Raw genomic sequence first — 72089 nt, forward strand, 5'->3', positions numbered from 1 at the left:
CCCTGAAGAAACACTCTTTTGAATGATAATTTGAAGGTTATTACTTTATGGTCACTTTTTCCCAGGTTTCCCCCAACCTGCACAATTGCTGTTCTGTCAGGTTGTGCTGTTCCAGCCTTTATTCTTGTATTCTACAATTTGTGTTTGCATTATATTATCATTTACCATGTTGTGTAACGCTGCCACCCTGTGGTTATTCTTATAATTCATTTATGTGTGTTATGTAAATTCCCATTACAATGCTCTCCTCCCTCTTTTGTGACATCACATCCTCTGAAAGGTCCTTCATACTTCCTCTTTGTCGCAGACCTTCATGATGGTGAGAGCTATTCTTTTTGACCTCTAATATCCTCTAGCATAACCTCATTTCCCTGCATTTGTTTTCAAGACAAATCAATAAATGATCAAAACTTCACCATTGTATTCTCCTCACTGGATCATCACATGCAACTGGTGTCTATATCTGGAGATATTAGTGAGTTCAGCTATCTACCATTGCTTGTACAGGGGCTATCACTCACAACCAATCAGGGGATAATCTCTAACGTACATCTGTGGCAGAATAGTCAAAAAGAAGCTTAAGTCTACTGTCTTGCATGTCTACACACAGTCTGCCTGCGAGCTTAGAGCTGTCCGCCATCTTATACGCACGTGGCTTCATAAGCACAGTGCACAAGCTGGAATACCCTCTTAAAGAGACAGTACCGCTTAAATAGGAATAACATGTCCACAAGAGGCTTAGTGGATCTCTTGGTAACTGAACATACAGAAAGTCACCCTGCTCCCAAAAACTCAGATATGCAGGAAGCAGAGTCCATGTTAACTGAAGAACAAGCAGTACGATCTAAACGTGTTATCAAGCCAACACAAAAGATCAGAGAGAACTTTGAGGCGACCAAAGAAGAGTTCAGTGACAATTTAAACGATTTATGGCAGAGAACTGAACACTATATAGCAGCTCTTTTACGATATAACAACGACCCAACAAAGTTAACCACAACATTGAATCGCTTAACTAACTCCTACGTCCGCTATCAGCGACTCTCTGCTAAGTACATCACTTTCCTGAGCGACTCTGATTTTGCCGAAGTCTCTGATGAGCTGAGTGAGAGAAAGAATCTCCTTGAAGAGAAGGATGCCCTAGTACAAGATGCTAAGAGCAAGGCAGAACTCCGCATCGCACACTTACAGGAGGCGAGATCCCATCGATCAACTTCAAGTAAACATACAAAATATACCCTTTCATCTTGCAAAACCTCTCGTTCCGGAAGGTCAGCATTGCATGACAAGCTTATAGAAGTCCGGGCAGAAGCAGAGGAAGCTAGCGTAAGAAGTTCCTTTGCTAAGAAGGAGGCGGAGATTACGAAGAAGAAAGCAGAAATGGAGGCTGAGACAGAAGCCCAGCTAAAGATCCTCCAGACAGAAAGGGAAGAAGCAGCTACCTTAGCTAAACTAAAGGTCCTCGAGCAAGCATTAGGCCAAGGTACCGACCCAGACTGTTTCGTCCCAGGAGAAGAGGAAGACCCAGCCGACCGCACTGCCAGGTATGTGCTAAGGCAACCATCGCCTACTCCTCCTGCTAAATCGCATGCACCAACGCCACTTCTAACTCACCAACTGGGCGAACCCCCAGAGTACCAGAAATCATCACAGCCCAGTAATAAGGTAATATCTAGCACCAAGCAGGCTGATCATCCAGAGACTAAACTGCAGCTTAATCCTTATGCCACATCATTCCATCCTGATCAATCTCAACCTTATCTGCCAGAGCCCCCACATGCTCTAGAGACACCACAACGCAATACAGCAATATGGAGTGGGAGATCAGACATGTCAGACTTTGCCAGATACATGATGCGCAGGGAGCTGATTAACGTTAGTCTCTCAAGGTTTGATGACCGTGCAGAAAACTACTGGGCCTGGAAATCGACCTTTAAAGCAGTAATCGGTGACATAAACCTCACTGCCATGGAGGAACTTGACTTGCTCATCAAATGGTTAGGCCCAGAATCTGCAGAACGCATAAAGACATTAAGAGTGGTTCATGCAGGCCACTCAGAGCAAGGTCTCGCTGCAGCATGGGAGAGACTTGAACAGACCTATGGCAGTCCAGAAGCTATAGAAAGTGCCCTATTCAGGAGACTTCAAGCCTTCCCAAGGTTAACTGGCAAAGACAATCGCAAACTCCAGGATCTAAGCGACCTACTAAAAGAACTTGAATTGGCAAAAATGGACCCACGTCTGCCAGGACTGAGTTACCTTGATACCGCCCATGGCGTCAATCCAATAGTGTCAAAACTACCACATGGCATGCAAGAGAAATGGGCAGACCAGGGCTCCAGATACAAGAGAGAACACAATGTGTCTTTTCCCTCTTTCTCTTATTTTACCAGATTCATCAGTGACCAAGCTCGAAAGAAGAATGACCCCAGCTTTGACTTCACTGAATCCACTCTACCTGCTTCATCCTCATGTTCAAGGTATGACAACACCACAAATAAACGTAGAGACTTAAGGGGGACAGTATCCGTTAGGAAAACCAATGTTCCACTCATTTCAACCTGCACTACTAGGAAGGAATACCCTGTCCTCAAAGAAAAGGACCCTAACCGCATGTGCCCCATCCATAAAAGACCTCATCCTTTAAAGGAGTGTCGTGGGCTCAGGGCAAAGACCTTGCAAGAACGCAGAGAGATACTCAAAGAGCTTGGAGTGTGTTACAAGTGTTGTGCCTTATCTAATCATATGGCGAAAGACTGTAAGGTTATTATCAAGTGTGCAGAATGCAGCAGTGACAAGCACGTTACAGCAATGCATCCTACCTTGCCTTCAGACAACGCACCATCTCAAGCTGCGACCAATGCCGTCGCACTTCATGGCGGGGAGCCACCGGCTCAAGAATTAGCTACTACTACTATTTCCTCTTCCTGTATGGCGATATGTGGCAAGGAGGCTGATTCTAAGTGCTGTGCAAAGGTGTGTTTGGTCAATGTCTACCCAGAAGGGCAATCTGAAAGAGCCATCAGAATGTACGCAATTATTGATGAACAAAGCAATAGGTCTCTGGCAAAACCTAAATTCTTTGAGATTTTCGGCATAGCAGGAGAAGCAACACCATATACCCTCAACACTTGTTCTGGTCGTGTAGAGACTTATGGCAGAAGAGCCACTGGATACCTTATCTCCTCCATAAAAGGGAACGTTCATATACCCTTGCCAACGTTAATTGAATGCGACCAAATGCCAGATGAAAGAGATGAAATTCCTACTCCAGAAGCTGCATATCATCATTCCCACTTGAAACATCTAGCTAGTGAGATCCTCCCTATGGACATGAATGCTGACATCCTACTTCTGCTCGGGAGAGACATTCTGAGGGTCCACAAGGTGCGTCAACAATGCAACGGTCCTGATAATGCCCCATATGCACAGAGACTCGACTTAGGCTGGGTAATCGTGGGCGATGTATGTATAAATAAGAGCCACAAACCATCTCAAGTGAACTCCTTCAAAACCTTTGTGCTCAACAATGGTCGCACATCTCATTTTAAGCCATGTGTTCATCATTATGAGGTGAAGGAAAGGTTTTCTAACCTCTTAAAGACACCAGACATCATTCCTACCAGTTATGACAACTTGGGAAAAACTGTGTTTTGTACAACACCAGACGACGACAAACTGGCCTTGTCCATGGATGACAAAGAGTTTATTAATATAATGGACGATGAATTCTTCAAAGATGCATCTAACCACTGGGTTGCACCTTTACCTTTCCGTGCTGTAAGAGCCAGACTTCCTGACAACCGGGAACAAGCACTCTCCAGATTCATCTCCTTGCAACGTACGTTAAAAAGCAAACCAGAAATGAAAAGTCATTTTGTGGCCTTCATGGAAAAAATATTTCGCAATGATCATGCAGAGCTGGCTCCACCCTTACAAGAGCATGAAGAATGCTGGTACCTTCCATCCTTTGGGGTATATCACCCACGGAAGCCAAACCAAATAAGAGTGGTATTCGATTCAAGTGCCAAACATAATGGCGTATCTCTGAACGACGTCCTTCTCACCGGTCCGAACCTGACCAATAATCTGGTGGGAGTGCTCATGAGATTCAGAAAGGAGCCAGTAGCCATTACTGCTGACATTGAACAAATGTTCCATTGCTTTATCGTGCGGCAAGATCATAGAAACTACCTCAGGTTTCTTTGGCATAGAGACAATGACACCAGCAAAGAAATGGTTGAATGCCGCATGAAGGTGCACGTGTTTGGTAACAGTCCTTCACCTGCTGTTGCTACATATGGCCTACGTAGGGCTGCCTTAGATGGTGAGTCAGAATTTGGGGAACATGCCAGAAACTTTGTTGTGAGAGACTTCTATGTGGACGACGCACTCAAATCCTTCCCTACAGCGGAGGAGGCCATAGATCTGCTCAAAAGGACACAAGGTATGCTTTCAAAGTCTCGTCTAAGGTTACATAAGATAGCCTCTAACTGCGCTGCCGTAATGAAAGCCTTCCAGCCCAGCGATCATGCCACAGAATTCAGAGATTTGAATCTAGGGATAGACAATCCACCAGTACAGAGAAGTCTGGGCCTGAGGTGGGACTTAGCAAATGACTCCCTTGGATTTCAAGTTAACTGTGCAGATAAACCATTTACTAAACGGGGAGTTCTCTCAGTGGCGAACAGCCTATATGATCCCCTGGGATTTGTGGCACCTTTGACTGTACAAGGCAAATTCCTGTTAAGACAGTTCTCAGAGTCTGTATCTGACTGGGATGCTCCACTGCCCTCTGACAAACAACAAAAGTGGGAGTTGTGGAAGGAATGCTTGCATGCATTAGACAGTATTCACATACCAAGGTGTTACACTCCAACATCCCTTACAGCCACTCGGAGGAGAGAAATCCACATCTTCTCAGATGCGTCTACTGAAGCACATGTTGGATTTCTGTTTGGAAAGGCAAAATTAGCTCCAAAACCTGAGCACACCATTCCTAGACTCGAACTTTGTGGGACTGTGCTAGCCGTAGAGATTGCGGACTTTATACAACGTGAGCTGGATATTCAGGTGGATGACATTCAATTTTACACAGACAGTAAGGTTGTCCTGGGTTACATCTACAACCAGTCAAAACACTTCTATGTTTATGTCAGTAACCGGATCGAAAGGGTTAGAAGATCCTCTAAACCTGAACAGTGGCACTATGTTCCATCTCATCTCAATCCTGCAGATTGCGCCACCAGACCGGCATCTGGAAGAGTCTCTGCAACTTCTTCTTGGTTGACAGGTCCAGAGTTTCTGCTGAACCAGAATGAAGAAACTTCTATCCAAGACGTCTTCAGTCTCCAGGACCCTCATGAAGATCCAGAGATTCGGCCTGAAGTTAGTACCTTCGTCACCAAGTCTGAAAGGAGCGCTGGCTTGGGCTGTCATCGCTTTGAACGCTTCTCTAGATGGTCAAGACTCATTCACATCATTGCAAGGTTAGTCCACATTGTTCATTGTTTTCATGCTGAGAAGCATAACACTGACTGTCGCAGTTGGCACCTTTGCCATAAACCTCTAACGGCAGAAGACATTATTCTAAGTGAATTGCTTGTGATACGTAACGTACAGCAGAGTGCCTTTAAAATGGAACTGAAATGTATACATGACAAGCAAGATATACCAAAAGGCAGCCCCATTGTCAACTTGAAACCAGTAATTGATGATCGTGGCATGCTGAGAGTTGGTGGTCGCCTAAACAAGGCTAAGCTAGAGATTGCAGAAATGAATCCCCTTATTATTCCTGCCAAACACCACGTTACTACACTGTTGATACGGCATTATCATGAAAGAGTCCAACATCTGGCCGACTGTTTCTGGAGCAGGTGGAAAAAGGAGTATTTATCGCTTCTGCAAGCACGTAGAAAGTGGCAACAGGTCAAGCCAAACTTACAGATAGGAGATCTTGTACTTATGAAAGACCAAAAGGTGGAAAGAAACTCCTGGCCCATGGGACTCATCTCAAAGGTCTTCATCAGTGAAGATGGCAAAGTTCGCAAGGTGGAAGTGACCATTGCAAGGCAAGGCCATCCCAAATCCTTTATCAGGCCTGCATCTGAGATTGTTCTCCTCTTACCCGTGGAGGAATGATTCTTTACTTGAGGAACTTTATTCCTGCCAATGGAAGACTCAAGGCGTTGGACTGTTCCAGTTCACCAGTTCCAGTATGTTCTTTTTGTTTGATTTTTATCTTTCAGGTTCCAACATTTCATGGACATTTCGGTAATTGCATATATAGTGAAATCCAAGGATTTCAGACGGGGAGTGTGCTGTTCCAGCCTTTATTCTTGTATTCTACAATTTGTGTTTGCATTATATTATCATTTACCATGTTGTGTAACGCTGCCACCCTGTGGTTATTCTTATAATTCATTTATGTGTGTTATGTAAATTCCTATTACAATGCTCTCCTCCCTCTTTTGTGACATCACATCCTCTGAAAGGTCCTTCATACTTCCTCTTTGTCGCATACAGGTCTATTGGTTAATACTAAGTCCAGTATGGCCGTCCCTCTAGTCGGGTCCTGAACCAGTTGGGAGAGGTAATTGTGTTTGGTTATTGCCAAGAACCTATTTCTTTTATGAGATATACAAGTTTCAGTTTCCAAGTCTATATCTGGGTAGTTGAAGTCCCCCAAAATAACCACCTCATTATGATTTGCCGCCTTGTCTATCTCATTTAGTAGTAGATTTTCTGTGGACTCTGGTATATTAGGTGGTTTATAGTAAACTCCTATTAGTAATTTCTACCCACAGTGACTCCACATGTTCATGTCCCTCACTTATATATTCTCGGACTGTGGGCTTTAGACAGGACTTTACATAAAGGCAGACCCCTCCCCCTCTCCGGTTTTGGGGATCCTTTCTAAACAGACTGTAACCCTGTACATTAACTGCCCAGTCATAGCTATCATCCAGCCATGTCTCAGTTATTCCCACTATGTCATAGTCCTCCTCACACATCACTAATTCCAGTTCACTAGTTTTATTAGTCAGTCTTCTGGCATTAGTATACATACATTTAAGAGGATTATGTATATTTTTCCCCTGTCTCATTTTTCCCCTAGATTCATTGAACCCAGATTATGTCCATCAATGTTCAAAGTTTCTATAATGTACATTTTGTGCGCAAATGAGGAAGCACCATGTCGCAAGGAAAATAAATGGCAGGTAATCATGCTCCATAGGTAGTAAAAAAAAGGAGCAATTTTGCATAAAATTTCAAAAAGTTTAAATTTACACACACACAAATAATTGATTTTATTTTGTGCTTACGAAAAGCTGAAAAAGTGGGCATGGTGTGCTGGGAGGACACATAAGCAAACTGTTTTATTACAGTTGACAGATTTATTAATTTTAAAGGCAGAAAATAGCACAAAGTTTGGCACAAAGATTTGCTGACTTTAAGATCCGCCACATTTTTGAAGAGACATGCTCCTTTACTAAATTTGATACAATTCACTCCTTTGATCATTATTTTTACTCTGGCATATATCCCAGTCTTAAAAAAAACTACCGCTATGACTATACAGTGGATTTGAACCTTTGTATCAGGAAAAAAACAAGCACCAAGCCCTATAAAGATGCATTAGGAAATAAATTAACACAGAATTTTGGATGTATTTAGATTTAAAAAAATCCCTCAACCAAGACTGTTGGGAGAAAACCAAAAGAACTCTCAAAATATTGCAGTCCCCTTTCAATTATTGAATCAAAGAAAACACACCAGGCACATAATTTGAGTAAATAGGAGTGGTCGAAGATTTATTTCTTAGGCCCCTTTCACACAAGCGAGTTTTCCGTGCTGATGCAGTGCGTGACGTGAACGCAATGCACCCGCACTGAATCCGGACCCATTCATTTCAATGGGTCTGTGTACATGAGCATTGTGTTTCACCCATCACTTCTGCGTTACGTGAAAATAGCTGCATGTTCTATATTCTGCATTTTTCACGCAGCCCTGGACCCATAGAAGTGAGAGGCTGCGCAAAAAACGCATTGCATCCGGAAGCAGGTGCAGATGCGATGCGTTTTTCACTGATAGTTGCTAAGAGATGTCAGAATATTCCCTGCCTTTCATCAGCGCAGTGAGCGTTGTGAATGGCCTGGGCAGCGCAGCAATGCTGCCCATGTCTGATATGGCCAATAACAAGCTCCTTACATCAATGAGCTTTGGTATTAGTCAGTATGAGCAGGCAGCTAGACCATTCAGCACACCATTCTGAAGTGAGGAGGAAGAGTCCTGCAGCGGTGCGAGTTTCTCATCGGGTGGTGCCTGTCAGGGTAAGCGGTCTTGGGCTGTGGGTCACCTCCTCCATGTGCTCACAGCGTCCTCTCAAGTGAAGAATGTGCCCCCAAACTCCATAGTAACCAGATACCAACAGACTCCCCCCAGGGCACTATATGTCTGAGCATGCTTGCCCTGGTCGGATGAATAAAATGATCGGGTCTGTGCTAGGCCAGTCGGGTGCAGCTCATGTTGACATGGAGATTGGGGGGCGGGGCTGATGGTGATATGTTGGGGTGGACTATGAGTTTGGGCGCATGTTCTTCACTGGAGAGGACACTGTGAGCACATGGAGAAAGTGACACGTAGCCCGACTGTCCAGAACTTCATAAAGTGAATTTGACTATTGGACTAGTAGCTTGTCATCACATGGAAGACTTTTATGATTGGTAAGCAAATGAATTTATCATAATTAGACAACACAATTTGTGATTATTACAATGTTAAATATGTCCTGCTGGAATCTAAGAGGGCTTACATTTTTAGGGAGATTCCAGAAAAACCAAGGATGGTTGGCCGACAATCAATAGTTCCTATCGACAATCTATTAGATATAGGAACAGCCATTTTGCCCCCATTAGGTCTCATGTACACGACTGTATCCATTTTGAGGTCTGCAAATCGCGGATCCACAAAATGCCATCCGTATCTCCATACTAAAAAAGATAGAGCATGTCCTGTTCTGGCGCATCTGTAATTCCCCCGAGTGGCATTACTACTCCTACGCCCTGCTTCTATCTGTGTGTGCTAATATCATTTCATCTATGCATTTATTCCAAGGCCTCCGCATTGGGCATTTCCTATTCTTATGCAACTGTTCATGTAATGTACCTGGTTCACCAGTAGGTGGCAGAAAGCATGGCAGAGCTACAGTTACAGAGAATGGAACAAAACCTTCTTTCCATTCTAACCCTCTCTCTAAGGAAGGGTGGAGACTAGTTAGTTAGAGGTCCGTCCTAGCTTACCCCAAGCTAGGTAAAGGCGTCCAGGGCCACATCTCTTCGGGACGTATCCAAGCCCAAACCAAGTCAGCCAGAGCACCCTAAGCTCAGCTAGACATGGAGGCAGAAGCTTGAAGCCTCAGTAGCCAGGAAGAAAGTTCCCTGGTATAACTTAAGAGACAGACTACAGAAGGAAAGTGCAGCATACAGCAAAAGCCGAGTTATATAGCCAGCCTGTCAGTACAGCAGGGCCAGAGAGCAGCAGATGTAGCAGAGACGAGTTTGCCTGCCAGTTTTAATGCTAAAGCCTGCTGGGTCCAAGACAAAGTTTGAAGACTGTTTCTGCTGAACGTTTATTCAAGTAAAGCTGCTGTTCAACTATATACAAGATCTGGACTTAATCATTTCTTCAAATTCCTCAATTCTTCACCCCATTTGTCTGCTTCAGAGCCAACGCCTGGGGTCCAGTCGTATTCAGGTAGGAGCACCGTGACACGTGCACAAAACATTAAGGGACATTATAGGTCACCGTATACCACTCGGCCATTCCTATACCTGGGTACCAACACCATGCCTTAAAGGGACTCTGTCCCGTTGTTGCTTCACTGCAACTGGCGTCACAAAACACTTATCTCCTCATAAAGGGACCCCTTGCACACGGACCGCATCTGTGATTTGTGTACCGCAAAACAGACACAGTCGTGTTCTTAAGACCTTATAGTGAAAGCCACAGTCACAGTGCTCACAGATATGAAGTACAGAGATGTCAAGTACACTATACTGAGCAAAAGTCCAATATATTGTGTATAAGACTGGCCTATAACTTCCTCCTGTGCATTTGTCCCAGACCCCCCTACCTCCACTAAGCCACCTACTGCACCCTGCCACAATGACCAGACATCCCTGTTGAATTCTTATTGCATTGAGTTTTCCATAGTCTACCGCTCCGATCCCTATGTGACAGATTTGGTGCTTCAAGAAACGTAGGGATTCAGTCTTCTGAGAGATAAATTTAAAATGGTCAAAATTTTTTATTTCTGCATAGAAGACATTATAGAGGAGACTGGTAATGGTTTCATTGCAGAAATAGCAACATCTTAACATTATTTAGGCCTATGTATTATATATATGAATTACTGCAAATTTCATACTCCTCCTCGGCTAAAAATACTCCTCAAAAATCGTATGAGTATTTTTACTCTCCTGGAAAAAATGTAGTGCGCCCTCTGGGTGGGGGGATATTCTTCACACTGTCACTGAGGTAAGAGGGCCACCCATTCGTTGAATTCCAAGGTCCTTTCAGCTTTTCACCTGCACAGTAATGTTACCGGCCACCTCTGGGATGGAAACTGAAGTACAGCTCCATTCAAGGAAATGCTGGTCCCTTAATGCAGGTGGCTGGGGCTAATGGCAGTGCGGAGAAAAACTGAGCTGGGGCTGCAGTTCTTAAAATAGTTGTCCGGTCTCAGGAGGAAACCAGACAACACAGAGGATCCGCCTGTAATAAAGAAGAGATCATTACTTTCCTGGCAGATCCTGGCTGTGGCAGCATGATTTCTTCCAGGCACAGTAAGAAATTATCACTTATTTATCCTCCTCATTGTCTGGTTTGCTCCTGAAACTGGACAGTCCCTTCAACTTTGCAGTCCTGCTTTCTGAGGTTTGGTGGAGTCCCAGCAGTTGGGTGCCCACCTTTTAGAAAATAATAATAGTAATACAATACTAAAAATAAAGGTAAAATATTTGGAATACTGGACATGGACCTTTCAGTGAGGTGATAGATGTAGTAAGAATTTATTGGACTTTTTATGGGGGAGAGTACTGGAAATTTAAATGCAAAGAGGTCAAGCAACTGGGTTGAATTTATACTCTTGGCTATATAACGGGAATAGGTGACTGAATGTATAGGACTTGAGAAGAATGATAAGACACATGAATTGACTGTAGTAATCACAGAGCACGATGGCTCAGTGATTACTACTAAAGTCTTGCAGAGATGTGGTCCTGGGTTCAAATTCAAGCAAGCCTTAATGTCAGCACAGTAGGCAGGAAACACGCACACAGTGAGCCCTGAATGGAACCCAGCCGACTTTCCCTGTCTAGTTGCAGTGCAAGCCCTAAGCAGCAAGTCCGCAACTGGTCGACGTTCCCTGCTCTGCAAAGTACAAGACAGACACACAGACACAACCACACATATGGAAATTGGTCAAAACCGGGTGGAAAATACAGCACCAAATCAAAGAACAGATGGTAGTAAGAATAGCCAAGCCAAAGTCAGAACCAGACGGGGATCACAGTACCAAATCACGAGATGGAGGGTGGTCAGAGGCAAGCCAAGGTCAATACTAATATAACAATCTAAACACGCACAGAACCAAACCAGGAGCACAGAAAGTGAGTTAAACCTATAACTGGCAAGGGTGAATTGCCAGCAGGGGATTTTAATAGAGCGCCGAGTCCCTGGATCTGAACCTGATATGTCCAGGGACTCGGTGCCCCTTTGGAGTAGAACATGAATAACTCAGCCATAGACAGGCTGAGCAGTCACTCAGCCTGCATAACAAAACATGGCACCTAATGCAGATAATTACTAATTCTCCACCAGGGGGAGGACACAACGAGCGCTCCGTTGCTACAGACACACTCGCGTCACCAGGGAACATGGTCTAAGTGGTGCATCATGGAGTGCATGGCCTGGCAGGGTAAGTTTGTGACACATAATACCTTCATGGAGTTTGTAGGTTCTATCCATATTTTCATGGGTTTCTTCTGGGTACTCCAGTTTCTTCCCATATTCCAAAAACATACAGATAGGTTCTGGGACTGGTGAGTTATTATAGTCTTTGTACAGCTCTGTGGAAAATGATGTGCTATATAAATGTATAAAGTAAATAAATGCAAATAAACTTTTCATTCCATGACTTCAAGCAGAAGACTGGAAAATAGTGAGGGTCGAAACCCAAAATTTATAGTAACGTTACAGAACTCTTCATTATAGAAAGATGAAAGGGAATGTGTCACATGGTTTGGGGCCATTAAACCACCAGCATTCCATTATGTAGCTGAAATTTAGTGTTCCAATCCTGCCCATAGCAAACTTACTGAAAGTAGAAGCCAGGACTCTTCTCTAGGGATGAGCGAACCTGAACTGCATTTGCATTGCATTGCATTGACGCTAGGGAGGTTCGTTTTCGTTATCGCCTGCCATTGGCTGCCCCTTTAAGTATGTCACTTGTGACCCTGGCTTTGTGTACTGCGCCAGTGGCTTTTCGCTTGCCAGAAAAGAAATAACTAGGTACAATTTAAAAGTAGAGAGTCTCCTCCTATGGGTCAAAGAATGGATCAAAAGAAACAAGTAATTCTGCAACCATCAAGCACTTCACGTGAAAAGTAACATTATAGTGTTGATTCAAGGTGGTACAGTGGTCCACAAACCCTTTTACAAAATGACTGTTCATTGAAGTGTCACTATTAGAAGAAGGTAATTTGTTCTTCATCTGCAATATCAGTAACTTATTCAGGAAGCCCCACTTACACATTATCATTGCTCTTATCAATCTGACTCATCAATGACTGGACAGTGTAACCCTATCCTCAGGACCAGCCAACAATATCTGATTGGTGGGGGGTCCAGAACCCACCAAAACCACCAATTAGCTTTTCAGGAGTAGCTCCAGTCCTCAAAATAGGGAGCAAAACTACACAGAATCATCCATTGTGTAGTATAAGGATCTGGTTACTGAAGCACTGCTCCCACTAAAGTGAATGTCTAGCTCCTCTACAAATCAAAGCATGGAGCTGTATCATTCTGGCACCTAAAACTACTCCCGAACAGCAAATTGGCAAAATTGTAGGGTATCGAACCCCTACCAATCAGATATTGATGGCTTATTCTGAGGACAGGTCATCAGTAAAAAAGCAGTGGACAATCCCTTTAAGTGAGCATTCTACCTAGAGACAAAACTGGTTTTTGAAACCTGGTTCTAAACCCTTCATGGAGCATAATAAATACCCACCCCCAGTGCTTATACAGTTGATTATATTGGAGTACTTCCATATCTAAACTCACCCAAATACTCATTTTGCAGCCCCTATAAATAAGTTGACTGCTCCTAGGAAGCCAGTTATTCCCACAGGCATTGTCAGAAAACAATCCCTTGCTTGGGATTTACAGTTTTTTATCTATTCAAAAACGTAGGGCTCTTGCACACAAACTTTTTTTTCGCATTTCCGTTTTTGTTTTTTGCGTTCCGTATACGGACCGTATACGGAACCATTCATTTCAATGGATCCTCAAAAAAACAGAAGGTACTCCGCATGCCTTCCGTTTCCATATTTCCGTTTTTCCGTTCCATTCAAAGATAGACCATGTCCTATTATTGTCCGCATAACGAACAAGGATAGTACTGTTCTATCAGGGGCCAGCTGATCCGTTACGCAAAAAACGGAATGCCATCGGACGTCATCCGTATATTTTGCGGATCAGTTTTTTGCGGACCGCAAAATACTGAAAAAGACATACGGTTGTGTGCAAGAGGCCTTACTAAAACATTTGACAAAACCTTTCTTTTTCTTTGTAGTAAACAAATAATATTTATTTGCCTTGTTTCCCTCTGTTGAATGTATTTTAGCCAATAATTTAGAATTTGTCTCTCCACCAAATAATTTTGCTTCTTGTAAACACACAAAAGAGAAAATAAATGTACGATTCATTTTGAATTTGGCCTGTTTTCCAGAGAAAATTCTACTTTTTTAAATCCATTTTAAAGGAATGTGAAAATCTCAACTTGTCCTGCACTTTCCCTCCTCTTAATAATTCCTTCAGGAGTGGTATAACCCAATGTCTTCTAAAAGTGATACTTCAACCAAAGAATTCTTTGAATTTTTGCCATAAATCTATCACCACATCCATCTCACTGCTCCATAAGGTCTCTTGTGTGGCAAGGTGCTATACTCCATTCAACAGCGCAGAAGAAACTGGAAATACCTGCTTCAAAAGGGGCCTCTGATTTCATGCCAAGCAACAATTTAATCAAATCATCCTTTCAGGTGGTTTGGGGAAAGCCAAGAAAAGAGGAACATCAAAGTTCAATAAGTTGACCAAAAAAAAAAAGTAGAAAAGCAAATGAAAAAGTTGTAATGTCATTGAAATTCACTGTTTAATTTTGATGTTATTGTTCCAAAATTGCAATAAACATCTGGAAAACATAGCGATAAATCATCGTGAAAATCTACAACAGAGGTGCGACTATCCACGTAAACAGGACAATAGTTTTAAAACTTAAAACATAAAATCTTATTTCCAATGTGGCAAGAAATATGTGTATGTGACTTGTATACAATAACACTGATTTCTCTCAAACATGTTTTTGTTAAATGACTCAATAAGTAAACCGTTTACCTAAGAAACATATTATTTCTAGGATTCCTTTGTGTTTTGATGGAGACAATTCCCAGTCCACGCTATGAAGCATGAAAGAAAACGTGACTTGGACCATCCTGGAGTAGGCCTGATGAAGCCAGCCATAGAGCACACATTCATGACCCACAGCTTATCCTTAGGACAGTGCTACTATACCAGGACATATATATATATATATATATATATATATATATACTATGGCGTGTGGTCTACTGCATGCTGTAGTAGCACCATCTCCATCTCTGGAGTGGTGGTGACTGGGTTCATCCACATGGAAAGGGTTTACACACCACTGTTCTCTGCACCCAGGAGGCAGTCCTGGTTGCTGGTGTATTGCAAGTGAGAAAAACCTAAAGATTATAAGGTAAGAGGAACAGTTTTTAGTATGTGGCCCTTGACCGTGATATGGTACCCCCACTAGTGGATGGAACAGTAATGAAAGCAGACACAGCATAGTTCAAAGGAACAGAACTTTACTCCTGCTTGACTTGACACAGCTTGGCATCTCCAGTCTCTGAACAAATAACTTTCAGTTTTTGTCTATGTTGAACTCCCACAGCAACTCACAGTTTTAGTGAATGCAGGGCCACTATGGGTGCAGCGGCCCAAACGGGAGACGAAGGCAGAGAGGATAGGAATGGTGATTGTGGCCCTGAGATGGGTAATAGTACTCACAGTTCACGGCGGCAGTCCTCACTTTGGCTGCCCTGGGCTGTGCACAGTGAATGTAGTTCACCCTTTCTTCCTGAGTTTCTGGGGCTCCTTCCTGATGGTATTTGGGGTTGCCCTTGATGTTAGGTGGTTGGCACGGTGCAAGACAGTGGTAAGAAAGCAGGGCTAGTGGATGGAAGATGGAGTCAATAATCAGGTCCATTGGTTGAAACAAATAAAATGTTTCTTTACTAAATCAATGATGAGAGTAATAGTACATATAGCAGCAAAAGGCACAGTCTATCACAGTATAGTCTCCTAGCAATAGCTGTGTATGGGCAGCAACAATGATGGAAGTAGTAGTCCATGACTCTCCTCCTAAGGACTCATGCCCATGAATGTGAAGGCTCCATGCCTGTATTGCAGACTGTAAACAGCTGGCCCGCAATATACTGGCACTGGCCGTGTGCGCTCCGTGGTACGAATGTGGACCTATTGACTTGAATGGGTCTGCGATCTACCAGATACGGCCACAGATGGGTAATCTTCTATCTTTTGCAGAGCTGAGACACGGATTGGAGGCCCACGGAAGCACTGTGAAGCGATTTAGTGGGATTTTGGGTCTTGCCTCCTGACAGCAAAAGATGACACATGTCCTATCTTTTGTTGTGTTTTGTGGATCATGGATCCATTCAAGTCAATGGATCCGCATCCTCACCAGGAGTGTACACGGACGAGCACGGAGACCTTAACTTCACGGGCATGAGCTCTAAGGATTCTTTGCAGTCTCTTCAAACAATCACAGGTGTGCTTTTCTGTTCTTTGTTACCTTTTCTGCAGTTCTCAGGTTAAAGGGTGCAGAATTAGGATCAGATGACCAGTCTGTCACAAAGTCTGGTAGGTGCCGGCGGCAATATTCCCTTTTGACAGCAGCAAAGTCCTTATGCCATAAACGAACACATACCTTGCTGTCGTTATTTTACACAACCTTTATGGTTGTGGCCCTTCTAAGATGTCTGGTTTCTTTCCTTCAGGGACACTCTGATGATAAAATTGCTTCTTTGGCAACTGTAGTCTCAGAGATAAAGGACCTCCAGACTTGCTGATTAAAATGAAAATCGTTCCTGAGAAAATGAGGGTTTCAGTGCACTGAGGGGCCTGCTAGCCCCTGAGTACACGTCAGCTCCAATTTCCCAGTGATAGCCACTAGTGTTGGGCGAATTTTAATAGCAAATACCGCCACTTTGAGAATTCGAGAAGATTTAGAATATAGTGCAAATATTCTAGATTTCTTTTCATCTGAACCCATGATCCCTCCCTGCTTCTTGCTTGTGGGCCAATGAGAAGGCTGCAATGTCTTTGTCAGAGCTTAGCAACATCCCTAGCAACCAATAGGAAAGTTGCCTGCCCCTCACTATATAAGAACCTCCCCAGCAGTAGTTTTTTTCAGTTCTGAGAGAGACAGAGCAGTGTCATTGCTGTGCTCTCTGCTTTCCTGTGTCATTACATTAGATAGATAGTTAGATAGCTTATATGTATATATATATATATATATATATATATATATATATAAAATACAGATAGTTAGTGGGAGATAGTGAGTGTAGGTTATATCCTGATATAGTGTAGCTGATAGGTTCTGCTGTCCATACATACATGCTACAGACATAGTGCTGTGATGTTCACAACAATACTTAGTGCACCAATTACTAATATGTAGTCAAACCTGCTAAAATGTGAAGTTGCACGTATTGCGCCAAAATATGCACATCATTATCATTATTTGCTGATTTGCGCAATCGCAAATATATTGGAGCACTTGACTCTATCTGCATATAAAGCTATTGTAATATTCTGCCGTGCCAACCATTTTCTCCAATCTCAGGAAACTTCTAGCAGCTAGAAAAATGTAGCAAAAGTGACCCACGCCTGTATTGCGCGCGCAATACGCGCATATTACATTGCCGGTTTTCGCAATCAAGAAAATAATGTTGAATTCTCGAATTTAGGACGAATATTCGCCCAAATATTTGCGAAATATCGCAAATTTGAATATTACCCCTGCCGCTCATCACTAACAGCCACGTCTCCCTTGGTGAACCGAAGCCCCCATTTGCATAAGTAATGAAAGTCTTTTTTTTCCAGGAAAGTCACGACTGATTTTCACAAGGCAGATATCATGTTAATTCGTAGATTCAACCGTACCAGACCCAACGCCTAAACAAAAGATGGACAACATTTTGTACGCAGTCCAGTGCAATGAGGAATGCTCAGAACTGTATATCGGAGAAACAAAACAACAACTACATCAGTGTATGGCTCAGCATAGAAGAGCCAAAACCTCTGGTCAAGATTCAGCCGTGTACTTACATCTAAAAGGAACAGGTCACACCTTTGAAGACAGTCAAGTACGTATTTTGGATAAGGAGTCCGATTGGTACAAACGAGGTGTGAAGGAGGCCATCTATGTAAAAATGGAGAAGCCAAGCTTGAATAGAGGCGGGGCGGTTAGACATCTATTGTCTGCCACATACAATGCTGTCGTGACACTTTTTTCTATGAGGTCATTATCACCTACTGACGCCAATTAGGATAATGGGATCAACACCTTTGACCCCATGCTGGGTATAATGACCTCTGACCCCATGCTGGGTATAATTACCAGATTCAGTTACATATTTATTCCCAGAGAATTCTTGTACAGTCACTCTTTAATACTTTCTTCTATAAAGGGCAATGATTTACCATGGCAGTTTATTGAATCAGAGTGTTTCTATCAAGTCCTGCCACAGAACTGGCTTGATAAGAACTTGCTGTTTCCTTTGCTACTCACCAGTGATTTTATTTGTTTTCAGGGCTCTACACTATGCGACTTACTATGGACTTTTCTGGTGAACTGACTTGTTCTTGGATTATCATTGTAGCTGCTGTTCATGCTTACATCTACTCTCCTTGTAATCAACCATGGCTTGTCTCTGGATTTACCTCTTGTGTACTGCATTCATGTTTGTCTCTCCTGGTTTTGGACCCTACTTGCTATCTTCTCTTCCCTGGTTATTCTGGAAGGTCAGCTACTATTTTGCCAGCACCAGTATTCTGTTATTTGCTCCACAGTTGTATCCTGGGTCCCTAGCAGCACAGTCCATCCTGCCTTGCAGCAGGCTCTGGTGAATACCTAGTGGTAGCATCAAGTTTTACATTTCCCATAGAGTTTTGGGAAGGCTGGTGGCAGTTTTGAGGTTCACTGGCTGTAGAACGGACAGTGACTTTAGTACTCTTTAACACAGGCCCCCTTAGTCCAATTCTTTTCTTACAGCAAATATATTTTATTTAGGTTATTTACATCAATATTTTTCCCAGTTCAACATCTTAAAGATAAAAATAAAAGCTTTGATATTCGATCAGTCCAATATTGCCAATGAACTTCCATCCTATTTATACTTTGAGTTGGAATCTCCCTATCACTATAGATCCATCAGATCTAGACCCTTGACAAAATGACTTACTCATCTTTACACAATAGCTTATTTTATTACATAAGCCCTTTTCTCAAAATCCCTTTTGGCATTACATCACCACTTGTACTACATCCATCTGCAGTTTTTCCTAAGTCTTATACAGGCATTTGGTATTCCCTTTATAGATCATCCTGTGTTTCCCATGATAGCCCAAAATGATGATTTACTTTGTAGAAAGGTATAAACTTTCCTTTCATAAACGTTACAACTTTTTGAAAATTAATTCAAGGAGAAAAAAAAAAAACACATCTTCAATAGTTGCCTTAACTTTGACCCCACTATAAACTCTGGGAAAGGTTCAAATAGCTGCTGAAATGGATTGAAAGGATGGGCACTTCCTGGACAGGTTGTCACCCAGCTTTATATTATACTGAGTGTTATGTCTATAGGCCTCTTTGTAAACAACTGTCATCGGCACATTTTTCCATGTGTCCCTGTGAGGAATAGCCTTTTTAGCCTAAATTTACCCTTTTCTTTTGAAAATCACTAATATGTCCCAGCGTCATCCCTTCATCCCTTTATGTCATTCTCTTTATCCTCCTGTTTCCTATGTTCCCCGATGCGCCTATTTGTTGTCTATTGAGTTCTTTCCATTCCATCCTCTGCCTCCTTGTTATGAAAATGCGCCCTTTAAAAGACCCTCTTTCCTTCTCTGTTATCCCCTCTGCCCCCTCATTGTCACTGTTCTCACTCATTGCTCCCTTTTTTTTCCATTGGCATCCCTTGATCTTCCATCTATACTGGTGCACTCAATATTGTAATGTTGTTCAGAATTTTAAATAACTTGCATCACAATGAAGGCTTGAACTTTTTCATTATCAGGGACTTAGGGGCTGTCTCATTTTTGCGTAGATTATTATTGAGGCCCACAGTCATTCTCAAGGTCAGGAGCACTGGGCTCACACTCATTGTGGACAGTCTAGTGAGAGCAATGCTGACATTGCTATATTGGCTGGAAAACGTTTTATTAGAGGTGATGATGATATCTAGTAAAATATCATATCAGCTTTTTCTTGTTCTTTAAAAGAAAACATGATTCTAAGAATGAAATTGAGAAGTCACAAAGCTAAATAGTAATTTGCCAAATTAAACCTCCAGACAGAAGACTGATGTCAGAACAGATTTAAGTTTCTACTTTTTCTACTTTCTTGAAAAGAAGAAAACTTCATATAGGCTAGGTTATGACACTATCCCAATGACAGATATTGCTAAATAACTCACAGAAGATATCTAAAACATATTGAGAACCCTGGAGGAGCTAGTAGCACTGTCCACCACATACAGAGTTCCTTGATTCCAATGGGCACTGTGCAATGCTACATTTCCCCCCTGGTGGCACTGCAGGAGACTTGCTGTTACTTTGTCTCACAGATTGCAATTGGCCACTTATTTGGAGGGGTCGTTTAATGAAGACCGGTTGTCCAAAATGGAATCCTAATATGACAAAAAGCCGTAAATGTTAACTAAAGTTAGCAAGGAAAAGTGTTTTTTGAGGGGGAACAATATTTTAGGGAATCTGGGAAGTCAGGAAGACTTCTCTCCACACTTATACAGAGTCAAAGGACGGGAAATAGGATTGGCGGTGTTGAGAGGAGAGCTGGGGGGATGGCATCCAGCCAGAGAGAGATAGAGAGTGAATTTATTGAATATTATAGGGGCCTCTACTCCTCGGAGGGAGGGGGGGGGGCTTGAAGAATTTAGAAGCTTCCTGGAGGGAGTATCGATCCCCAGACTCTCGGAAGAGGAGAGGGACTGGCTGAACGCCCCCATTGAAGTTGAGGAATTACGAGAGACACTGAAAACTATTCAGGGGAACACCAGTCCTGGGCTGGATGGTTTCCCTTACGAGATATATAGAAGATATGGAGATGTCATTCTTCCAGTGTTAGTGCAGGTCTTAAACGAGTCAATGGATAGAGGCGAACTCCCGCCCTCCCTCTCGGAAGCGGTAATAAGTTTAATAGGTAAAAAGGGTAAGGACGAGAAAAAGGTGGATTCGTATCGCCCCATCTCTCTTCTCAACACCGATTTTAAAATATGTGCTAAATTACTTGCAAACCGCCTAGGAAAAGTTATCGCGAAGTTAATACACCCAGACCAATCAGGGTTTATACCCAAACGCCAGGCTCAGACGAACATTCGACGGACATTACTGAACATGCAGATGGGAGGAGAGGGTGCCCATTCCATCCTGTCCCTGGACGCTGAAAAAGCGTTTGACAGGGTGGATTGGGCATACCTATGGAAGGTCATGTACGAGTTTAATTTGGGAGAAAAATTTATCAAATGGGTACAGCTTTTATATAAGAACTCGAAAGTTAGGATAAAAATTAATGGAGAAATTTCAGAGCCAATACCTTTGCAGAGGGGTACTCGTCAGGGGTGCCCTCTCTCCCCATTATTGTTTGCCATATTTGTGGAACCATTGGCCTGTAAGGTCCGGGCAGATGAAAAAATAAGGGGGTTTGGGGGAAATGGTGCATTGGATAAAATATGCCTCTATGCTGATGATATTCTGTTTTTTGTGGATGGAGGGGTACCAATGGTACTGTACTTGATGGAAATAGTAAATCAGTTCGGCCTTATCTCCGGCCTTAGGGTGAACTGGACAAAGTCGGTATTACTTCCAATTGGCCAGGAAATTGGGCCAGAGGAAATTAAGGTCAAAATTCTGAAATCCACGGAGTCGTTTGAATACCTGGGCATTAAAGTTAGCTCAAGGATACAGGAGTATTTAGAACTTAATATTGAGCCTCTTTTAAAAAGAGTCAAGGAAAAAACAAGTACCTGGCAAAAATTGCTGATACGACAAGTGGACCGAATAGCGATAATAAAGATGGTCTTATTACCACAGATCTTGTATGTTATATCATCCTGCCCAGTCTGGATAGGGGATCACTTTTTCAATGCACTAGAAGGAGTGATAAATGATCTTATCTGGGGGAAAAAAAGGGTCAGACTGAAACAAAAATATTTATGGCTAGATGAGGAAGATGGCGGCCTGTCCGTCCCATGCTTTAGGGGTTATTACTTTGCATCCCAGCTTCAGTGGTTAATGATGGAGGATGACAGACTGCGCCGCTTTTTGGAGGGGGAACTGAAGGGTCTCCAATATAATATCATTAGTACTTTAGAAACAGGAATGATAAAAATAAAGGGTAGGCAGTGCCCAATCAATAATATGATACACTTAATTTGGGTTAATGTTAAAAAATTATTAGGAATAAATCACTCACTAGAGATCTCCCCCATCTGGGGAAATATAAATTTGAAGGAATTTTGGAAGTTTGAAGACTTTGTATTTTGGGATAAAAAGGGTATTAGGTTTGTGCACCAGATGGTGGTGGAAGGAAAGTTGAAGACACCAGAGGAAATGGGTCTTAATATAGATAAAGACTGTCTCACATGGTTTAGATATGCTAGATTAAAACATGCTTTCGATAAAACGGAGAATAGAGAATACTTTATCACGAAGCACTCAGATTTTGTTGAATTTTGTTATCAGGGAATAGGGAGTAAAGTGTCAATCTCACAGATTTATAAAAAAATAAAGAAGGGATTGGGAGGGGTGATTAGATTTAATAGTGAAAAAAAAAGGGAGGGGAGGGGGAAAGCTTTCTCTCTTTCTTTAGGATTACGGTATAATTAATAAGAAGGGGGAAAAGCTGCTAGGGTATGCTCTTGTTAAATATGAGGATGTATATCTGTGCTTTTTGTAATGGCTATTTTCTTATCTATGTTTTTTTTTGTTTTAATGAGAAGAAGAAAATGATAAATAAACTTTGAATTAATTTAAAATAAAGTTAGCAAGGAACATAAATATGATACATTCCTCAACATTGAAATTGTAACACCAAAAAGGAGAAGTCGTGGAATTATGGAAATCGCAGGATCGATAGACATGTTAATGATATGCAAATAAATAAAAAAATTGTAACAAAATATTCAAAACATCTCAATTTATTTAGCATAGTGTATGAGTGCCACAAAATACACGCTATTTACATGCCTTGGCATGCTATGAATGAGGTTATTAATGTTTGTCTGAGAAATGCTCTGCCATGCTGAAACCTGAAACCACTTGGGCACACAAATCATCAATAGCCATTACTGGCAGTTCTCTTTGCAGTTGCCGACCAATGCCATCCTAGATGTGCTCAATGGGAGACAACTGCGGAGATGCTGCAAGCCATGGTAGCACCTTTAAGCCTCGTAGGCTGGTCACAGTAACACAAACAATATGCAGCCTGGTGCTGTACAGTAAAAAAAAAAAAGACTCCCGGGACACACTTTGATGAAATGCCTACAGCAAAGGATCCATGGCTAAATCAATGTAATGCCAGCCTGCTAGTGTACCTGAAATGAAGACTAGGGGGGTCTGGCTACCATACATTATGTCACCGCACACTATAATCCCAGGAGTAAGACCAGTGTGACGTTCCTTTGCGAAAGGCCTTTTCATGGAGTTGTCTATGTGGTCTCCAGACCAATTTCTGGTGTCTGAGACAAAAGCAGGTCTAATCGCTAAAGAGGATAGCCCTCCAGTCCAGCCTCTATTCCCATCTTGCTGAGCACCAGCATAGCCTTTAAGAGCAGTGGTGTGAGGTCAATGGAACACCTGTAGCTGAACATCTGGCTTGTAACCCAGTGTTGTGCAAGCGCCTTCTGATGGTTTGTGTAGACACTGTTTGCCGCCTGAGGCTTGGGATGTGATGTCCAATTTCACTTACAGTACAGAATGGATCACTACATAACATTCTTCTAATCAGACACCTCTGTACACTGCTTGCTGTGATTCCAGTTTGTCATTGTTCCCCCAAGTGACACACAACGTTGAACAGGCAGACCTAGGGACATAAAGATCTGCTGGAGTGATAAACCAAGGTCTCTCAGTTAAAGGATTTTGTCCCTCTCAAGTGGCGATAACTGGTACGTCAATGAACAGGAGGCATTGCACAATCATCTCATTTGACTTGATCTAATTTTTTATGTTTCATGTGGCTCAAAAACTTTGGGGCAGATATATTAAGACTGGTCTTATTTAAGCCCTAAACTGGCGGTGGTGTCGCTGTCTTACATTTAGACCTTTTTCTACACCTAAAACAGGTGTAGAAAATGAGAAATGAGACGGGCCTGCTGACCTGTCCCCTTTCCCACTCGCGCCATGCCTACTTTTTTAGAGCTGGCGTGAGCAGGGACAAGTCGCAAACTGCACCACAATCTACTAATATAGGCGTATTTTAGCTTAGTAAATGACCATCTTTGCTTTCAATCTGGCTTTTATGCACCTCACACATGCTACACAATTCGATCATCTGCAGATCTTAGCCACACCTGCTTCTTCCTCATTTTGCGTAACCTTACAGCGTGTCCTTCTTGGTGTTGCAATTTCAATGTCGAGGAGTGAATATTACACAATGCAAGTGGCGTTTGAAATAGTTATAATATTTGGCATTTACTATTTTCTCCGAGAAAAAAGGGTAGTTGTTGCATAATATTCATTGTCAAGTAATGTAAAAGGAGTGTCTGTGAATTTCACAAATTAGCCTACCTGGAGGAAAGATGATAGCAGCCAATCACTGACCTCAGTGATCAGGTGTAAGCATGGGTGGCCGATGATTTGCTGCAGTGGTCACTTGGAGGTATGGCACGTCACTGCTGCAGCAAAGGAAAGAAAGACAAGCAGGGACCAATGAAGTGTTGGCTCCAGAGTGGCGAACAATAGTTATTTTTTTATTTTATCAGATTTCCAGTGATAAGGTAAATTTTTGAAACTCGTGGACAACCCCTTTAGCACAGTTACTGAAACCAACAGACCTTTATTATAACAAGCAATGGTTGCATTATATTGTACTCTCATTAGTATTATTATGCTTCAAAATTCATGTTTACTATTGTGCCCAAATTATCTATACAACCTAACTGAACCTCTTAGTCATTGGCCTATTTTGGGACCTTATGAACAACCAATTGTTGCATTTTAAGAGCTCTAATTAAATGTTTCCATTAATAGCAAAAACAGTATTATTATTTTTCACCATTTAAGATTAATACCATGATTGCTGTATAGTTTGGGTCACCTATTACGCATATTTTATTTTATTTTTTCCTTTTTTTAGAAAATAAATCATTTAGTAGGGAAAGACCTGGATTTTTTTATTTAGTATTTTTTATGATTCCTTATTGCATTTTCATAACAACATGTTTTAGTCCTGTAAGTGGATTTGTATCTGCAATCATTTGATACATAATACAATGCACTGCAGAGCAGTTACAGTTTCTCAGTCTGGAGGACCTGTCCTGTCCTGCGTTACCGGATAGCGCATTGATTTGAATGGGAATTGTGTACTGCCTAAAGGGTTTTTATTTATCTGCCCGGATGGCCACATACCCTGCATATTGTTGCCCCATATACCTGTTTTTCATGCTCGCACTTTCCTCTTTTTTCGGCATCATTTCAGCTGGGAAGGATATTTACGAGCGGAACGTCTTGTTTTTATCGGCTCCCTGTTGGGTTTTCTATCCAAGCCTAGCATGCTTTGCTACGTGATGTTTCGCAGGGCTTGCTCTGTCTAGCTGACATGGAGAGAGGAGATGTGGCTGTTGCACAGAGAACAGTGGGGCAGGTGGAGTAAAAGCCTGCTGCAGAACATCATACTAGTGATAAGAGAACTACAAGTCTCATCATGACCAGTTTAGACCTGCTTCACACTGCTGACCGTAGTTCCAGAGCACGGCCTGCCAGAGCTCTCTGGGTACAATGGGGCCGGTGGGGACTTTGATAACCTCCAGCAATCCCAGATCCAGAGAGCTCTGGCAGGTTGTTTTCTGCTGGAACTACTGCCGGCAGTGTAAAACGGGTGAAAATGAGTGGGCAAAACATGGAAGGGTAAAAGAGGTGAGGATTACAACTCCCAGCATGTCCAGGCTGATATTATGAAACACAGCGAGAGGATGTAAGTGGAGAGAACTACAACCCCAGCATTACCAGACTGTTATTATACAGCATCAGTGGCTATTATAAGAAGAATAAAACTACAACTCCCAGCATGTCAAGACCCACCAATCGTTTCAAGTAATACTTCAGTCACAAATAAGGCCCGCTCCCGGACACCTAGAAGCTCCATGTGGACCCTGGCAGGCTGTCTCTCTTACCTGCCCACCCGCCTCACTTGTAGTGCCAGCTGACCTCCTGCTCAGCCCTCTGAGCATCGCTACAGTCTGCCTGCCAGCCAATGCTGCCGACCTTCAGACTCACTGCCAGCCTGACCAACCATGGTGAGTCTGTGCCCCCTGCCCTGTACTATGCCCCCTATGCTGTATTCTGTACCCTATGCTGAACTGTGCCCCCTATCATGCTGCAATGTGTGTGCCCCCTGCCCTTTACTGTACCCCCTATGCTGTATTGTGCCCCCTGCCCTATACTGTACCGACTATGCTGTATTGTGCCCCCTGCGCCTGTACTGTGCCCCCTATGCTGTACTGTGCCGCCTGCCCTGTACTGTGCCCCCTATGCTGTACTGTGCCGCCTGCCCTGTACTGTGCCTCCTATGCTGTGCCCCTTATACTGTACTGTGCTGCCTGCCCTGTCCTGTACTGTGCCCTATACCATGCTCTTTGCCCCATTATAATACTCTGTAGGAGGCACATTAAAGGAGCATAATGGGATACCCCTGTACTATGCCTCCTAACCTCTACTATGCCCTCTTATACCCTATACTGTGCCTACTAACCTGTACTATGCCCTCATACCCTGCATTGTACCCCCTTACCATAGCCTGTACAGTGCCCCTAATCATACCATGTACTGTGCCCTCTTATACTCTATATTGTGCCCCTGGTCACATACTGTACTGTGTCCCCTTATACCCTGTTATCCAGTCACTGTATGGCGGCGTTATCCAGTCACTGTATGGTGGTGCTATCCAGTCATTGTATGGCATTATCCAGTCATTGTATGGTGGCGTTATCCAGTCACTGTATGGCGGTGTTATCCAGTCACTGTGTGACGGTCTTATCCAGTCACTGTATGACGGTCCTATCCAGTCAATGTACAGCGGTGCTATCCAGTCAATGTACGGCGGTGCTATCTAGTCAATGTACGGCGGTGTTATCAAGTCACTGTACGGCGGTGTTATCCAGTCACTGTACGGCGGTGTTATCCAGTCATTGTGTGGTGGTGTTATCCAGTTACTGTATGGCACTGTTATCCAGTCACTGTACTGCGGTGTTATTCAGTCATTGTATGGCGGTTATCAACAGACTTTGCAGGATACAAAACCAAAGTGTGCTGCACTTTTGTATCCCTTTTTTCCAACGTATACATCAAACGTAAGGCAAAAATATGCACACATACGATGCCAAGATAGTCATGGAGGAGGGGGGGGCATACAAAATTTTGCTGTGGGGTCCAGTCAGTTCTAGCTACGCCCCTGATTAGGATGGTATGGGCAATCCCAGGACACCACTCACCTCTCCTCCAGGCACAAACAGAAGCTCATCCCCATTTAGTTTCACTACATTTTCCCCTCCATGGCTGAGCTTCATCTCCCTGTTCTGGTAACATGATGATGACATCATCACAGGTCCTTCAACTGAAAAACTACTGACACTGTACTCTGTATGGCTGTCCTGAGCACATGCTGATGACATCATCACAGGCCCTTCGGCAGAGCTTGCTAGGTTTTCACAGCTAGCTATGTAATTGGGGACAGGGATTTCCTGCACAACTGGTCCCCCTTCCACCACAGGTCCCATAGCAGCTGTTTGGTCTGCTTCTATTAGAAGTACACCACTGAAAACAGGAAGTTCTACTTGTAAACATCCGTCCCAGATGAAATGATACTGAAAAAGTAGCTATATGGGGAAAACATATTCAGTGTTTGAGGTAATCTTGGCAGATATAAAAAAAATAATTAGAAATGGGAGAACCTCTTTAAAGGGGTTTACAGATTTGCAATAATCCCTAATCTATTGTTGTTGTAACATAATTCTGTATAATATAACCCTGCTGTGAAACAGAAGGCCCCCTGATCCTTGTGGCCTGTGTAAACACCTATGATCCTCTTCTATACAATGGGAGATGGCGGTGATGACATGACTTACCTGAGTGATCACTGGGGTAGGGACATGACTTACCTGAGTGATGACTGGGGTCTGAGCAGGAGGGTACTTGGTGGTCGCATTATTGTTAAGGGACCCTTCTAACAAATAGGGATTGTTGAAAGCAGATAACCCCTTTAAGCTGTTTACAGTGGTCAAATAATTTTAAGTGAAATCTTAAGAATTTCTTGGGCTGCAGCTCTTCATGTTACTCCCTGTTTTTTTCTTTTTGCATTTTAATAGTGTCATTTAAATAGAGGATGTCAGATCATGCATCTGCTTGCTTTCAATTGTGACGGTCAACGTTTTAGGGACTGATAGTATCCTCTTAAGTATATTTTATCAGAAAACACCCACACCAGCACATCATTTTAGAGAGATGGATTCATATTGTCCTTAAAAGGGTCAGGAGAAACAATACTTTGTCCAGGGAACCAGAATGGGACCAATGACTTAACTTTTCTCTGGCCACTCAATTTTTCTTGCCCATTTTCTAAATGATTTTTCCCTTGCATTAGAGTGTTGGTGAAGTATTCCAACAAGGGAATATTTCTGAAACTAAAAACACTGATAAGAAATAGCTTAGTGCATTGAAACTTCTAGCCATCGTCTTACACCAAGGGGAAAACATTGACAATTGAGCCAAATTTTAGGAAGTTCTTTCTAGCTACATTGCTACCTCATCGACATCTGGAGTTACACATGATGCCTGACCCGTGACTTTTACCGGCAGCTGTAATCCTCTGTCCTGACCTGCTCTGATGAGGATCTGCTCCGTTTTTTGCTCTCTGTTCCATCCCTGATGTTCTCCCTAGCCAGTAAAGAATACCTAGATGAACCTCTTACTGAAATAGTAGAGGCAATCTGTTATTTCCTCAATAGGAAATCACCTGGTACTGACGGTTTCCCTATTAAATGGTATAAGCAACAAGCTGATTTTTTTGGCACCCAAACCTTTGGCCCTCTATAACGCAGCTTTTCAAGCAGGGGTTCTTCCCCGCAGTATGGGGGAGGCTCTGATAGTATTGATCCCTAAGCCTGGAAAAGATTTGATAAAACCCATCTTTTAGCTCTAGATGTACAGGCGGGTGATCCCATCCCCACTATGCTGGGTGGACCAGACTGACTATTTGGGGGCGCGAGTAAGTAGACAAGTAAATGCTTATTATGTGGACAATATCTGCCCCTATTGCAATTAGTAAAAGACACAGCCCAGAAGTGGAAATCTCTCCCCCTTACCCTGGTGGGCAGTATTAACCTACTTAAGATGAAGCTGCTTCCCAGATATCTGTATCTCTTTCATGGCTTTCCCACCCTAATTCCATGTAATTTCTTCCTTTCTCTCTGAAGACATTCATTGGACATTCTGTGGGCAGGTTCTGTTCCCAGGATTAAATTAGAGACTCTTTGTCTTCCAGCAGACTGGGGAGGGTTAGCACTGCCTCACTTTTATCATTATTATTTGGCCAGTCAGTTAAAATATGCCCATAAATGGCTGACGACTACTGATTACAATGCAGCTGTATGTCTGGAACATATAGTGCTTGGCGCGGTTAAATCCCTCTGGACGATTCTTCTGAGGGGGGTTACTGTGGTCCGTCTTTCTCTTCTTGAAGCTATGATGGTAACTCAAGCTGTGGGACCGTTCATTTACACTAGCCCCAGAGGAGGCGTGAAGATGGTCTTCACACACCCCGCTTTGGCTTAATCCCCAACTTCCCCAATTTGTGTGATTCTCTAATATGCAGATATAGAGGGGGCATGGTATTACTAATCTTGCACATATCACAGATGGGGGGTCCCTTTGTTCCTTTCAGTATTTACAGGCCACTTATTATTTTCCTAGCCATGCACTGTATAATTATTATCAACTGAAATATGCCTTTTGGGCACAATTTGTGGGCCTTAATCTTGAGGGTATAGCAAGCAATAAAGAACTCAGGACACCAATGTCCGCATTTTATGGCTATACCACCCAGAGTTTCACACCCATGCGAGAAAAACATATTACAGAAATGGCAAAGGGACATCCTAGATCTGGATAAGGATGATAGTAAGGCAGGAGACTGCTTCAGGCCCCCCACTGAGACAAATTAATATGTGTTAAATTTACACATAGGATTCATTATACCTCTCACAGACTTTATGTTATAGGTGCATTGTCTGGGACTGTAGAGTTTTACAGGAGTATTGGAGAGACGTTCTGGGGTTTATGGAGACTAATTTGACCATGCCAAATGTACAGCATCCCAAGGTTTGCCTCTTGGGGCTGGTTGATGACCTTCCTCTTACTGTGGATTACGTACCTTATTTAAACTACTGCTCTATTATGCAAAAAAAGGTTATCCTCTATAATTGGAGGCACCCAAAGAGGCCAACCAAAAATGACTGAGAGGTGAATATGGTACCCCCACTTTATACGCTTACCTATTTATCCCAAGGTTGTCCTGATAAATTTGACATGGTCTGGGGACCTTGGTTAAGGATTCCTCCCACTGGTTTGGGACCCTTGGCTTCTTAGCTTTTACTTCTTTTAGACGGTCGCGCTTCCCCCACCCCAGACCCCCTTTTCCCCCCCTCCCCTTCTCTGCTTTTTTGTTGGTTTGTTTTTACTTTCGTTAGGGGGAAAGTTCCAAGACTACTGTTGGTGGCGATTGGGCAGTTTGTCAATCTAAATTGCAAGCAAGCAACCTTCTACATATGCTATTACTTTAAAGCCCAATTGCATAATGTTTAGTTCATTTCTACAAACCAGATTCCAAAAAAGTTGGGACACTATACAAATCGTGAATAAAAACTGAATGCAATGATGTGGAGGTGCCAACTTCTAATATTTTATTCAGAATAGAACATAAATCACGGAACAAAAGTTTAAACTGAGAAAATGTACAATTTTAAGGGAAAAATATGTTGAATCAGAATTTCATGGTGTCAACAAATCCCCCAAAAGTTGGGACAAGGCCCTTTTCACCACTGTGTGGCATCTCCCCTTCTTCTTACAACACTCAACAGACGTCTGGGGACCGAGGAGACCAGTTTCTCAAGTTTAGAAATAGGACTGCTCTCTCATTCTTGTCTAATACAGGCCTCTAACTGTTCAATCGTCTTGGGCCTTCTTTGTTGCACCTTCCTCTTTATGATGCACCAAATGTTCTCTATAGGTGAAAGATCTGGACTGCAGACTGGCCATTTCAGTACCCGGATCCTTCTCCTACGCAGCCATGATGTTGTGATTGATGCAGAATGTGGTCTGGCATTATCTTGTTGAAAAATGCAGGGTCTTCCCTGAAAGAGATGACGTCTGGATGGGAGCATATGTTGTTCTAGAACCTGAATATATTTTTCTGCATTGATGGTGCCTTTCCAGACATGCAAGCTGCCCATGCCACACGCACTCATGCAACCCCATACCATCAGAGATGCAGACTTCTGAACTGAGCGTTGATAACAACTGTCCTTGTCCTTGTCCTCCTTGGTCCGGATAACATGGCGTCCCAGATTTCCAAAAAGAACTTTGAATCATGACTCGTCTGACCACAGAACAGTCTTCCATTTTGCCACACTCCGTTTTAAATGATCCCTGGCCCAGTGAAATTGCCTGAGCTTGTGGATCTTGCTTAGAAATGGCTTCTGTTTTGCACTGTAGAGTTTCAGCTGGCAACGGTGGATGGCACGGTGGATTGTGTTCACTGACAATGGTTTCTGGAAGTATTCCTGAGCCCATTCTGTGATTTCCTTTACAGTAGCATTCCTGTTTGTGGTGCAGTGTCGTTTAAGGGCCCGGAGATCATGGGCATCCAGTATGGTTTTACGACCTTGACCCTTACGCACAGAGATTGTTCCAGATTCTCAGAATCTTCGGATGATGTTATGCACAGTTGATGATGATAGATGCAAAGTCTTTGCAATTTTTCGCTGGGTAACACCTTTCTGATATTGCTCCACTATCTTTCTGCGCAACATTGTGGGAATTGGTTATCCTCTACCCATCTTGGCTTCTGAGAGACACTGCCACTCTGAGAAGCTCTTTTTATACCCAATCATGTTGCCAATTGACCTAATTAGTGTTAATTGGTCTTCCAGCTCTTCGTTATGCTCAAATTTACTTTTTCCAGCATCTTATTGCTACTTGTCCCAACTTTTTGGGGATTTGTTGACACCGTGAAAATTTCAATCAATGTATTTTTCCTTTAAAATTATACATTTACTCGGATTAACGTTTGATCTGTCATCTACGTTCTATTACAAATAAAATATTTACATTTGCCATCTCCACATCATTGCATTCAGTTTTTATTCACAATTTGTTTAGTGTCCCAACTTTTTTGGAATCCGGTTTGTATGTCTTTGAGATTTGAGATCCAATCACAATAGAGAGCATCACAGCCAGGAAGAAGGAGACGCCCATTAAGAAACCCTGGCGTCTCCTCCTCCCTGTACCGATGCTCAGTATTAACTTGCTGAGCAGGAAAACGGCAGGGAGGCACAGCGGGGCATAGGAGCGATATCATAAAAAAAAAAACAGGCAGCAGGTACCCCACATGTAAAGGTATTTATCTAAACAAAAAAAAAAAAAATACATAAAAGGTCCTCTTTAAGGAAATGGGGTATTTACTATTGATGGCCAATTGTCCTATTGTCTGGAAATGGATATTTGCCATGGCTATGTTTTGTATTTGCTTTGTATACTGAATGTCCTTCTATATACAATTTCTTTGAATAAACTTTTATTTATAAATAAAAAAACATAACTAAAATTCCAAAAAGGGCAATGCCCATAGGAGTATAATTTTAAGTTATTGACAAGAGAGAAATGTTAAAGTCATTGCTGATAAAGTAGTTGACTTCTCTGAATTTGGCAATGGTGGCCACTTTTCCAGAACATCTATTAGGTGTTATGTCTTTTCATTTTCATATAATTAGTTCCTTGGTAATTACGTGGTTGAAGGGGTTTTCCAGGTTCCTGATACTGATCTGTTAGCTTCACTGTAGTTCATTAATATCCGATCAGTGAGGGCTCGGCACCTCACATCCCTAATGATCAGCTGTTTCCTGCAGCCTTCAGCACTGGAACTATCAATTTGAATGGGACAGGACAACTCCCTTCAAAGTGTAGTGGCAGTGCAAGGCTACTGAAGCTCAGTACCAGTTCACTTTAATGGGAGTTGAGCTGCTTCAACCCAGCATGACCGTTATACTTTGAACTGAGCTGTTCTTGATCCATTCAAGAGCTTGTTCCTCCACCACTCCCATTCCAATGCTTATCAGATCCCCACTGGTCATTCCTGCCTGGTTTTGCCTCAATACACAAGAAATGCCTGGAGATGCCTCCTCAGTCAATCACTGGTTGAGATGGGTCACTGCTGTGGCCACTAATTGGCTGAACAGGTATCTCCAATCATTTCCTGTATGCCCCGAGCAGACAAGTACTGTAAGTAGAGATCATCAAGAACCTAGTAAGGGCTGGAACATTGGGATTTAGATGAACTTGAATATTAATAATTCAATTTTATTGTTTGATTTACTATGTATCCTCCAGTAAAAAAAAAAAGAAGAAAATTCCAGGAGACACTCCACCATTATGCATTTATGAATATATGCATATACGTGGCCCTCTTCAAGCGCTCACTGGCACCGACTGCCGCATATGCATACATTAATTTTCATCAGATACAACTATCTTAGGCTTTCTTAGTTTTACTCTAATAAGCTGCAAGGACTGTATCTTGGATAGTTCTATTCATTCGTCACTTCATGCAACCTAATAAAAACTCACTTTATTACTTGAAAAGGAGTGTATCCTGGAATTTTCTTATGGACTATTAGGTGGTTGAAGAACTTTATAGGTTGCACGTCCAAACGTATGTGGTGTACGGTTCCATCTATCCTTCTGTCTGGAATAATAAAGCTCGTTCTGACCTGTACTGACCAGAGATCTGTAGGCACAAACCTTCTTGCAAAAGAAACTTTTGCCACTGCGAGTCCTTGTGGAGATTTTAGAAAGTATTGGGATAAAACAAGATGTCTGTATCATTAAGTTCTATCCTTATCACGACATATAGAGATTAGCACATTTCTTAAAATTAGATTCAGGTCCAATGGGCTGAAGCAAATGTCCGATTCACTTCCGGTCTACATAATTTCACCCCGAGTCAATAGTGTTATGGTTGCTTGGAAAAGTCTCTCTCTTCTTGATTTTTCTAAATCAATTCACACAAAATGTAGGTTCAGTAAAAACAGAAGTTTATAAAAAATGTGGGTTGAATTTATTTTAAGGGATTCATTCAAGTAGTACAAAAAGATTGCTATTTTCTTCCAAAAACAGTGGAATGTCTGTCCATTGATTGTATCTGATATTGCAGCTAAGCTCCATTGAAGTGAATGGGGCTGAGCTATAATACCATACCATATACAACCTATGGACTGGGGTGGTGCTGTGTTTGGAAGAGAGCAGCCATCTTTTTGTAGACCTGGAGAACCCCTTTAACCCCTCCACTTTAAAGATGGCACCACTTCCAGAGCGGGGTGGGCGCCATGACTGCTGGGATTTTTTTTATACAGAATATACAGAATTTATTTTACACTACTCTATTAAACCACAGTAGTGTATGGAGAAGCTATTAAAGGTTGTATGTTTCGGTCCCCTAAGGAGGCTTAAAAAAAGTTTTAAAAAAAATAAAGTTTTAAAAATATAGCAAAAATATAAAAATTAAAATCATCTCCCTACCCCCTAAATAAAAATAAATAAAAAAAACATATTTGCATCGCCTCCTCCCGAAACAGCCAAAATATAAAATTATAAATATATTTATCCCATACGGTAAATGCCGTAAAATAAATAAAAATCAAAATTACAGATTTGCAGTTTTTTCATCATTTCACCTTTTGATGGAAAAGATGTACACACCCTAAAATGGTACAATTGAAAAATACACATTGCCCTGCAAAAAATGATCCCTCGCACAGCTTTATAGACATAAATGTAAAAAAGTTATGGAGTCAAAATATGGTGATGCAAAGAAAAAATTAATTCTTTCTAAGGTTTCTATTTTATTTAAAGTATAAAACACAAGAAAAACTATACAAATATAGTATCTGTCTAATAGTACTGCCTCAGAGAATAAAGGGCACAGGTCAGTTTTAACACATAGGAAATGCCATAAAAATAAAACCCAATTGCGTTTTTCCTCCATTTCCACCCCATTTGGAATATTCTTCCACCTTTCTACTGCATCAGTGCAATATTAAATGGTGCCATTAGAAGGTACAACTTCTTCCACAAAAAGCAGGCCCTCCTATGGGTATGTGAATGGTAAAATGAAAACGTTATGGTTTTGGGACAGCAGGGAGTGAAAAAAGAAAAAAATGGAAAATTGCTGCGTCATGAAGGGGTTAATTGGCAAAGCCCCTCGGAGATTACCAGTTCATGTTTTCTTACCCCCTTCCAGAAAGAGTTTATCAAAGAAACGTTTATCGAAATCTTGCCACTAAAAAATATACAAATCATCCTAAAAAAAATAACAAAAAAAAGCAAACAAAAACTGCCTTCAAGTCGAATTAAAAATAAATAAAAGTTATAGCCAAGTCCTGAGCCTTATTCCAGCACATTAAAATGCCCCATGGCTTGGAAATTGTTTAAAATACAAACCAACTTAGACCTCGCAGATCCCGCACGGCTGCTGTTTTGATGATGCACAGGTCCCTGCCGCAATCCACTTCCTGCTCCTGTTCTTAACATGGCAGGAAATGGCTGGAAAAGCTGCTCAGCCAATCACTGGTTGAGGTGGGTCATCAGTGCAGATGTAACAACCCAGAGTGGTGTTACCACTCCTGCGCCCTGCTACTATCTCTAATGGGTTAGTGTCATGTCATTTATGTATTCATTTCCAGGTTCTGAACAATGTGCATTCATAATCCTGTTATGTAACTGTTCAAGAGTAATATGCCTGATTCACCAGCAGGCGGCAGCATCAATGGCAGAGCTACAGGTACAGAGAATGGAGCCTTCCTTTCCATTCTTACACCCCCCTCTGTGGTGTGGTGGGCGTGTCCCACTTGCTGCAGGGAGGGTGGAGTTCTAGTTGGGAGTCAGTTTGGCTTACCCCCTTCTAGGGGAAAGTCTAGCTTACCCCATGCTAGGGGACGGCAGCAGGAGCACGTCCCTGTTGGACCGGCTGGAGCACCTTCAGCTCTTCTGGTTGTGGAGGCCACAGCTTGGAGCCAGAGGAGAGTTCCCTGGCATAATCATACCAGAAGAAGTTGCAGCATTGAGAAGAAGCTGAATTATATACCTACTCTGTTAGCACAGCAGAGCCAGAGAGCAACTGATATAGCAGAGAGGAGTTTGCTTGCCACAGTTAATGCCAACACCTGCTGGAACCAAAATAAAACCGGAAACTGTTTGGAGAAACATTTATGCAAAGTAAAGCTGTTGTCAACTTCATCACAAGGACTCAATTTATTCCTTATCCTGTACCACTACTGCCCCTTGTTTTACTTTCTTAGGGCAATGCCTGGGGTTCAGCGTATCCAGGTAGGAGCACCATCACACGTGCACAAGTACACATAAAGGGACATTTAGGCCACCCTACACAACTCTGGCATTCCTACACCTGGGTACCATCTACCATATCATACCCTTGTTGCTTCACTGCAATTGGCCTCACGACAAACATGTATTTTAAGGGACCCCTTGCCGTGCGTCTTACGACTGCACAGACAGTGTTTGGCTGACTGTCATTTCCAGTCATTTCCTGGGAATTAGAACTGAAGCAGATAGTGGAGGGTAGCATTGGCACAGCAGTTATAGGTGATCCACGAGGTGACTATATACTGTTTTTTTTTATCTGTTTGCAGGCTTTGGTGTAATATATTGCTGCTGCTGGAATACCCCTTTAAGGCCAAAATAGGCTGCATCCTTAAGGTGTTAAAGGGGTTTTCAAACTCTTCAAAATATTTCTTAATTAGCTTTAAATTTGAGCAAAAGTCATCTCACTGCCAAGTTTCAAAAGTAAGAATATGTGTGTGTGTGTGTGTATATATATATATATATATATATATATATATATACACTACAGACCAAAAGTTTGGACACACCTTCTCATTCAAAGAGTTTTCTTTATTTTCTTGACTATGAAAATTGTAGATTCACACTGAAGGTATCAAAACTATGAATTAACACATGTGGAATTATATACATAACAAAAAAGTGTGAAACAACTGAAAATATGTCATATTCTAGGTTCTTCAAAGTAGCCACCTTTTGCTTTGATTACTGCTTTGCACACTCTTGGCATTCTCTTGATTAGGTTCAAGAGGTAGTCACCTGAAATGGTCTTCCAACAGTCTTGAAGGAGTTCCCAGAGATGCTTAGCACTTGTTGGCCCTTTTGCCTTCACTCTGCGGTCCAGCTCACCCCAAACCATCTCGATTGGGTTCAGGTCCGGTGACTGTGAAGGCCAGGTCATCTGGCGCAGCACCCCATCACTCTCCTTCATGGTAAAATAGCCCTTACACAGCCTGGAGGTGTGTTTGGAGTCATTGTCCTGTTGAAAAATAAATGATGGTCCAACTAAACGCAAACCATGCTGTGGGAGCCATGCTGGTTCAGTATGCCTTCAATTTTGAATAAATCCCCAACAGTGTCACCAGCAAAGCACCCCCACACCATCACACCTCCTCCTCCATGCTTCACGGTGGGAACCAGGCATGAAGAGTCCATCTGTTCACCTTTTCTGCTTCGCACAAAGACACGGTGGTTGGAACCAAAGATCTCAAATTTGGACTCATCAGACCTAAGCACAGATTTCCACTGGTCTAATGTCCATTCCTTGTGTTCTTTAGCCCAAACAAGTCTCTTCTGCTTGTTGCCTGTCCTTAGCAGTGGTTTCCTAGCAGATATTCTACCATGAAGGCCTGATTCACACAGTCTCCTCTTAACAGTTGTTCTAGAGATGTGTCTGCTGCTAGAACTCTGTGTGGCATTGACCTGGTCTCTAATCTGAGCTGCTGTTAACCTGCGATTTCTGAGGCTGGTGACTCGGATGAACTTATCCTCCGCAGCAGAGGTGACTCTTGGTCTTCCTTTCCTGGTGCGGTCCGCATGTGAGCCAGTTTCTTTGTAGCTCTTGATGGTTTTTGTGACTGCACTTTGGGACACTCAAAGTTTTCCCAATTTTTCGGACTGACTGACCTTCATTTCTTAAAGTAATCATGGCCACTCGTTTTTCTTTACTTAGCTGCTTTTTTCTTGCCTTAATACAAATTCTAACAGTCTATTCAGTAGGACTATCAGCTGTGTATCCACCTGACTTCTCCACAACGCAACTGATGGTCCCAAACCCATTTACAAGGCAAGAAATCCCACTTATTAAACCTGACAGGCCACACCTGTGAAGTGAAAACCATTTCAGGTGACTACCTCTTGAAGCTCATCAAGAGAATGCCAAGAGTGTGCAAAGCAGTAATCAAAGCAAAAGGTGGCTACTTTGAAGAACCTAGAATATGACATATTTTCAGTTGTTTCACACTTGTTTGTTATGTATATAATTCCACATGTGTTAATTCATAGTTTTGATGCCTTCAGTGTGAATCTACAATTTTCATAGTCATGAAAATAAAGAAAACTCTTTGAATGAGAAGGTATGTCCAAACTTTTGGTCTGTACTGTATATATATATATACATATATATATATATATATATAAAACAGTATATATATGTTAACCCATTTAATGTTCTTATGTTCTTCTTATAGCTTTTGTGGCATCTTTAACCTTTTCCTGCCCTGCACTATAGTACCAGGTTGCTGCAGGCCACCATACTATTAGAAGCAGTGATTGCACGGGCTCAGGAGCTGTGACAATCTGTACCAAATTACTAAGAAATACTCTGTAGATATTGGGGGACATTTATCAAACCAGATACGTTTGGTTTTTGGTGTAAAAATGTTGCACGACATACCGACGGCATCATTTTCTGCAACATTTCTGAAACATTTAAGAGCCATGCCACTTTTCAAAGTGTTCTATGTTTATAGGCCCCTTCACATGGGCCAGCTTTGCAGGCAATTGTTGGGAAGGAAGTGTTTCTTCTCGGCAAGTGCCTGCTCGTCAGTGGGGGATAATGCAGCATTTACATGCTGCAATCTCCTCCACATTATGGGGAGGAGCATTCACTAATGCAATCACTTGTCCCCATACTTATTCTTTGTTTGCCTGAAGCAGAGGCTGTTTACACAGCACGATCTGCTGCCAGCAAACGATGATTTAGGTAACCGCATGATGATTACCTAATGACGAGCCTTTCGCTCGCTCATCGGGTAATTGGCGGCACATTTAATCTGCCAGATAATTGCAAATGAGCGTCCTATGAACGCTCATTAGCAATCATCTGGACGAGAATCGGCCCGTGTAAAGGGCCCTTTAGGCAGAAAAAAGTGAGATTAGACCTGGATTATGGCCCATTTATTATCTGTGAAACTTGGAAATGTTGCTACAAAGGCAAACAAAATTTGCATCCTACGCCTATGGTGTATTTTTTAAGACCTGGTTCACATCACCTTTTAGTTTTCCATTCTTCTGATCAGTCAGAAGAACAGAAAAATAAAAAAAAGGATCCTGTATTTTAAGCATCCGTTATGCTCAGTTATTCTATTTCCGTCTGAGATTCGTTACATTACATGGAAAAAAAATCCTCCACTAAGAATTTTTTTTACGTCTAAAATAACGGATCTCAGATGGAAATGGCTAAAATGTATGCAAAATATGCATAGCTGAGCATAACCGATGCTTAAAATACAGGATTCGTTTGTCTTGTTTATTTTCCTGTTGTTCTGAGTTTAGAAAACTAAACAGCGATGAGAACCCAGCCTACGTCTTACAACACAATGTAGTTGCTCCATATACATGAAAATTGTGCACCATTTCATAAATTTAGTGTAACCATGCAATGCAAAATCAGACTTAAAAGTGACATGAAAACAAACTTAAATGATGAATGTTCCCCATTATGTAAAGCATTGCTACAGTATTATTTATGCAAAAAACAAACAAAAAAACTTTAGTTATACACCTGCTGCAGATTACTGGGGAACCTTTACATTTATCACAACTCTAAAGAGAAAATCAAAAAATTTTCAAGATTAATATAATTTTTCTTAACATAATGATTTTGAGTAATGTTAGAAATATCGAGTTGGAGAGAGAAAAGGATTCATTGTTTTTAAGGAAAAGTTTCCCTGCACAGATAACATGAATAATACAATGGTGCCCTCTGCTGGAAAAATTGTTTCTAACACATAATTAAAGCATGAAAAACTTTCATTGTAGTGATGAACACTTCTATTTAGAGATGAGCAAACATCTTGTAATTCGTCGAGTGTCTGATTCGGCTAATTCTTAAAAAAAATTAGATTTGTGTCCAAATTGATAATATATACGAATGAAATATTCTCCATTTGGTCTGAAAATTGGCAAATTGCACTTTGAGGTATCCTAAGACTGAGATTTTTAAAAAATCTATTCATTATCTCTTTTTGCATGTTTTTCTTTACAAATTTTGGTCTTTCTCTCCCCCCCCCCCCCCCTCCTTTTAAGGCTTCACACTTCAGTTATTTCCATCAGTTATTGTGAGCCAAAACCAGTAGTGGAGCATCCATAGACATAAGGTATAATGGGAAGATTGCACTTGTTCTGTGTTTTTGACCCAGACCTGGTTTTGGCTCACAATAACTGATGGAAATAACTGACAAAATAATTGAAGTGTGAACTCAACCTAAGCTCTTTAGTGCAATGATACAATAGCAAATAATATCAGAGTGACACTGACATACAGTACAGACCAAAAGTTTGGACACACCTTCTCATTCAAAGAGTTTTCTTTATTTTCATGACTATGAAAATTGTAGATTCACACTGAAGGCATCAAAACTATGAATTAACAGATGGGGAATTATATACATAACAAAAAAGTGTGAAACTACTGAAAATATGTCATATTCTAGGTTCTTCAAAGTAGCCACCTTTTGCTTTGATTACTGCTTTGCAGACTCTTGGCATTCTCTTGATGAGCTTCAAGCGGTAGTCACCTGAAATGGTTTTCACTTCACAGGTGTGCCCTGTCAGGTTTAATAAGTGGGATTTATTGCCTTATAAATGGGGTTGGGACCATCAGTTGTGTTGTGGAGAAGTCAGGTGGATACACAGCTGATAGACCTACTGAATAGACTGTTAGAATTTGTATTATGGCAAGAAAAAAGAAGCTAAGTAAAGAAAAAACGAGTGGCCATCATTACTTTAAGAAATGAAGGTCAGTCAGTCCGAAAAATTGGGAAAACTTTGAAAGTGTCCCCAAGTGCAGTCACAAAAACCATCAAGCACTACAAAGAAATTGGCTCACATGCGGACCGCCCCAGGAAATGAAGACTAAGAGTCACCTCTGCTGCGGAGGATAAGTTCATCCGAGTCACCAGCCTCAGAAATCGCAGGTTAACAGCAGCTCAGATTAGAGACCAGGTCAATGCCACACAGTTCTAGCAGCAGACACATCTCTAGAACAACTGTTAAGAGGAGACTGTGTGAATCAGGTCTTAATGGTAGAATATCTGCTAGGAAACCACTGCTAAGGACAGGCAACAAGCAGAAGAGACTTGTTTGGGCTAAAGAACACAAGGAATGGACATTAGACCAGTGGAAATCTGTGCTTTGGTCTGATGAGTCCAAATTTGAGATCTTTGGTTCCAACCAAGGAGGAGGTGTGATGGTGTGGGGGTGCTTTGCTGGTGACACTGTTGGGGATTTATTCAAAATTGAAGGCATACTGAACCAGCATGGCTACCACAGCATCTTGCTATTCCATCCGGTTTGCGTTTAGTTGGACCATCATTTATTTTTTTAACAGGACAATAACCCCAAACACACCTCCAGGCTGTGTAAGGGCTATTTGACCATGAAGGAGAGTGATGGGGTGCTGCGCCAGATGACCTGGCCTCCACAGTCACCGGACCTGAACCCAATCGAGATGGTTTTGGGTGAGCTGGAGCTGGAGGGGAGGCAAAAGGGCCAACAAGTGCTAAGCATCTCTGGGAACTCCTTCAAGACTGTTGGAAGACCATTTCAGGTGACTACCTCTTGAAGCTCATCAAGAGAATGCCAAGAGTGTGCAAAGCAGTAATCAAAGCAAAAGGTGGCTACTTTGAAGAACCTAGAATATGACATATTTTCAGTTGTTTCACATTTTTTTGTTATGTATATAATTCCACATGTGTTAATTCATAGTTTTGATGCCTTCAGTGTGAATCTACAATTGTCATAGTCATGAAAATAAAGAAAACTCTTTGAATGAGAAGGTGTGTACAAACTTTTGGTCTGTACTGTATAAAGTTATAGATAAATGCATGGATGACGGTGTTAACAAATAGTGATGTCGCGAACATAAAATTTTCCGTTCGCGAGCGGCGTACGCAAATTTCCGCATATGTTTGCGAACGTGCGAACCGGGTGAACCGCAATAGACATCAATAGGAAGGCGAATTTGAAAACCCACAGGTACTCTTTGTGGCCACAAAAGTGATGGAAAAGTAGTTTCAAGGGAACTAGCACCTGGACTGTGGCATGCCGGAGGGGGATCCATGGCAAAACTCCTATGGAAAATTACGTAGTTGACGCAGAGTGTGGTAAGTTGAAATCGCAATGCGATTTATAGAACTTGAATTAATCGCATTGCGATTTCAACTTTCTGAAATCCAACAGTACATTCTAGCATTGAGTCGTTCCCATGGTGATGGGGACGCTCCATGAGCACGGAAGTCAGAAGTTCTGTTGAAATCGCAATGTGATTTACAGAACTTGAATTAATCGCATTGCGATTTCAACTTAGAGCTTCTGCCGACTTCCGTGCTTATGGAGCGTCCCCATCACCATGGGAACGGCTCCATGCTAGAATGTACTGTCGGATTTGAGAAAGTTGTAATCGCAATGCGATTAATGCAGGTTATATTAATCGCATTGCGAATTCAACTTAGAGCTGCTGGGTTCCTAATGGTTATATTGCTAGAATATAACGAAGATTGAGAATATAGTGCTATATTTGTTATATTCGTCAATTCTAGCAATATAACCATTAGGAACTTAGCTTGCAATCGCAATGCGATTAATATAACCTGCATTATTCGCATTGCGATTACAACTTAGAGCTGAGTTCCTAATGGTTGTATTGCTAGAATTGACAACGAATATAGCACTATATTCTCAATCTTCGTTATATTCTATCAATATAACCATTAGGAGCCCAGCTCTAAGTTGTAATCGCAATGCGAATAATATAACCTGTATTAATCGCATTGCGATTACAATTTTGTGACACTGCAGCTTCAGAATTAATCTAAGATGGATGCTGTCCTTGCTTTTTGATAGGAGGTGGGAGGGACTGGGAGGGAGGGTCTGCTGCTGATTGGCTGGAATGTGTCTGCTGACTGTGAGGTACAGGGTCAAAGTTTGCTCAATGATGACGTATAGGAGGCGGACCGAACATCGCATATGTTCGCCCGCAGCGGCGAACGCGAACAAGCTATGTTCGCTGGGAACTATTCGCCGGCGAATAGTTCGGGACATCTCTATTAACAAATAGCGTGTTAAAAAATACACCGAACGGTCACATTTGTTTTGCTTTTTCATATTAGAAATCTTCCAAAAATTGTCCCTTATTGGGGGCAGATGGTGTTTAAACATACACAGTGTTATGGGGGAAAAAACAGTGGCTTGTTGAGACCAAGTGTCCAAAAACAATGCCTCAATGGGGAAGATACCTGCCCCTCTTTATACATTCACACATGTTAATGTCAGCAGAAACAGAGGCTTGTTATGGACAAGTGCTTAAAAATTCTGCCTTATTTTTGGGAACATCATCAGTATAGTGTGGTTAATTGTCAGAAGAAAAATTTGCTTGTTCTGAAGCTGAAAAAGCTTGGGAAAATTCTCCCTTTTATTCGGGAGCAGCAGTTGTTGCGGAGGTGCTAGCAGCAGCAGCCACATGGTAAGAAACATGATGATAGGCAGGCAGACTGCGGCAGATGGGGTACCATCAGCAATGGCAGATCTATTCATCGGCCTTAGCCAACGGTGTGTGAAAATCCTCACTGATCCAGTCCTCATTCCTTTTAACATAAGTAATGTTTTGTACACTGGAGGAGGACAACTTCTTCTGTTTGGGTGTCACGATGCCCCTTGCCATGCTGAAAACCCTCTCTGAGATGACACAGGAGATTGGACAAAACAGAGAAAGCAAACTGTGCCAGTGTAGTCTTGAAAACCCACTGCAGAATGCTCATGTATGTAATGCATTTTATGTACCTAAAGACTCTATAGGCAGTAGTGATGAACGGCATAGGCAAGCAAATTTTTGGCCACATATTTGCCATAAGTTTGCACGTGATTGCAAAAATCAATTATGAAATATGCTCACAATGCACACTCAATTTCATTACCTATAACATATAGTAAACAGACAATTACACAAAAGCTGTGTGCCAAAAGCCATGTATATGCTAACCAATAACCTATCCATAAGATAGGTACAGTCAGCACACCTTACAATGGCAGCCTTGTGCACTATGAGACATTCAAATCCACGTCTCATCTGACTGAGAGCCAGTAAGCCTCAAAGTTGCTTGATTTAAGTTGGATGGCTTGGGGGGACCTGTGCACCTAGATCATTATCATTAGGGTACATGCACATGACCGTATGTGTTTTGCCGTCCGCAAAAAAAAATGCCATCCTTTTTTTTTGGGGGGGGGGGGGGGATCCATTGTAACAATGCCTAAAACGGACAAGAATAGGACATGTTCTATTTTTTTGGCGGGGCTACGGAATGGACATACTGTTACGGACAGTACACTGTGTTCTGTCCGCATTTTTTGCAGACCTATTGAAATGAATGGGTCTGCATCCTATCCGCAAAAAAAATAAAAATGGAACGGACATGGAAACAAACAAAGTTTGTGAGCATGTAGCCTTAGGGTGACAAAAAATTGTAAAAAAAAATTTGGATGCCAGTTAACTCTTCTCTCACTGCTTAGGAGGGCTGCATACAAATTTTCTGTTTTCTAACTGTCCTAATATTACATTCAATAACCTTTCTACACAGTTTTGTCATGTAAACTCATTTGCATAAACTTGAATATAGGAAAGACATGCAAATTAGCAGAATCTGCCTTGTTTTTCAGCTGAAACACTATTTGCATATCTTTCCCATATTCAAATTTATGCGTGTTCGGCTCAGTATTAGTGTAGGGCGTGATATAGGAATACTTTTATTAGAAAAACTTTTCAGAGACCCAAAAGTGTAGACAGTGACATTAGTTGCGCCATATCTCCAGTGTAAAGTGTGCACATCCAAAAAATATCTGTGACATCCAGTGTACTTTTTCCGTAGACGATGTCCGCTGCGGACAGTGACATTAGCTGTGCCATATCTCCTGTGAAAAGTGTGTGCATCCAAAAAATATCTGTGACATCCAGTGTACTTTTTTAATAGACGGTGTCCCCTGCGGACAGTGACATTAGCTGTGCCACATCTCCTGTGAAAAGTGAGCGCATCCAAAAAATATCTGTGAAATACAGTGTACTTTTTTAATAGACGGTGTACGCTTCTGACAGTGACATTACCAGGGCCACATCTGCAGTGTAACGTGTGCACTGATTTTTTTTTATCTGTGACATACAGTGTACTTTTTTCGAAGACGCTGCGGACAGTGACATTACCGGTGGTACCTCTCCTGTATAACGTTTCCTCATCCCAAATACCTGTGACATTCCCTGTAATTTTTTATTAGCCGCTGGTGACAGCATTGACATTATCTGCGGGATATCTCCTGTGTGATGTTTACACAGCCTTTTTAAATTTGTTTGCGCATACATTTCCAAATCCTACGCTACTGTACGTGTGACAGACTTTCAAGCATATATAACGTTTACTATGAAGAAGGCGAGCAGTAAGGGATGGGGCAGTGGCTGTGATGCTGATGGTGCACGCAGAGGCCGTGGCCCTGGGATCGGTGAAACTGTGACTGCTGCCAGAGCACAAGAAAAACAATCAAACAAGATACCAAGCTTCATGTCCCAGTTTGCAGGGCGGTGCAGGACACCACTCTTGAAGTCAGACCAGTACGAACAACAGATAATCCTTCCAGTCGCTTAAGCACAACCCTGTCTTCCACCAAGTACAGTCTCAGTAGCCAAGATTCTGCTCAACACAATCCTCACCCTGATCCTCCTCCAACCACGGAGAGTCTGGGCAAACAAGTGATCCCACACTCAGATATTCCGAGGAGCTCTTTTCAGCGCCATTCCTTGATTTGGCCCTCTCGCCAAGCAGGCTTGAAGAGGGACAGATCTTGTGCCCTGATTCCAAACTCTTGAGCATCCACAGTCACAAGAAGATGACGGTGGGGAATGGCAATTAATGTTTATTGAGGTGGATGATGATGAGACACAGTTGCCAATAAGTCAACGGCAATTACTGTCTCAAGAGGTTGATGAAGAGGATGAGACACAGTTGTCAATCACTGAGGTTGTGGTTAGGGCAACAATTCAGGAGGATGAGCAGAGTGAAGAAGTGGAAGAGGAGGTGGTGGACGATGAAGTCACTGACCCAACCTGGGAAGGTGGAAAGCCGAGCGAGGACAGCAGTACAGAGGGGGAGGGATCTTCAGCACCGCAACAGGCTGGAAGAGGCAGTGGGGTGGCAAAAGGGAGAGGGAGGGCCACACCAAATAGGCCCGCAACTGTTCCACGGAGCACCCCCTTGCGGAAATCTCCCTTGCCAAGGGATAGGTGTTCCGCAGTATGGCGCTTTTTTGAGGAAAGTGCGGATGACAAAAGAATAGTAGTTTGCAACCTGTGCCATACCAAAATGAGCCGAGGCGTGAACACTAGCAACCTTACCACCACCACCAGCATGATCCGCCACATGGCATCCAAGCACTGTAATAAGTGGGACGAACGCCTGGGTCCACAATCTGTGTCTGTGGTCTGGAAGTTTAATTCCATCTGTTCTGCATGGGTAGGCAGAAGAAGATGATGAGGAGATTGAGAGTCATCCTCCTGATGACGACAGCAAAGTCTTGCCTGTTGGTACTCTGGCACACATGGCTGACTTCATGTTAGGCTGCCTTTCCAGCGACCCGCGCGTTCTACGCATTTTAGACAACACGGATTACTGGTTGTTCACCCTTCTCGACCCCCGCTACAAAGAGAACTTCTCATCTCTCATTCCTCTGGTGGAGAAAACGAGCAAAATTATTCAATACCAGAAGGTCCTTGTTGAAAAATTGCTCCAAAAATTTTCATCTGACAACGCTGTCTGTAGGTCCTTGGGCAACCAAGAAGGGGAGACAAGTGGAACACATAGCAGCTCCAACAGAGGCAGGGCAACACTCTCCAAAGCCTGGGACAGTTTCATGACACCCCGCCAGCACCCTCACCCTGATGCGCGGCCTACTGTCACAAGGAGGGAAAAATTTTGGAAGATGGTGAAGGAGGTGCTGGCCTGCCCTGCCATCAACGTTTTGTCTGAGCGAGTATTTAGTGCTGCTGGTGGCATTATAACAGATAAGGTTATCCGCCTGGCAACTGAAAATGCTGACAGGTTGACTCTTATAAAAATGAACAAGGCCTGGATTGAACATGACTTCTAGACTACACCAGAGGAAAGCTAATGAGCATAAATGCACTTTAAATGTGTTGTTTATAATGTACTAAATACACTGTATTCCCATGCACCCCTTCCACCACAAACGAGGGTATATGGTTGAATCTTCCTTTTCTCATCTTCACCCTCCTCTTCCATCATATCAACATGCTTATTCGTCACATATAATGTCCTTGCATATATGACCTTGCATATAATGTTATATAGGGTCAGCTCACCTGCAGGCCCTTTCATAAAATGTTTTACATGGTCAGCTCACCTGTAGGCCCTGACATATAATTTTTCAGAGGGTCAGCTCACTAGCAGGCCCTCACCTAAAATCTTTTACAGGGTCAGCTCACCTGCAGGCCCTTGCATATAATGTTTTAGAGGGTCAGCTCACCAGCAGGCCCTCACCTACAATCTTTTAGAGGGTCAGCTCACCTGCAGGCTCTCATCTGAAATCTTTTACAGGGTCAGCTCACCTGCAGGCCCTCACATATAATTTTTTGAAGGGTCAGCTCACCAGCAGGCCCGCACCTAAAATATTTTACAGGGTCAGCTTACCTGCAGGCCCTCTCATATCATTTTTAGAGGGTCAGCTCACCAGAAGGCCTTCACATAAAATCTTTTACAGGGTCAGCTCACCTGCAGGCCCTCGCATATAATGTTTTACAGGGTCAGCTCACCAGCAGGCTATCAATCATAATTTTTCAAGGGTGTATGATGCCCTCCTTTATGTGTAATAAAGGGTGTATTGGAGTGCCGGTTCCTTGTAATTTTTGGAAGCCCTTTCACTCAGTGCATAGGCTTTATGACAGTAGGAGTCCCACTACCTGAACAATTGTACCACAATGTGTATGATGCCCTCCATTATGTGATATACAGGTTGCATCGGAGTGCCTATTCCTTGTAATTTTTGGCAGCACTTGCACTTTATATAGAAGTAAATATACAGGAAAGAATGTTTCCTAACAATTTTCCTCTAAAATCGATTTTATCTTCGGTTTTGTGCGTAATATTGTAAAAGTGGAGTACTACTCGGACAACATCATTCCCAGCAGCAACCTGGGAGTCCAAGATTAGAGATGTCCCGAACTATTCGCCGGCGAACAGTTCCCGGCGAACATAGCTTGTTCGTGTTCGCCGTGGCGGGCGAACATATGCGATGTTCGGTCCGCCCCCTATTCGTCATCATTGTGTAAAATTTGACCCTGTACCTCACAGTCAGCGGACACATTCCAGCCAATCAGCAGCAGACCCTCCCACCTCCTGGACAGCATCCATTTTAGATTCATTCGGAAGCTGCATTCTTAGTGAGAGGAGGGACAGTGCTGCTGCTGATTTAATATGGAAATCGATAGCTAGGCTAGTGTATTCAGTGTCCACTACAGTCCTGAAAGATGCATCTGATCTCTGCTATAAGGACAGAGTCCTGACAGCACCCCAAAAAGCCCTTTTTAGGGCTAGTACATCAGTTTGCTTTTTTTTTCCTGTGTATTCTAATTGCAGTTGCCTGCCAGCGTGTGTGTCAGGCTCACTGCGTATACTGTGCCCACTTGCCCAGTGCCACCACTCATATCTGGTGTCACAGTAGCTTGCATAAAAAAAAAAAAAAACTTTTTGGACTGTAATAGAATAGCAGTCAGTTGCCTGCAAGCGTGTGTGTTTCAGAAACATAGAATGTGTCTGCAGATAAGAACCATTTGGCTCATCTAGTCTGCCCAACTCAGGCCCTGCAAGTGCAGAGGGACACCAGTGCAACTCCTATCTGGTGTCAGAGTATATTACATTTAAAAAAACTAACAATTTTGACTGTAATAGAATAGCAGTCAGTTGCCTGCAAGCGTGTGTGTTTCAGGCCCTGCAAGTGCAGAGTGTCACCAGTGCAACTCCTATCTGGTGTCACAGTATATCTACTCTGCCAACTTTTGCCAGTGCACAGTGCCACTCATATCTGGTGTCACAGTAGCTTGCACACATAGTACAACTAAACTAATCTAAAAAAAATTACAGACAGAGGCAGGCCACCCCGCAGGGGCCGTCGTGGTGCTGTAATTCCCTTTGGCCCTAGAATAATGCCCAGTGTTTAGAGGCCACGTACCCTGAACTCGAAAAGTTCTGAGGACATAGTTGACTGGCTAACACAGGACACCCAATCTTCTACAGCTTCTGCTCGGAACCTTGACGCATCATCCTCCTTCAGCTCAGCTTCGGGCACCTCTCAAGTTACCACTCGCCCGCCTGCCGCAACCACAAACACTAGCACCACAGCTGCTTCACTTGTTCTGTCAGAGGAGTTATTTACACATCAGTTGGAGGAAATGAGTGATGCGCAACCATTATTGCCAGAGGATGTAGATAACAGGGATATGTCTCAGTCAGGCAGCATTACACAGATGGACGTACAGTGTGATGATGATGATGATGCAGTACCCGCTGCTGCTACCTTTGCAGAGTTGTCAGATACAAGTGAAGCGGTTGATGATGACGATTAGTGATGAGCGGCAGGTGCCATATTCGATTTCGACAAAATTCGCGGTCCAAGTTGAAATAGCAATGCGATTAATTCAAGTTATAATAATCGAATTGCGATTTCAACTTGGACCTGGTTTAATATGGTTGGCTTGGAAGAATTAGCGAATATGACGAATGTATTCGTCATATTCCACAAAACGAAGATAACAAAGTATTCTCCATCTTCGTTTTAGCTACCTATTCGTCAACTTCGCTAATTCTAGCAATCATATAGGAAAGTTTACTATAGAGACAGCTAAGTTTAATTCGCTATGCGATTATATTACTTTGCTTTTTTTAAAAATAAATAGAATAATTATAACAGCGTGTCCTCCACAGGTCCCCCATAACAGTGTCCTCCACAGGTCCCCCATAACAGGATGTCCTTCACAGGTCCCCCATAACAGTGTGTCCTCCACAGGTCCCCCATAACAGTGTGTCCTCCACAGGTCCCCCATAACAGGATGTCCTTCACAGGTCCCCCATAACAGTGTGTCCTCCACAGGTCCCCCATAACAGTGTGTCCTCCACAGGTCCCCCATAACAGTGTGTCCTCCACAGGTCCCCCATAACAGTGTGCCCTCCACAGGTCCCCCATAACAGTGTGCATGCGCAGAATTATCTCCATTCACTGCTATAGAATTTCGAAAAATAAAAGCCAGTGATCAGCTATTATCGGAGCACTCATAGCATAATGGAGGATGACCATGCATGCACACTGTGCTCTCCCTTCACTTCAGGGGCCCGGATGGGAAAACCCCTTTTTTCAGCTTGTGGTTTTATAAACTGCACTATGAAAAAAAGAAGTGCCCTGGCCATTCATAATGTGGGGTCCATGTCCACAATTCCCTTTTAAAATGGGCAGGAATGAAAATCCACATCAAAACTGCATCAAATGCATAGAATGCATTAGAAAAAAATACATCCAAAAAACCTGATGCGGATTCTGCATTAGGTTTTTTAAGCACAGAAAATACTCTGTAGGAACGTATCCAAAGAGGCTGCAGGATCAGCAGTATACAGTGGAAAGGCTAAAGAAAGATAATGTGGCAGTCTACAATCAGCTGCTGTGGTTGCAACCGCTGTCCGTGCCTACAAAGTTCTGTCAGACTTCTGGTCCAATATTTCAGGATTTGGTGCCCCAATTATGGTGGTCCCTCATTGAGTGTGTCATGAGAGGATAATCATGGTGAAAATATATTTGCTTCTCCTGGAAGTTGAAGATATTTGGACCCTTTAGTCAGTAACAGCTGGGCTCCTTCCAATAGGTCTGTGTACATGAGCGTTTTTTTTTTACGCATCAGTTCTGCGTTGCGTGAAAAAATGCAGCATGTTCTATATTAAGCTCAATACGAATCTAGCGATACGAAAGTTGTATAGTTTTTATTTTTTTTAAAGAAAATTAAAACCTTCAAAAGTGGTACCTTGGAACCAAACCCGAGTTCGGTATCAAGGTTTTTTACTGTAATAATTCATTCACAAAGTTATTACACGAAGTCTCGTCAGACTTTGCGAAATAATAACTTCAGCTCATTGGAGTCCATACATTCTAATACTGTACGGAGCTCCCGCTCCGTACAGTATTACAACGAAGTTTTATGCGAATCGACTTCGAATGAAACAGCCAAAGTCAATTCGCTCATCCCTAATAATGACAATGTATAGAAATCATGTTCTACACACCCTTTCCCTTTGGCCCAACCTAAAAGGAAGATGGACATTGAGGCGTGGGTTTGTTCCGTGGACCAATATAGCAAGATTACAGGTTGGACTTGATGGACTTTTGTCTTTTTCAAACGTTAAAGGGGTTATCCAACCCCTATAATGCCCCCCTGCACGGCCGCTGCTTGCGTGGATCAAAATATCCGGTGACGGGGGGGTGGGCAGCCAATAGCCAGCTGCGACAGGGACGAGCCTCCCTAGTGTCACCCGCGATGCTAGGGAGACTCGTCCCCGTTACGAGTGACGCAGGTTCTGGGGAGCGGGGTAAGTAAGGTCTCAAGTAAGGCCTCATGCACACGACAGTGGTCCGTGTCCGATTTTGGGTCCGATTTTGCTTTAGTTGTGTTTCCTTGTATCTTACTTTTTTTTTGTCTGACAGGGGAAAAAAAGGAAGGTTAATGAAAAGTGTAATTTTATTGCACCAAGGTCTTGTAGAAAGAAACGGACACGGACACGGATGACATACTAGTTGTGCATCTGTTTTTTTTGACAAACCCATTGACTTGAATGGGTCCGTCCTCTGTTTTCCACTGACAAGAATAGGACAGGTTATATTTTTTTTGACGGACTGGAATCACGGATCACGGACGCGGAGAAAAAAGGGAGGACTATCATTTTTTTTCACAGCTCCATAGAAATGAATAGGACCTCCGCTAAACTGTGAAAAATGACGGAACGTACGCGGATGCACACAACGGTCGTGTGCATGAGGCCTAACTTGTATGAGGTGCCCGGGCATTTTGGGAGTCATAATAGGGGTTGGAAAACCCCTTTAACAACTATGTTACTGTGCAACTATTTATATATACCTTTAGGCCATTATATAGTGATTTTTCATATCTATACCTATTTGTTGTATTTTATCTCTGAATCCGTTCCATGTTTTATAGATTGCTTTGACCTTGTTTTCCTTTTTGTTTCTAGCTGCATAGCTGCCTATCTGTGAATGCTTTACATTATGGAGGGCATTGTGTTTTTTATATTTTAGTAGAACAGTTGGCAGGTGATCCCATAGAAATGAATAGATGGCGGCTGCGCATGCGTACAGGCCGATTTTAATAAGTGCAAGTATAAAGCTGTAGCCTGCTCTCCCTGCATTTATTGGAGGCCATTTGTCACCAGGAGAGGTGGAATACAGAGTGGGTACAGCATATATGTGGAACCTGCATTCCCTGAACAAAATGGAGGCCAGTGAGGCACCACAGAGGTACATTATAGTGTAGGTTCAGCATGCATGTGGAGCCTGCATCCCCTGAATTTAATGGAGGCTAGTATGGCACCAGTCAATGTGGTATTTAGTGTTAGGTTCCTGTCCTAAAGAGATGGCCTTGACGCCGGCGGACAGGCACAAATAATTTTGTACAAAATGTATGTTACGCTGAGCGCTCCGGGTCCCCTGCTGGCCTCGGAGCGCTCACAGCGTATGCCCCCAGGCAGCACTCCAGTGTCTCGGCGCGTGCATCCTCGCTCTCTAGGGCGCGCGCGCGTCGGGACTCTTAGATTCAAAGGGCCAGTGCACCAGTGATTGGTGCCTGGTCCAAAGGGGTCATTAAGGGTTAAGGTTTGTGAGAGGCAGTGCTGACTTAATTAGGCTGCACCTGTGCACTGCCCATTTATACCTTCTCCTCCCACAGCTTCCTGCCGGATCTTTGTGCCTTGTGCCTCAGAGAAAGCGTTCCATTGTGTTAGTTTGCCTTGCCTGTTGCCGAACCCGTTGCTACCGTCTACTCGCCTTTGAACCTTGCCGCCTGCCCTGACCTCTGCTACGTCCGACTACGCTCTTGCCTTCTCCCTGTGTACCACGCCTTATCAGCTGCCAGAGAGGTCGAGTTGTTACTAGGGGACACGACCTGGTAGTTACCGCCGCAGCAAATCCATCCCGCCTTGCGGCGGGCTCTGGTGAAGACCAGTAACTGCTTAGAACCGGTCCTTTAGTACAACCCGCGCCATCGCCTCTCTGGTCCAGAGGATCCACTACCTGTCATGCCGGTACGTGACAGTAAGATCCGGCCATGGATCCCGCTGATGTTCCCCTGCCAAGCCTAGCGGACCTCACCACTATTGTGGCCCAGCAGGGTCAACAGCTGGCCCAGTTGACCGCTATGTTGCAGCAGCTCCTGCCTTCTCAGCAACAGCCAGCTCCTCCGTCTGCTCCTGCTGCATCACCTCCGCCTGCAGTTGCCACCGGTTCCAGGATCCGTTTGTCCCTACCAGACAAATATGACGGAGATCCTAAGCAGTGCCGTGGGTTCTTGTTGCAGTGCTCTCTCCACCTCGAGCTTCTGTCCGACCAGTTTCCTTCTGAGCGAGCCAAGGTAGCCTTTATTCTCAGTTTACTGTCCGGGAAGGCCCTGGCCTGGGCTACACCACTATGGGACCGCGCAGATCCTGCCACCGCTTCCGTCCAGAGCTTCTGCTAGAGTTCCGGAATGTTTTTGAGGAGCCTGCCTGGGTTACCTCCGCAGAGACTGCCTTACTAAATTTGACCCAAGGAGGTTCTTCCGTGGGTGACTATGCCATTCAGTTCCGCACCCTGGCCTCTGAGCTGAACTGGAACAATGAAGCCCTTTGCGCCACCTTCAAGAAGGGACTTAACAGTGAAGTAAAGGACGTTCTGGCTGCACGTGAGCTTCCTTCCACTCTTAGTGACCTCATCTTGCTGGCCACTAGGATAGACAAACGTTTCGCAGAAAGACAAGAGCAACTCCTCCTTGAAAAGGAAAAAGCTCGTCCTAGACGCTTTCCTCGTCTGGCTCCCGTTTTTCTGCGTCCACCTCAACCCGCTACTGGGTTTTCCGCCGTGGAAGCCATGCAGGTGGATCGGTCACGCCTGACTCCGCAAGAACGAAGCCGCCGCAGAAACGAGAACCTGTGTCTGTACTGTGCCAGTACCGAGCACTTCCTTAGAGATTGTCCTCTCCGTCCACCGCGTTCGGGAAACGCTCGCACCTAGTAAACGTGGGAGAGGCGTTGCTAGGTGTGGATTCTTCCTCTCCACGTCTCATCATACCCGTGCAGTTGATCATCTCTTCCAAGTCCTCTTTCTCCGCAGCCGCCTTCTTGGATTCCGGTTCAGCTGGCAACTTCATTCACGCCTTCTTGGTTGACAAGTACCATATTCCAGTAATCCGTCTACCCAAGCCGTTTTTCATCTCTACTGTTAACGGTGAGAGACTCTCTGCCACCGTGCAGTTCCGTACCCAGCCTCTGCAGATGGACATCGGAATATTTCATACCGAGACTATAGAGTTCTTTGTCCTTCCCTTCTGTTCCTCCGAACTCCTCCTGGGTCTGCCGTGGCTTCAACGTCATAGTCCTGTCCTGAATTGGTCCACCGGTGAGATCCTGCGTTGGGGTTCCTCCTGTTCGGACCGCTGTCTCAAGCCTGCTCTGGTCAAACAGAACCCGCAAGTTTCTCCGCCTTCTGGGCTGCCCAAGCCATACCATTCCTTCGCGGATGTCTTCTGCAAGAAACAAGCTGAGGTCCTTCCTCCTCACTGATCCTATGATTGCCCGATCGACCTGATACCCGGTTCTACTCCACCTCGGGGCAGAATTTATCCTCTCTCACCTCCTGAGACTCTTGCCATGTCCGACTATATACGTGAGAACCTACAGAGAGGATTCATAAGAAAATCTTCTTCTCCTGCTGGGGCCGGTTTTTTCTTCGTGACAAAAAAAGACGGCTCCCTCCGCCCCTGCATTGACTACAGAGGTCTTAATAAAATTACCATCAAGAACTGTTACCCTCTGCCTCTAATCTCTGAGCTATTTGATCGTCTCCGATAGGCTAAGATCTTCACTAAATTGGACCTTCGAGGGGCCTATAATCTGATCCGTATCCGCGAGGGAGACGAATGGAAGACCGCCTTTAACACAAGGGACGGCCATTTTGAGTATTTGGTGATGCCCTTCGGCCTCTGCAACGCACCTGCTGTCTTCCAGGAATTCGTCAATGATATTTTCAGGGACTTACTTTACACCTGCGTGGTCGTATACCTGGATGATATCCTCATCTTTTCCTCCAATTTGGATCAATACAGGGTCCATGTGCAACAAGTTCTTACTCGTCTTAGGAGAAATCGCCTGTATGCTAAACTTGAAAAATGTATTTTTGAACGGACCACCCTGCCTTTTCTGGGATACATTATCTCAGCCCAAGGACTTCAAATGGACCCAGCCAAGCTCTCGGCAGTTCTGGATTGGCCACGCCCCTCTGGTCTCCGAGCCATACAAAGATTTCTGGGCTTTGCGAATTACTACAGGCAATTCATCCCTCACTATTCCACTCTGGTAGCTCCTATCGTGGCCCTCACAAGAAAAGGAGCTAACCCCAAATCCTGGCCTTCCCAAGCCGAGGAAGCCTTCCAGTCCCTGAAATCCGCCTTTGCCTCTGCACCCGTTCTCTCTAGACCAGATTCCACCAAGCCTTTCTCTCTTGAAGTGGATGCCTCCTCGGTGGGAGCCGGAGCTGTCCTCACCCAGAGGTCTTCCCGGGGCAAGACTTCTACTTGTGGCTTCTTTTCAAAAACATTCTCTTCCGCAGAGAGAAATTACTCCATTGGGGACAGGGAACTGCTGGCTATTAAATTGGCACTGGAGGAATGGAGACATTTACTCGAGGGCGCCTCACATCCTGTGTACATCTTCACCGACCACAAGAACCTGGCTTATCTCCAGTCTGCTCAGAGATTAAATCCCCGTCAGGCTCGTTGGTCTCTGTTCTTCGCCCGCTTTAATTTTGAGATCCATTTCCGTCCGGCTTGTAAGAACATTAGGGCAGATGCTCTGTCTCGCTCCTCTGATGTGGTGGGCGATGAGTTAACACCTCGATATATTATCCCTCCAGAACGCCTTATTACAGTCGCTCCCGTGGACCTGCGCCTTCTTCCTCCTGGCAAATCCTACGTACCTCCACGTCAGCGGCTGCGAATTCTCAAGTGGGGCCACGCCTCCCCTTTTGCCGGTCATCCAGGGGTGCAAAAGTCTCTCCAACTAATCTCCCAAAGGTACTGGTGGTCTTCTCTGGAGAAAGATGTCTCGGACTTCGTCCAGGTCTGTATGATTTTCGCCCGGGATAAATCGCCTCGCCAGAAACCAGCGGGTCTCCTCTTGCCTCTACCTGTTCCTGAAGTTCCCTGGTCTCACATCGCCATGGACTTTATTACAGATCTTCCCTCCTCCCATGGCAAGTCCGTTATTTGGGTCGTGGTGGATCGCTTCTCCAAGATGGCTCACTTTGTACCCCTGCCCGGTCTACCCTCTGCACCCATGTTGGCCAAACAATATTTCCAATCTTCCGTCTCCATGGCCTTCCCAAACATATTGTCTCGGATCGTGGGGTACAATTTGTCTCCAAATTCTGGAGGGCTCTATGTGCTCAGCTCGGGATCAAATTGGACTTTTCTTCTTCGTACCATCCTCAGTCTAACGGCCAAGTAGAACGGGTGAACCAAATGTTGGGTGGCTATCTGCGTCACTTTGTATCCTCACGCCATGACGACTGGGCTGATCTACTTCCCTGGGCGGAGTTCTCCTATAACTACAAACAATCCTCTGCCTCTAACAAGTCTCCTTTCTTTGTAGTTGTTGGCCATCATCCTCTTCCACCTCTGCCGCAGTCTCCCACTCCTTCTTCTGTACCTGCCGTTGACAGTCTTGTACAGGATTTTTCCTCCATCTGGCGAGAAACCCACACTGCTCTCCTCAAGGCTTCCGTCCGTATGAAGGTTCAAGCTGACAAGAGACGCAGATCTCCTCCGGAATTTCGCCCGGGTGACAAGGTGTGGCTCTCCTCTAGGTACATCCGATTTAGGGTCCCAAGTTACAAGTTGGGCCCTCGTTTCTTGGGACCCTATAAAATCAAGAGTTGTATCAATCAAGTTTCTTATCAGCTCCATCTTCCTCCCTCCCTCCGAATCCATAACTCCTTCCATGTCTCCCTCCTTAAACCTGCTGTATTTAACCGTTTTTCTCCCAAGCTTGTTTCTCCCACCCCTGTCGCCGGTACCTCCGATATATTCTCTGTCAAGGAGATCTTGGCGACCAAGATCTCCCGGGGGAAAAGATTTTTTTGGGTAGACTGGGAGGGCTGCGGTCCTGAGGAGAGGTAATGGGAGCCGGAGGAGAACATCCTGGACCGCAGTCTCATCCGCAAGTTCTTCGGTACCAAAAAGGGAGGGAGACCAAAGGGGGGGGGGTACTGTTACGCTGAGCGCTCCGGGTCCCCTGCTGGCCTCGGAGCGCTCACAGCGTATGCCCCCAGGCAGCACTCCACTGTCTCGGCGTGTGCGTCCTCGCTCTCTAGGGCGCGCGCGCGCCGGGACTCTTAGATTCAAAGGGCCAGTGCACCAGTGATTGGTGCCTGGTCCAAAGGGGTTATTAAGGGTTAAGGTTTGTGAGAGGCAGTGCTGACTTAATTAGGCTGCACCTGTGCACTGCCCATTTATACCTTCTCCTCCCACAGCTTCCTGCCGGATCTTTGTGCCTTGTGCCTCAGAGAAAGCGTTCCACTGTGTTAGTTTGCCTTGCCTGTTGCCGAACCCGTTGCTACCGTCTACTCGCCTTTGAACCTTGCCGCCTGCCCTGACCTCTGCTACGTCCGACTACGCTCTTGCCTTCTCCCTGTGTACCACGCCTTATCAGCTGCCAGAGAGGTCGAGTTGTTACTAGGGGACACGACCTGGTAGTTACCGCCACAGCAAATCCATCCCGCCTTGCCGGCGGGCTCTGGTGAAGACCAGTAACTGCTTAGAACCGGTCCTTTAGTACAACCCGCGCCATCGCCTCTCTGGTCCAGAGGATCCACTACCTGTCCTGCCGGTACGTGACAATGTATTTGCCAAGAATCTCACATTTATAACTTAGCATTAGCATTAGTACATTTTCTATAGTGAGTATGGCAGTGTTGTATCTTCTTTGTTATTTGTGTTTGCAGAGTGCTGTGGCATTGTTTGTTTTTTGCTTTTGTCCTTTTCAGCCATGGCGACGTGCACCTAAGCACTGCGATGTGCTTACTGACCCCCAATTTTCTTTTCTTTGCAGTTTGCTTATAGTATGACCGCAGGGAGAGAGTCCATAATCCATAAGGAGTAAGGATTCTAAAGAGCAAACAGGTACCTCAACTTCGGGTTCCCATTTCACATGAAAAAGTAAAAAATGAATAAAGTGTTTTTAAAAGTTTAGGTACACTTTAAGCATCTCTTTTACTAACAATATACGTTTCAAAACCCAACAGGGGCTGATTTTGGTTCTGCAGTCATATATCCTCATGAGCTGCCACCTCGCAGACCTGGTCTGAAGTGGAGATTCAGTGACCAAAACCTTCTCTGCTTCTTCAGGAAGACTAAATCGATGTGTAGAACCATCCTGATACAAAGAAGTTTTAGAATTGCTGGTGGTATCAGAATAAAACTCATATTTTTATGTTCTATTGAGAAGCAGGTCTTAGCAAATGCTTTACCCTTTTTGTTGCACATTTACTGAGAAATCAACAAATAATAAAATTTCCGACCTTTCTTTCTAAAAGATGGTAGGGCCTTACAGGCTCTTAAGCTACATTTTTTTATGGAAGCGTCAAGATAGCGAGCAATTAATGTTCAGGGCCGGTGTGCAGCATCAAAGTGATGGACCCAGGGGTGGAATTTAACACATTCGCTACTCAATGGCGGACACGCGGCGTCACGACACATGTTTACATATACATGCACCATATATATGAAACACACATACACATAAATACACCATATACATGGTACACATACATAAATACACCATATACATGGGACACATACATAAATACACCGTATATACACTACACACACCACCCAACTAACGAGCTAAACTAACAGCAGTGCGCGAAGCAATTGCATTTGTCACCCTGCAAAAAAAAAGTCTGTCCTGCAATCTGTTACTGTAGAACGACTATTCTACTACCTATAATAGAACCCCTTTAGAGCTTGCAAAGATTTCCACCGGTCATATCCATGTTCACAAAGTTAAGACAAGTTTAGTCCTTTATAATCATCAATTTGTCATTTATTTAGTAAATTTTCTAACATTAAATGTTCTAAAATATGCACCAAAAATGGGTCAGATCTGTCCTTAGCAATGCATCACTGCAGTCACTCATAATAGCTGTAGTACCACTTATCCGGCAGTAGAGGGTACTGAAGAACCACGTTGTGTAATAGAAGCTACAGCAGTTAGTCATAAAAAAACTGGCCAACAAGTGATGGCCAAGCAGAGGAGGAAACTAGGAGTCCTCAATCAGGAGAACACAACATTGGACCTCCATCATATCCCCTCCTCCATCATTAGATATCAACATCCTATTGCAGGGGCTCAGAGTTTCTGTAGTTTCTGTAGTACATTGCACCCAGGAACTGAAACAGGAGTCAAATAATTGAAAGCATCCCTTACCCCACACAAGAGGTCAGAGAAAAGGAGGAAGAGACCCCAAGTCATAATATACAGTAGTCTGAACCTGAGGAGGAGGGGGGCAGAAAATGGAGATGTCATCTGTTATTGTGCCACTGACAAGAATGATGTCAAAAACACCTAAGGACAAAAGAAAGGCAAAAAAAAAAAAAAAGCCAGAATTGAAAATCCTGACCCTACTGAAATCTCCAATAAGTTCAGTATTTTACAAATGGGCTTAAACCTGTCCTCTGAGTCAGAGGCTTCTCCCATTCATACCTTGGCCTCCTGACACAAAATTTCTAGATGACGCCCAGGAGAAGAGTTTTGGCCAAGATATGTCTGTCCGATGAATAAGCTAAAGACCTGCACCCTAAGGCCTCTTTCACACGGGCATCATGTTTTTTGTCCGGATGCGTCCCGGGTGCATTGCGGCAAACCCATGCGAGTAGATACGCAATTGCAGTCAGTTTTTGCGATTGCGTTCCGTTGTTCAGTTTTTATCGCGTGGGTGCAATGCTTTTAGCACGCTCGTGATAAAAAACTGAATGTGGTACCCAGACCCGAACTTCTTCACAGAAGTTTAGGTTTGGGTTAGGTGTTGTGTAGATTGTATTATTTTCCCTTATAACATGGTTAGGGCTGGAGGGGTTAAAAAATAAAATAATTTAACTCACCTCAATCCACTTGTTCGCGCAGCCCGGCTTCTCTTCTGTCTTCATCTGTGAGGAAAAGGACCTGTGATGACGTCGCTGCGCTCATCACATGGTCCGTCACATGATCCATCACCATCAAGTGATGTATGAAAATCACCGCTCATGTGCACAGCCCCATAGAAATTAATGGGTCCGGAATCAGAGCAGGGCGCAATGCGTTCACCTTACGCATTGCACCCGTGCGGAAATCTCGCCCGTGTGAACCCATCCTAAATGTTAGGGTCCTCACCAATAGAGTCCGCAGGGCTGCTATTTTAAACACCATTGGGGGATATGATGCTGACATTGTATGTTTACAAGAGTGTGGAATTAACAGGGCGCCTGGTAAGGATGAATGGGGAGAGGAAAAATACTTAATGTGTATGCGCCAGCTGATAACTGCAGAGAGAGTAGCAGGGCAGGGGACAAAACTCCTGGCACAGACAGCCTACCTGCTGAATTTTATCATGCATTATGGGGTAGGAAGATGTCTTTGAGGTGATTAGATGATGTTTGAGGATGGCTTGCCGTGTGACTTAATGAAGAATAGTGTGGTTGTCCTGATCCGCAAATAAAAGGAGCAAAGGAAGTAACTGGCGTCTAATCACTGCTAAATATTGATTATAAAACCTTGCAAAAATGATGGTAAATAGAATGCATAAGATCAGTGGTGTACATAGAGAAGTAAGGGCCCTTATAGCGAGGATCACACCGGGCCCCCCACACAGGACAGAAGGGTTTCTGCCTAAACCCCGTTCAATGACCCTCGGTCCATTATTCCACTGCCTCATTTGCTAAAAGTTGTTCCTTTAGAGGGTAGAGTCCTGGCCAAGTTTCCACCCCAGTAGAAGAGGAGATCATCCCAACTAAGACTGGGCCCCCTCTTGCCCTGGGCCCCATAGCAGTCGCCTGGTCTGCCACTACGGTAGTTACACCCCTGCATAAAATGATTGCAAGTGTGATTGGTGAAAAACAAGAGTATGCACTACCTGAACGGAGAATAACCAATAATCTGAACCATCTGGGAGATATGACTGATAAAGAAAATCCTGATTGTATTTGGAACTCACTTTGAAAAAGCATTCGACAGAGTGAGTTTTGAATTTGTTTAAAGGGCATCTGTCAGCAGATTTGTACCTATGACACTGGGTGACCCGTTACATGTGCACTTGGCAGCTGAAGGCATCTGTGTTGGCCCCATGTTCATATGTGCCCGCATTGCTGAGAAAAATGATGTTTTAATATATGCAAATGAGCCTCTAGGAGCAACGGGGGCGTTGACATTACACCTAGATGCTCTGCTCTCTCTGCAACTGCTGCGCACTCTGCACTTTGATTGACATGACCAGGTGTAATGATGTTTATACTGACTGGCCCTGTCAATAAAAGCTCAGAAGGTGTGCCAGTTGCAGAGAGAGCAGAGCCTCTAGGTGTAATGGTAACGCCCCCGTTGCTCCTAGAGGCTCATTTGCATATATTAAAACATATTTTTCTCAGCAATGCGGACAAACATGAACACGGGACCAACACAGATGCCTTCAGCTGCCAAGCGCACATGGAACAGGTCAGCCAGTGTCATAGGGACAAATCTGCTGACAGATGCTCTTTAATGTATTAACACAAATTAAATTTCCTGAAGTTTTTGTGACCATGATTAAAAGTAGGTATGATGAAGTTTATAGTAGAGTGCTTGTGAATGGTCCGATCCGGGGTACGTCAGGGGTGCCCTGCCTCACTTATTCAGTTTATCACTGTAATGGAGCCCCCTTTTAGGAGAGATAAGTTGTTGAGAGGAGTCTCTGTGGAAGTAATGGAAAATCCTTAAAAACTGTTGGTTATATGGATGACATTGGGATCATCTTTATACAGAAGGGTTTATTAGATAGCAAAATCAAACTTTTTTCAGGTTCTGAAAGCAAAAAGGAAATATCTACTGTGAGATAAGGGAAAATAATAGCATTCTTAATACCAGAATGCTTACTAAAATGTGTCTTTAGGGGTTATAAAAATTTAAAAAAATTAACTCACCTCATCCTGTTGTTCGCGCAGCTGGCATCTTCTTCTTTCTTCTTTCAGGACCTGCCAAAGGACCTTTGATGTGATCGCGCTCACCACGTGGTAAGCGCGGACGTCAGAGTAGGTCCCGCTGAATGAAGATATAAGATTTCTATCTTCATTCAGCAGGACCTGCGCTGACGTCACCTGTCAGTTTTTTATCACACGGGTGCAAAATTCATTGCACCCGCGCGATAAAAACTGAACATCGGAACGCAATCGCAGTCAAAACTGACTGCAATTGTGTACCTACTCGCACGATTTTCACTGATTGCAGACGCACCGCATCCGGACCTAATCCGTACATGCTCGTCTGCATGGGGCCTAAATGGTCAAAGACTGGAGTAAAGTTGGAATGAGTTCCAGTCCTGCAGGTTGTTAAACGATTAATTACATAGTACAAACTGGTAAATTACTCAAATAAAGAAGGCAGCATGCATTATATAATACAAGTTAAGATGGATGCTGATACGTTTACATTGAATAATCTTTAACAGGAACCTCCCAATAAGTGATACGTTTCTAAGCATTACATTAGAGTACAATAATTCATGTATATATTGTAAGAAGTTACAAGGAATCATCGTGGATGATAGGTACGTGTCACCGAGGTTCCTGGCCTCGGTGGAGTAAGAGCTGTTTTTTATGTGTCAGCAGCAGTTGCTGTTTGACACTTTAATACTTAGTATGGCTGTATAGCTGATCCGGGACGGCTCTTACTGGGAGTAGTCAAAGTGCTGGGTGGGTGACTACTCCCCATGTCCCAGGCCGGGTTTTGCCGGGCCTAAAAACCATCCAGCACTGCCAGGTGGGGAGGATTACCTCAGTTTTACAGTGGAGCACAGGAGGTGTGTGTGCTGGGATCTGAGGCTTGTGCCGTGCGGGAGGGCGGAGACCCGTCTGTAAGGGAAACAGGCCCCAAAAGCCTGCTATGGACTGCTGGAGGCAGAACTGCCAACAAGGTGATTTTTTCTATGTGGACTTTCCATTGTGTGTTAACTAACACCAAGACTGCAAAGTGACATTTTGTTTTTGCTTTATGCGTGAATAAACACGGAAGTTTGATTTAAGAACTGGTAATTTGCCTCTGTACTGCGTCCGCACACAATATATTGACCTTAATCGAAATGTAAATAAAATAATGAATAAAAATAAAATTTTGAAGAATGTGCTTGCAAAATTTGTGATAGTAATTTGAGACGTGAATGTGTGTGGCATGACAAACAAGCAAAAAGATGCTGTATAGATGGTATGCATGATGTTCTCCTGGTTAGAGAAGTTCATGAAAAAAGAGATTTGATTACAATGGACGTAAGTCCCAGATTTGGTTGTGGTGATAAGGAAAGCGTTCTATGCTTGTTTTGGAACTAAATCTTTTCTAGGAATGTTTGGATTTTTTTTTTCAAGTTGTTCTTTTTTTGGCTTTGGGCATTGAGGGATGTAAAAGCCCTAGTCCTTTTGATAATAGAAGCATGTGTTATAGACGTTCTATGGGGCATGATAACCGTTTTTTAAAAGGACGCAAATTCAGTGAAGAATGTGTTCAATTGATCTTGATTAAGTTGTATGTTTACTGCTAGTGTGATAGTAAAAGGGTAGTTTAGATGGTGTGTGGAAGACAAATAATGGAAACATCACATTTGACTCGTAGAACCTGCAAATCCGAAGCATCTAGGAAAAGGGGGCTGATTTGAACTTATTTATTTTTCTACAATTTCTCCAGATTCAGTCATTTTTGACAGGTTTTGACTTCCTCGCCACCTCCAACAGATACATTTGGTCAAAGTGCCCTGCTCATGGGGGTATTTTCTTAGTTTACAAAGATCTTCACGCTCTTAGAGATAGGTCTGATTAAGGTCCCTTTCCCCTTTTTGTTGTATAACTAGAGGCAGGCATTATTATGGACTAGTAAACTCTCTCATTGTATAAATCATATTGAGGCTGCACGAAAGCTCCAACTAAGATGGTATTCAACTCCAGAGCGGAGGGTAAAAATTTCACCAACCAACTTTGAGGTGTGCTGAGAGAAAGTGGTGGTGGGGAATTTACTCCATATCTGGTGGGAATGACCGAAAGGTAAAAAAATTCTGGGAGGGATTTTTTGGAGTGCTTTATAAATTCTGTGGTGGGGGTATCCCACTCACCATGGAATTGGTGCTACTTGATCTCTCCATGAAGACTGTCCCGACAAAATGTAGATGGGTAGTCCTTATAGCAGCTAGGTTTAATAGCAAAAAAACTGGAGGAATGTTGACATTCCGACACTAGATAAGGTAAAAAAAAGTCCATGGGGGTAGCTATCCGTCTGTGGGGAATAACAATATGGCGGCTCTTGGCTATAATGTGGGTTTTCTGATATATGGTGCTATTTGACTTACCTTTAATTATTGCTACTTATGCTGTTTTAATTTTCTTACACTAGGTGGTAGGGGCCCCATCTTATCTTGACAGTGTTGGTTAACTTAATTTTTCTCACTTGATAAGGAATTTTTCAAGTGAGAAATCTGACGACTAAACGGAGTGTCTGGATTGAGAACTTGCCCTAGTTGCTTAATACTTTGGTTTTTTTTTTATTAGGTGAAGAGCACTTTTTCCCTTTAATATATAATTTTTTTGTTGCCCTTTCTTTTGTTTTTCTTTTTTTGTCGGGTGCCTTCCTCATCCATGTAGAGTATCTACACAGGTTTTATATGACTATTTGTATCAAAATCTTTATCAAAATTGCTTAATTTTTTATTCTAGTTGCATAGGAAAAATGGTTGCAAAGATGCACATATCAATATTTGCTTTTAGTGCTTTTACATTTTGGATTTCATCTGAAGACAGAGTCAGCTGGGGTTTTAAAACAGAAATGTTTTGAACTTGGATGCAACCAATATATGAAGGATCCCTAAAGGAGCACTCAAACGATTTCACATCCAGATGATATCCGAGCGAACAAAGCTGAACACTGACCCATTAATGGGAGTCTTTCACCACCATTTTCTATTATAAACCTCTTTGTAGATCACATTTTCTGTATACCAGGCAGAACTCCCCCCCCCCCCCCCCTCCCAAAAAAAAAAATCTTTTTCATTCTGATATACAAATGAGCTGAAAAGAGCACATGGGGCAGTACTCTTAGGCCACTCCCTGGAGAAGACCTCCTTCTCTTCCCATCTTCATCTCCCTCCACTCCTGACATCAGAAACCCAGCACTTGAAATCTCACACAGGTGCATATCACCCATCTGTTTGCCCCTGCATCTTCTGCTCCCTTCTGTGGGCATTAGTACTGGAAGATCGTCGGACCATAGGAGTCAAGCGTGTGGACAACAAGGGGCGCACATTCACAACCAGTTGTCAAACAAATTTAAATTTATTCAATCACGACGCATTTCGGGGTACCGCAGACCCCTTTATCAAGTCTGCCTCTACAGATTATATGTCCTTGACTGAGTCACAGAACCTCCTACGATAAACTGTCCATAATACACAGCGACCACTGGAAGCACATCCCCAAGCTGACCTACGGGTGATTGGACAAGTTCAGGCTGCACCAACCGTCAACCATTTCCATTTGGCTTTTATTGTGGTTGCGCCAATCTGGTGCAACTCAAATAGGTGAGCAAACCACTTCTCCCTATCTGTGGATATAGTGTTTACTTGACATACTCACCCTATGACCTTTCTCTCCTCATTGCCACTATTTTCTGTGGGCATTGGCATCATCAACTGCGCCAGAAGGGCAAACAGATGGGTGATATGCACATCCAGAAGATTTCAAGTGTTGGCTTTCTGACTAGGGATGAGCAAACCCGAGTTCAGGTACCCGGACCCCAACCCAGACTTTTTCACTAAAGTTTAGGGTTTGCGTGATTTATTAATTACTATAGAGGCATTCTGTTTTGCATTCTGTCATAATGGAAGTCTATGGGAGCATAGCAGACCCGTTATGCTGCCCATAGACTTCTATTATGATGGAATGCAAAACAGAATGCCTCTTAAAGGGGTTGTCCGGGTTCAGAGCTGAACCCGGACATACCCTTATTTTCACCCCGGCAGCCCCCCTGAGCCTAGCATCGGAGCATCTCATTCTCCGATGCGCTCCAGTGCCCTGCGCTAGATCGCGCAGGGCACAGGCTCTTTTGTTTTTAATAACACACTGCCGGGCGGTAACTTCCGCCCGGCAGTGTGTTCGGTGACGTCACCGGCTCTGAGGGGCGGGCTTTAGCTCTGCCCTAGCCGTTTTACTGGCTAGGGCAGAGCCTAATCCCGCCCATCAGTGCCGGTGACGTCACCGGGGTTCCTGTCAGCCCCATGGAGAGCCCGGTACGTCACCGGAACTCTGAAAAATGCCTTTGCCCTGCGCGATTTAGCGCAGGGCAAAGGAGAGCATCGGAGCATGAACTGCTCCGATGCTCATGTCAGGGGGGCTGCCGGGGTGAAAATGGAGGGCTGTCCAGGTTCAGCTCTGAACCTGGACAACCCCTTTAAAGGTGTCCCGTTTGCATTCTGTGTTAAGAATTATGCTATTTTCCGATATAATGTTATAACAGAAAATAATCAAGTGAAGTTCGGGTCCCCATTGACTTCAAGTTCGGGTCCCGAGCTACCACGAGTTCGCTCATCCCTATTTCTGACTTCAGAAATGGTGGGAGGTGTAGGGAAGATGAAGATGGGAGGAGAAGGCCTCAATTCTAATGGTACTGGAATGGTACTGGAATGCCCAATTCTAATGGTACTGGAATGGTACTGGAATGCCCAATTCTAATGGTACTGGAATGGTACTGGAATGCCCAAAGGTTCTGCCTCTTGGGCTCTTTTTATCTAATTTGTATATCGAAATAAAGACCTTTTTCAGGGGAAACAAAGATTGATATATCAACACAAAGGTCCGTCTGGGATACACTAAATGTGATCTACAGGACACCAGAAGCAGTTTTAATGGAAAGAGGTGGTGACAGAGTCCCATTAAAGTTAATGAGTCAATTCCCATGAATGATTTTCCACACAGACTATTGGTCCATGCTGAGAAAATTCCACTATCCATCTATGATTCACGTAAGTGAACGGAGAAGTATAGAAAGCACGCAGACGCCATCCTCGCTCGGTCCAGGAATTTAAAAACGTACTTGTGTTTACCGACTGGAACGCAGATGAGGTTAACATTGCATGTCAGAATTTACAGTAGTTGGAACACTGTCGAGAGACGTCAGGGGATTTCCAGAGAAGAAGACAATAGCTGGGACCGGTGAAGACCAGACTGATATTTCTCTTTCCCTACGATCTCAGAAGTCGGCCGCTGGCCTACACTGTGGGATTCACATCCCTTTACTCCATTAACTTGTGGTCAGAAGTGCATACAAATTGTCTAAAGTCCTAGGGACTCTTTTAAAATGGTCACCGTTGGACGAGTAGCTGACAATTTGGTTTACCACAAATTTCTCTACTTTCTGTTTAAGCCTTTCATGATCGGGCCTAAAAAAAAAAGACCTGAATGTCTGGGCAATTTTTTGTGATTTTGTGCATGCGGTGGTTTAGTGACCAAAACCTTTTATTATTTGTTTGACTACCAAAATCATTTTTGCAATGTTTTTTACTTGACCCTTAGGACGTTTTATTAGCATATTTTTAGAGATTTTTTTTTAGGTTTTATTTTCAGAAACCCTGCTAATGGTACTGGAATGCCCAATTCTAATAGTACTGGAATGCCCAATTCTAATGGTACTGGAATGGTACTGGAATGCCCAAAGGTTCTGCCTCTTGGGCTCTTTTTATCTAATTTGTATATCGAAATAAAGACCTTTTTCAGGGGAAACAAAGATTTATATATCAACACAAAGGTCCGTCTGGGATACACTAAATGTGATCTACAGGACACCAGAAGCAGTTTTAATGGAAAGAGGTGGTGACAGAGTCCCATTAAAGTTAAGTCAGTCAATTGCCATGAATGATTTTCCACACAGACTATTGGTCCATGCTGAGAAAATTCCACTATCCAGCTATGATTCACGTAAGTGAACGGAGAAGTATAGAAAGCACGCAGACGCCATCCTCGCTCGGTCCAGGAATTTAAAAACGTACTTGTGTTTACCGACTGGAATGCAGATGAGGTTAACATTGCATGTCAGTAGGAGCTATTATAATGAGTAGCATAGGAACTGACTTGATTGGTTTGACACCAAAGTGAGATATAGATCTAGATACATTATAATCAGTGTGGCAAAAAATGAAATCCAAATCCCTGTATATTATTTGTGATTAACAACAATGAAAATTTTCAAACTTTTGCTGAACTCAAATGGTTATGGGTAGGGATGAGCGAACTCGAACTGTATAGTTCGGGTTCGTACCGAATTTTGGGGTGTCCGTGACACGGACCCGAACCCAGACATTTTCGTAAAAGTCCGGGTTCGGGTTCGGTGTTCGTCGCTTTCTTGGCGCTTTTGTGACGCTTTCTTGGCGCTTTTTGAAAGGCTGCAAAGCAGCCAATCAACAAGCGTCATACTACTTGCCCCAAGAGGCCATCACAGCCATGCCTACTATTGGCATGGCTGTGATTGGCCAGAGCACCATGTGACCCAGCCTCTATTTAAGCTGGAGTCACATAGCGCCGCCCGTCACTCTGCTCTGATTAGCGTAGGGAGAGGTTGCGGCTGCGACAGTAGGGCGAGATTAGGCAGATTAACTCCTCCAAAGGACTTGATTAACTGATCGATCTGCAGCTGTGGATCATTGAGCTGCTGATCCTCAATTGCTCACTGTTTTTAGGCTGCACAGACCGTTTGTCAGTCACATTTTTCTGGGGTGATCGGCGGCCATTTTGTGTCTTGTGGTGCGCCAGCACAAGCTGCGACCAAGTGCATTTAACCCTCAATGGTGTGGTTGTTTTTTGGCTAAAGCCTACATCAGGGTGAAGCTGTCACACCAAGTGCATTTAACCAGCAATAGTCTGTTCATTTTTTGGCCATATACAAAATCAGGGGCAAGCTGTGCCTGTCACCAAGTGCATTTAACCCTCAATGGTGTGGTTGTTTTTTGGCTAAAGCCTACATCAGGGTGAAGCTGTCACACCAAGTGCATTTAACCAGCAATAGTCTGTTCATTTTTTGGCCATATACTAAATCAGGGGCAAGCTGCGCCTGTCACCAAGTGCATTTAACCCTCAATGGTGTGGTTGTTTTTTGGCTAAAGCCTACATCAGGGTGAAGCTGTCACACCAAGTGCATTTAACCAGCAATAGTCTGTTTATTTTTTGGCCATATCCCAGTCTAATTCTGTCACTAAATCCATACCGGTCACCCAGCGCCTAAATACTAGGCCTCAAATTTATATCCAGCTAAATCTGTCCCTAGTGCTGTAGCTGGGCGAGTTATTTAGTGTCCGTTCAAGCACATTTCTTGTTCTGGGTTGAAATACAATTCCCAATTTAGCAATTTCATAATTTAGTGGTTTCTGCTATATCAGAGCTATTTGAAATCTATCCCTAAAAGGGTATATAATATTCAAGGTGCACATTGGGTCATTCAGAATAACTTCACACACACCCGCTACTGTGTATTTCCAAGTCTAATTCTGTCACTAAACCCATACCTGTCACGCAGCGCCTAAATACTAGGCCTCAAATTTATATCCAGCTAAATCTGTCCCTAGTGCTGTAGCTGGGCGAGTTATTTAGTGTCCGTTCAAGCACATTTCTTGTTCTGGGTTGAAATACAATTCCCAATTTAGCAATTTCATAATTTAGTGGTTTCTGCTATATCAGAGCTATTTGAAATCTATCCCTAAAAGGGTATATAATATTCAAGGTGCACATTGGGTCATTCAGAATAACTTCACACACACCCGCTACTGTGTATTTCCAAGTCTAATTCTGGCACTAAACCCATACCTGTCACCCAGCGCCTAAATACTAGGCCTCAAATTTATATCCCGCTAAATCTGTCCTTAGTGCTGTAGCTGGGCGAGTTATTTAGTGTCCGTTCAAGCACATTTCTTGTTCTGGGTTGAAATACAATTCCCAATTTAGCAATTTCATAATTTAGTGGTTTCTGCTATATCAGAGCTATTTGAAATCTATCCCTAAAAGGGTATATAATATTCAAGGTGCACATTGGGTCATTCAGAATAACTTCACACACACCCGCTACTGTGTATTTCCAAGTCTAATTCTGGCACTAAACCCATACCTGTCACCCAGCGCCTAAATACTAGGCCTCAAATTTATATCCCGCTAAATCTGTCCTTAGTGCTGTAGCTGGGCGAGTTATTTAGTGTCCGTTCAAGCACATTTCTTGTTCTGGGTTGAAATACAATTCCCAATTTAGCAATTTCATAATTTAGTGGTTTCTGCTATATCAGAGCTATTTGAAATCTATCCCTAAAAGGGTATATAATATTCAAGGTGCACATAGGGTCATTCAGAATAACTTCACACACACGCTTCTGTGCATTTCCAAGTCTAATTCTGTCACTAAATCCATACCGGTCACCCAGCGCCTAAATACTAGGCCTCAAATTTATATCCAGCTAAATCTGTCCCTAGTGCTGTAGCTGGGCGAGTTATTTAGTGTCCGTTCAAGCACATTTCTTGTTCTGGGTTGAAATACAATTCCCAATTTAGCAATTTCATAATTTAGTGGTTTCTGCTATATCAGAGCTATTTGAAATCTATCCCTAAAAGGGTATATAATATTCAAGGTGCACATTGGGTCATTCAGAATAACTTCACACACACCCGCTACTGTGTATTTCCAAGTCTAATTCTGTCACTAAACCCATACCTGTCACGCAGCGCCTAAATACTAGGCCTCAAATTTATATCCCGCTAAATCTGTCCTTAGTGCTGTAGCTGGGCGAGTTATTTAGTGTCCGTTCAAGCACATTTCTTGTTCTGGGTTGAAATACAATTCCCAATTTAGCAATTTCATAATTTAGTGGTTTCTGCTATATCAGAGCTATTTGAAATCTATCCCTAAAAGGGTATATAATATTCAAGGTGCACATTGGGTCATTCAGAATAACTTCACACACACCCGCTACTG

Source organism: Bufo gargarizans, chromosome 1 (assembly GCF_014858855.1).
Source record: "Bufo gargarizans isolate SCDJY-AF-19 chromosome 1, ASM1485885v1, whole genome shotgun sequence".
Taxonomy (NCBI): Eukaryota; Metazoa; Chordata; class Amphibia; order Anura; family Bufonidae; genus Bufo; species Bufo gargarizans.